The following is a 72,089-nucleotide window of genomic DNA, read 5'->3' as shown; positions in this document are numbered from 1 at the left end:
ACTTGATGCGCAAGCTGCCCCAGCTGTTTCTCAATATTGAGAATTGATGTTTGCTGATTCCTAAGCATGTTTCTGGTCTCGTGTATGGCAGCATCGTGATCACTGTGTCTTTTTTCGGACGCGGCTATGAATCTAGTGAATAGTTCTTCTAAATCGGCTTTCTTTTCTACCGGTTCTTCCTTTTGGTATAGTCCCCTCTCCTTCTGCTTGTATTTCTCCTCCTTTGCCTTCTTATACTCCTCGTATGGTAGCCAATCCTTCTTAGGTTTCCGCCAATTTTAATCATATCGATCACCACTTGAATAAAAGACGTGAGCTTTCTTATTTCCATTCTCATCCAAATCACAATCCTTTGTGAGATGGGGCCCTCTAGAATTTTCGCATCCTACCCTAATAGCATGAATTGCTTGATCCATTTTTGTCATTCTTCGATCTAGACTATCAAGCTTAGCTATCACCGCCGCCATGCTATCATTTGCCGCGTTCACTACCCCACGACTTACTTCGTTTCTCGGATTGTGGTATTCTCTAGAGTGCTTAGAGAATTCTTCAATTAATTCTTTAATTACTGGGGGCGCCTTCTTTGTGAGCGGGCCTTGGGAATCTAGTAATTTCCTTGTGGTGACATTGACTCCATCATAGAAAATGGAGACCTCTTGTTGGCTATTAAGGTCATGGTGTGGGCAATTTCTAAGTAGGCTCTTGTATCTTTCCCAAGCTTCATAAAGAGATTCTCCGGGTTGTTGCTCGAAGTTGGCAATGGCTTTCTTTAGCTTGGCTATCTTGGAGGGCGGGCAGAAATGCTCTATGAATTCTTCTTTCATCTTGGCCCATGTGGTGACCGATCCGGGAGGAAGTGACTTTAACCAATCTTTTGCAGCTCCTTTAAATGTGACAGGAAGCATGCGAAGAAGCTGGGTCTCGCGTGGAACATTCGGGACATTAAAGTAATCGGCCACATCATTCACTTCATCCAAGTGCTTGTAAGCGTCTTCATGATCCTTCCCGTAGAAAGGAATCTCCTTGAGTTGGGCGAGAATATGGCCTTTCAGTTCGAAAGTAGCGGTTGCGGGAATTGCGGGTTGCACAAGTCCCGGCCCGGTGTCATCACGCATCCTTTTCTTCCACTCCCCCATGGGGACTTCATCAATGTTAGCCATTGTGATATCTAACTCTTCTTCGGAATCGGTTTCGTGTTCGTAAGTATGCTCTTCTCCTTCCTCGGTCTCATACTCGATATCTTCTTGAATTGGTTCTTCAATTGTTAACGAGGCACTGGATGCTCCTGATTTGCTCCTCCTTTTCTTGCTGAAAACGGACTTTAAATTCTTGAGTGGTGAGTTCTTTGAAGTTGCGGTTTCTCCAACGGCTTTTCCTTTGCTCCTTCTTAGTGCGGATTCCGGGTCTTCCAAGGGAGGGATCAGAGGTGTATCGGATCCTCGGGTCATGAAACAACTGTAAACAAATAGAACAAAAGAAACGAAACGCGTAAAAGGAACAAAAACGGAATAAAAAAAATAAAGCTGGAACAACGATGTACTCGCCGAGTCGTCACGAATAAACTCGGCGAGTTCAAGGCAAAAACTAAAAAAATTTCTAGTTATTCTAAAAATGGAATTTTAATAAAACTAAATCTACTTACTGATTTGCTTTGTAAATAACTTTGTGTAAGATAAATCCCACACAAAGGATCGATTAAACTAGAATTTAATATTAATTTTAGAACCGTTCCCCGGCAACGGCGCCAAAAACTTGATGTGTGCAAACTCACTTAGTTTTAAACCTACTTTTAATTATCAAATAACACACAAAAGGCAGTGAACCTATCAATTGTGGTATAGCTAAATAAGCAGGGTATCGAACACAGGGAACGACAAATTAAACTAAAAACTAATTTAATCTAAGTTAATTAAGAAGTAGAGGTTTTTCTCTAGTTTTACAAGACTAGAAACTTATTAACTATTACTATTTTTAAGGCTAGAAAATAACGACTTAACTAGATTCAATAATTGGAAAGGAACTTCTGTTTAGTTCAACTTGGTTAACTCTATGGTTGATTTCAAGGTAATGGTGCAATGGATTAATTCTTTCGTTGGTTACCGATTCAAGTGATTAGATTCGTGTTCACTACCCTAATCCTTAGCAAATAAACTAACTTAAACAGTGGACAATTGTCTAATTTAATTATATTCACTAGATTAATTATTCGGGTTAAGTTAGACTTGCAATAGTTAACTAATTTATTCTTTTAATTAACTCCTTGTTTGATGGTCATCTTACAAGCTTGCACATGAATTTACTCAATTTTCTTATTAATTCTAGTTTCATATTCATTAATCCTAGACATATAGCATAGTGATCACATAGCATATGAGGTCAATAATCAATAGATGTTCATGCTAATCAATTATCTTCCTATTAACAGAAAATTAATTATTATTCACACACAAGGTTCTTTAGCAAGCTAAAATAACAAAAATTCACCAACTTGGAATTAATCCTACCAATCAATCAAACCATATGGTCAACTTTGTATCCCCAAACAGAAGTCTAAAGGTTTTAGCTCATAATTAAAGTGAATAACAGCAAACAAACAAAGTCAAGTTGTTTAATCATAATGAAAAAACAAAAGAATAAATGGAATGATGGAATTTTGCCTTAATTACTCTCCGGAATTGAATTCTAGCTCCTTTTGTCGTCTTCTAGGGTTTCTCTGGCTTCTCAATCGTAGCAAAATATTTCTGAATCGTCCCACAACTCTTCTCTATCGATCTGTGAACTTATCTTTAAATATGCGAATCGACTCGTCGAGTCAAGTGGCGACTCGTCGAGTCCCTCTCACATCCCCCGTATTGTGATAACTCTCTGGGATCCCGAGTCATTATCTTCTCGATTCTTCGATTGGACTCGCCGAGTAGTCGATCTGACTCGCCGAGTAGATGCCATTTTTAGTGTTTTTCTTCTTGATTTCATTCTCGATCTTCTAACTGTTTCTCCCGCTTCCTTTCGCTTCCGAGCTTCATCTTTGGACTGAAAAACATAATTTAACACTTTTAAGTACCTTTTGTCCATAATATGCAATAATTTAGCTAATAAATGAGTAAAAATGTATACCTAATATGAACTAATTATGCACATATCAAGGGGGATGGAGTACAACGAATGAACACTCTCAGTTCATTAACACCTACAGGTTGCGGACCTGCTAATGTTACCCACTGGACTGTCTAGAAAGTCTGTGGTCGTCATCCAAACTACGATAGATGACTGGATCTCAAAACACATCGAGGCCTCTCGTCAATTTTATTTTATCACACATCACTATCTACCCATGTTCTAACCAACATATTTGTAGATAAAAATACTTATACAGTTTAAAACTTGTATAAAACATCAACACAACAATCACCTCAAATAAACAATTAATATATTTACACATAGCACGTATTATAAGGTAAATACTTCATATCTATTTGTAAAATGAAAGTGACTATACACTCACTTGATTTGGTGATAATCGGGCAGCAATTCGTTTCCTAAAACGATCGTTTCTAATAAAACCGGGAGTTTTATTGAGAAACCGGGCTTTGCAAAAGTCGGGCTTCGAAACCGAAAAGATAAATTTTCCGGGCTTCACGGGCACTTCGTGGAGTATTCCGGGGTTTACAATCGATATCGGGGCTTCTCGGGACGTTAAGATGAAAGAAATATGGGTTTAGGGGTTAAAATTGACAATTTTCCAAAGTATACCCGGGAGGTCTCGCACCCTTGTATTTATAGGGGAGAGCTTCTGATCGGACGGCTGAGAGGAAGCCACGCCTCGCAGATCCGAGGGCTCGCAGGGAAGGCTCGCACGTGGCTGCGCATGGCTCGCACATGGCTCGCGCCTGGGAGGGGCTCGCTGGCAGCTTGTGATTGGACCGAGGTCTAGGGTCCGAAGTAGAGGGTTCGTGGCATGTTACGAGGGCTCGGTCTAGTGCAAGAGGGTACGTGTCGCCTTCTCAGTGGACCAGTTCAAATAAGGCCATGTGCACGGATGACTCAACAGGTCGGGTGACTCAGCAGGACACGTGGCGTATGCGAAGCGAGGACACGTGGCCGAAGTCCACGTCTGCGAAATTCCTCGGTTTTGGGGATTTTTCTCGTTTTTCGCGCCAAAACTTCTAAAATCCATAGCTTTCGCATACGAGCTCCGTTTTTGACGTTCTTTACATGCACGTGTAGCTACAATTACGCTCTACAATTTCCGTTTAGACTTCGTCGGCTAATTTTGAATTTAATTTTTATATTATTATTTTTAACAGACCGAGACAGGAAATCCGTTAAAAATTCATAACTTTTTCATCCGACGTCCGTTTTCGTCAGACTTTTTACCGTTGTGCTACTAATGATGAGACCTTCAATTCTCGTTTACGTTGTGTCAGCTAAAAATCGCTCGATCTAAAATTTGAGTTTTTAGCTGTCTACTGCTAAGCTGAAACTTCGAAAACTCATAACTTCCTCATACGAAGTCAGATTTGGGCATTCTTTATATCGAACTTTGCGGTTTAACGAATGCTACGACTTTCGTTTAGATCACTAAGGCTAAAATGTAGTTTATCAAAAACTCACTTTTTACGACATTCAGCACCGTGCCAGTTTTGTCGCGAAACTTCGACAGGTCATAACTTCTTCGTTATTACTCGGATTTTGGTATTCTTTATATCCTCGAAATCCTTTTTTCGACCACTACAACTTTATGTAAAGATATCGGGCTTATCTCACACTTTAATTTTGACGCTTATTTTTATTCTTAATTAATTAAACCCTAATAATTAAGCATAAAACACATAATTCATATAATATTCACATAATTCCTTTTCATTTCTTTAAAATGAGTTACAAAGGTTAACCTAGACTATCAACTCAATATAAATGCCTAGTCTAGAAGCACGAGTGTTACAATTCTCTCATCCTTAGGATGATTCCGTCCCTGGAATCATATATCACCAAACAAATGTGGGTAGCGACTCATCATGTCACTCTCCGTTTCCCAAGTGAGATTTGGTCCATTCGTATGTTTCCAACGCACAAGCACTAAATCAACCATCTTGCATCGCAACTTCATAGTCTTACGGTCAACGACTGCCTCAGGTTCTTCGATCAACTTCTTGTTTTCATCCAACCTTAACTCAGAAATCGGAATTATGTCGGGCACATCTCCCGTGAACTTTCTCAAGTAACACACATGAAAGGTGTTATGAATACCCTCCAGTTCTTACGGTAACTCTAGCTTGTAAGCTTGATTCCCGATCCTCTGAAGAACTTTAAATGGTCCAATAAACCTTGGACTCAACTTCCCTCTCTTACCAAATCTTATAAGTCCCTTCCACGGCGAGACTTTAAGTAAAACCGAATCTCCAACTTCAAAGGTTATCGGTTGTCTTTTCTTGTCAGCATAACTCTTTTGTCGATCTTGAGCAGCTAACATCCTTTCCCTTATCACTTTCAACTTTTCGGCAGTCTGATGGACTATTTCAGGTCCCATAAACTGCTTTTCCCCAGCTTCCAGCCAACATGATGGCGTTCGACACTTTTCCCCATACAAAGCGTGATAAGGTGTCATCTTAATGCTTGAGTGGAAGCTATTATTATAGGAAATTCTACTAGAGGTAAGTGTTCATCCCAGTTACCTTGGAATTCTAGGGTACATGCTCTCAGCATATCCTCCAATGTTTGAATCGTTCATTCGCTCTGACCATCGGTTTGCGGATGGTAAGCTGTACTCAAACACAACTTGGTACCCAATTCCTCTTGTAGACTCCTCCAAAATCTCGAGGTAAAACGGCTGTCACGATCGGACACAATCGTTAACGGAACACCGTGAAGCCTCACAATTTCCTTCACATAAGAATTCGCAAGTTTATCCATAGACCATTTCTCTTTGGCTGCTATGAAATGTGCACTCTTAGTGAAGCGATCAACGACCACCCAAATCATGTCGTGACCGTTCCTTGTTTTGGGCAGTTTAGTCACAAAATCCATGGTGATGTCTTCCCATTTACCCATGGGTACGGGTAAAGGTTCTAAACTCCCATACGGTTTCTGATGTTGTGCCTTAACCCTAGCACAAGTTACACACTCGACCACATACTTAGCAACATCGAGCTTCATCGTCAGCCACCAATAATAGGGCTTTAAATCTATATACATTTTTGTACTATCGGGATGAATCGAGTACATGGTCTTGTGAGCTTCTTCCATCAGAAGATCTCTTACTACGCCCGTCTTAGGTACCCAAATCCTATCTTGGAATACCTTTAACCCTTGGTTGTTTGTACCGAACACTAACGTTTTTCCCAAACGTTCTTCCTTTCGGTCATTTTTCTCCAAAGCTTCCTCTTGAGCTTTCTTTATACTTTCCACAATTTTCGAGACAACTTCAATTCTCAACGCTCTTGGCCTTTTCTTTTCAAGGTTTACCTTCCGACTGAGAGCATCAGCAACAACATTTGCTTTACCAGGGTGGTAAACAATCTCACAGTCGTAGTCCTTGAGTAACTCTTGTCAGCGTCGTTGCCTCATGTTCAATTCCTTCTGATTAAAGAGATATTGTAGACTCTTATGATCAGTGAAAAGTTTGCATTTAGTACCATAAAGATAATGCCTCCATATCTTTAAGGCAAATACTACTGCTGTCAACTCCAGATCATGAGTGGGGTAGTTCTTTTCATGTTCCTTCAATTGCCTCGATGCATACGCTATCACTTTATCCCTTTGGGTCAGAACACAACCTAACCCAACTCTAGATGCATCGCTATAAACTGCGAAGTCATCAACTCCTTCAGGCAATGAAAGAATCGGTGCTTCACATAATCTCTTCTTCAACTTCTCAAAGGCTTCCTTATGCTTCTCATTCCAAGCATAAGTAGCTCCTTTGTGGGTCAAAGCTGTTAATGGAGTAGCAATCGAAGAAAAGCCTTGGATAAACCTTTGGTAATATCCAGCTAATGCTAAAAGGCTTTGAATCTCCGTAGGACTTTTTGGTTGTTCCCACTTCATTACAGCTTCAATCTTTGCTGGGACAACCATTATTCCTTCTTGGTTAACCACACGACCTAAAAATTGGACTTCTTGAATCCAAAATTCACATTCGGAGAACTTTGCATACAACTTCTCCTTTTTTAGGACTTCTAGCACTTTACGCAGATGCTTTTCATGCTCCTGCTTGCTTTTCGAATAAATCAAGATATTGTCTATGAATACTATCACGAATTTATCTAAGAATGGTTTACAAACCTTATTCATCAAATCCATGAAAGCTGCTGGGGCATTGGTTAGTCCTAACGACATAACCAAAAATTCATAGTGTCTATATCTCGTTCTAAACGCAGTCTTTTCGATATCATGCTCTCTCACCTTTAGTTGATGGTATCCCGACCTAAGATCGATCTTCGAGAAATAGCTCGAACCTTGCAACTGGTGGAACAGGTCATCGATCCTTAGCAATGGATACTTGTTCTTTATCGTTACTTTGTTCAGCTCTCTGTAATCGATGCACATTCTCATGTTCCCGTCTTTCTTCTTTACAAATAACACAGGGACTCCCCAGGGCGATGAACTAGGTCGAATGAAATCTTTTTCCAATAACTCCTGAAGTTGTGTCATAAGTTCTTTCATCTCTGTTGGTGCTAATCGATATGGTGCTTTTGCTATCGGTGTCGTTCCTGGTAACAAGTCGATACGAAATTCTACTTGTCGATCAGGGGGAAATCTAGGAAGATCTTCGGGAAAGACTTCCGGATAATCACACACCACCGGAATATTTGTAACAGCCCGGAATCTCAGGTATTATTAAATTATGTTTTTGGGGGTGATTTAAGAGGGGACTCGGCGAGTTGGAGCCTAGACTCGCCGAGTAGGATCGCAGACTTGGTCGCGGGTTCGCGACTGGACTCGACGAGTCCAGATATGGACTCGGCGAGTCGACGCTGTTCAGCAGAAACCCTAACCGTTTGGTTTTGGATCGTATATAACGCCTCTTAGGCCGTCATTGTCCGTCTTTTGGTCGATTGAGAAGAACCCTAATCGTTGTGGACGTCTAGAGCAGGAGAGAAAGCTATTTGGACTTGGAGGAACTTGTTAGGCAAGAAGAAGAAGAGTTTGGCCAAAGGAATATCAAGGAGGATCGAGTCCTGAGGTTTGGGGGACACAGAGAGTGCGTTTTCAGGTAATACTCGGACCATTTCTGTTATTTTGTTGTGTATACGAATCTAGGGTTTATGAAACCCATTTAGTGATTAGATGGGTTATTATGTTATTACCCAAACGTTTATACCCCAGTAATAAGATGTTTAGAAGTCCAGAAAGTCCCATGATTGTATACCTCGGGACCATACGTAATTTAGGAAGCAGTTGCTCGTCTGCATGGCATGGACTCGCCGAGTTGTTCTTCAGACTCGGCGAGTAGCTTGAAGATTTACTGGGACTCGCCGAGTTGTTCATCAGACTCGGCGAGTGGAGTCGGGGTGGCCCCGCGATTCTTCCAGGAGTAACTCGTCGGGTCGAGGAGGATACTCGACGAGTAGATAGGGAATCTCAGAGAGTTGGAGGACGTCTAGACTCGCCGAGTCGCCATGGCACTCGCCGAGTCCGGTCGAGTTGACCGTTGACCGTTGACCAGAGTTGACCTAAGTCTGACTTCTTAGGGATAGTCACACTTAGAAGATATAAGTGTTAATGAGATATGTGATGTTATAGGGAGGTTGTAGCTCGTCGGATTGTGCACGAGTCATTTCGGGATTTGCTAGCTTTCAGCTTTTACGAGGTGAGTCTTCTCACTATACTGTACCCGGAAGGGTTTGACTGTGTGACCGGAAGGTCGGATATGATATGTGATATGTATGCTATATGTGGTAAGTTATTTGTTATATGTGTGCTATGTATGTTATGTGGGCCGGAAGGCAATATGGTATGGGCCGGAAGGCGAGTATGTTATGGGCCAGAAGGCGTGGTGTTGATGACCGGAAGGTCAGGGCCTGGAAAGGCGTATGTGCGTAAGTTGTATATTGGGGAACTCACTAAGCATTTATGCTTACAGTTGTTGTGCATGTATTTCAGGTACTAGTGAGGACCGTGGGAAGGCGCCGGCGTGATCGATACACACTGAAGAATGCTTTTATGATCTTGGGATTCTGATTATTTGTATTTGACAGAATACTTAAACTATTTATGCCTTGTTTTGAATGGAAATAAATATATTTTTAAAAATGAAAATTTTGTTTGAAAATTTGCGTTGTTACAATTGGTATCAGAGCCTTGGTTTGAGGGATTCGGGTGCACCTTCGGGCGTAATTGAACTCAAGCCGAGGATTTGAGGAAACTTTTTAAATAAAGGCATAAACTTTTGTAAATGGTTTTGTGGTAAGCAAGAAAGAAGCAGTGTGTACGATCAGTCAGCGCCCGAACGGTAAAGATCCCCAAAATACCTTACAATATTATATGATATGAATTGTTATGCATGCTAGAAGACTAGGTATTCATGATAGGACTAGAGTGGCCTGATTTGTGATGCCTTAGTCTAGGGAAGCTTGCCTATATGAGATGCGTTGCTAGTATGCGGGTAGATAGTGTATATCAGAAGTAGAGTACTCACTATCCGGAGTTTGGGGAGGAGGACTTGGGATGAACGCTGATGCGGTGTGGTCGGTAGTATTGGGCCCGTACTACCGAGGACACCGGGTCAGTGGGAGACCCAAGTAAGAATCCCTGGATATCGGGGACTGAGTAGGGTTGCGTATCGAGTACGATTATACTCGGTGGAGTCTCTGATAGTTTTATGTTGTATTTCAGAGACATCATGGTTAGACCGCGCCACGGAGCGAGTTCGAGCGGTGTGAGTGACGAGGAGATTCGTCAGATGATTCACGAGGAGGTAGCGGCGGCGATCCGGGCTGAGATCCCGGAGATGTTTGGGTCTATTAAGACCACACTGATGGAGACGTTCGATGAGCGGTACGCCGCATTGACTGAGGCTGCAACCGCTGCAGCTACCGCAGCTGTGGCCGCTGCTAGGCCACAGGGGGGTGATTCGTTGCTGTTCCGAGAGTTCAGCAACACGAAGCCACCAGAGTTCGATGGGACGCAGGATCCGATTGCTGCGATGAGGTGGATCGCGGATATAGAGGGGTGCTTCTACACTTGTTCATGCCCGGAGCACCTGAGGGTACGGTTCGCATTGAACCAGCTCCGTCTGGGAGCGAAGGACTGGTGGAAGTTCGTGACGGCGAACTTCACTTTGGCAGAGACTACGGCAGTGACATGGGAGGGATTCACTACCATGTTCAGGGATGAGTACGTTCCCCCGGTGGAGCGGGAACGACTGGTTCAGGAGTTCTTAACCCTCAAGCAGGGTACTGACTCGGTGGCGGCGATCACGCGGAAGTTTCATGAGAGGGCGATGTTTTGCCCCGAGTTGGTGGCCACAGAGCAGGCTCGGATGAGCCGGTACTTGGGTGTTCTGAGGAGGGAGATCCGGGAGTTTGTGTCAAACTCCACTTACCATACTTTTACTGAGCTTCAGGCGAATGCCAGGAAGCGTGAGATCGAGTTGGAGACTCAGGCCAGGGAGGAGGCCGAGTCTCAGCAGGCAGACCGGCGGCCGGCTCAGTCTCAGCCGGCAGCCAAGCGGATCAAGTCCGCAGATTCGAGGACGGGAGGTTCGAAGAGCCGCACTTGCGGAAAGTGCGGCAAGGGTCACGATGGGGCGTGTCGAGCCGGTGCTTGCTACAAGTGCGGCAAGGAGGGGCACATTGCTAGGGAGTGCCCCAAGGGGTTTATGGTTTGCTTTCATTGCAACCAGACCGGCCATCGGAAGGCCGAGTGCCCTCAGCTTCGTCAGGGATCTGCACCTACTGCCAGGACTACTGAGACTTGACCGGTGAAGGTCGAGGCCCCGAGGGCTCGTGGGAGAGCCTTTCAGCTGACTGCGGAGGAGGTCCGCGCTGCGCCCAATGTTGTGGCAGGTATGTTGTAATTCATGCATTTATTTTAAATGTCGAGATGTTATGCTTATGTTATTATATGCGTAGGTACTTTCCTTGTGAACTCTGTGCCTGCCTTAGTGTTATTTGACTCGGGTGCGAGTAGGTCCTTTGTGTCCTTAGCCTTTAGTCAGCATATCAGCGTTAGTCGTGAGATGTTGAGTCGACCTTTGAGAGTTTCTATAGCTGACGAGAAAGTGATTTGTGCTACGGAGGTTCTTCGGGGATGTGTACTAGAGATTTTCGGGGTTGAATTCCCGATTGACCTGATTCCTATTGCGATGGGTGATGTCTGTGTCATCGTGGGCATGGACTGGTTGAGCCGATTTGGCGCTGTCATCGACTGTGAGCGTCAGTTGGTGACTATACGAGACCCTAGCGGGGGAGTTCTTTCGGTGTACGGCGAGGGTACCCGTTCGGGATCAGCTTTTTGTTCGGCCGCTAGGGCGAGGCAGTGTCTACAGCAGGGCTGTAAGGGTTTTGTGGCGTATGTGATGGATACGCGAGAGGTTTCAGACAGACCGAAATCAGTTAAGGAGGTTCCTGTGGTGCGCGAGTTTTCAGATGTTTTTCCCGAGGAATTGTCGGGAGTACCTCCTGTGAGGCAAGTAGAGTTTGGTATTGATCTGATTCCGGGGGCTGCGCCTATTGCGAAGGTGCCTTATCGTCTTGCACCTCCAGAGATGCAAGAGTTGTCCTCGCAGCTCCAGGAGTTGCTGGGGAAGGGATTCATTCGGCCGAGCAGCTCGCCGTGGGGAGCACCTATTCTGTTCGTCAAGAAGAAGGATGGTTCACACCGGATGTGCATTGATTACCGGGAGTTGAACAAGTTGACGGTCAAGAACCGTTACCCGTTACCGAGGATCGATGATTTATTCGATCAGTTGCAGGGAGCGTCTTGGTTTTCCAAGATCGATCTGAGGTCAGGGTACCATCAGGTGAGAGTGCGGGACGAGGATGTCCAGAAGACAGCGTTTAGAACGCGATATGGGCATTATGAGTTTGTGGTGATGCCTTTCGGGCTCACCAATGCCCCGGCTGTGTTCATGGATCTCATGAATAGGGTATGCAGACCGATGTTGGATCGGTCAGTGATTGTATTTATCGACGACATTCTGGTGTATTCTAGATCTAGAGAGCAGCATGAGGAGCATTTGAGGGAGGTCCTCGAGGTATTGAGGTCGGAGAAGCTTTATGCAAAGTTCTCCAAATGTGACTTCTGGCTGCGGGAGGTCCAATTTCTAGGACATGTTGTTAATCAGAAAGGGATATTGGTCGATCCGTCCAAGGTTGAGGCGGTGATGAGTTGGGAGGTGCCGAAGTCACCCTCTGAGATCAGGAGCTTCCTTGGGTTGGCAGGGTATTATCGGAGGTTCATTAGGGATTTCTCCAAGATTGCAGTGCCGCTCACCAGGTTGACCCGGAAGGGTGTTGCATTCTCATGGGGGCCCGAGCAGCAGACCTCCTTTGAGACACTTCGCCAGAGGTTGTGCGAAGCCCCGGTATTAGCTCTCCCGGAAGGGATGGAAGATTTTGTAGTATATTGCGACGCATCGATTTCGGGACTGGGTGCAGTGTTGATGCAGAGGGGCCATGTGATAGCATATGCGTCGAGGCAGCTAAAGCCTCATGAGGCGAGATATCCCACGCATGATTTAGAGTTGGGGGCAGTAGTGTTCGCTCTCAAGATTTGGCGTCACTACTTGTATGGGGTTCGATGTACGATATACACGGATCATAAGAGTTTGAAGTATTTGATGGATCAGCCCAACCTAAATATGCGTCAGAGGAGGTGGTTGGATGTGGTCAAGGATTATGATTGTGAGATACTGTACCACCCAGGCAAGGCTAATGTGGTAGCTGATGCATTGAGCCGTAGGGCGGAGAGCACTCCATTGCGAGATGTATGTCTGAGACTGACGGTGATGACTCCGGTATTGGATGCTATTCGTGGGGCGCAGGCCGAGGTTGTGAGATCCGAGATGCAGAAGAAAGAGCGGGTTGTGGGGTTAATTTCAGAGTTCGTTAAGGATGGACGAGGATTTCTGACGTTTCAAGGTCGGATTTGGGTACCGTTCGTGGGCGGTACACGTACTACTTTGATGGAAGAGGCTCATAGATCGAAATTCTCGATCCATCCCGGTGCTACGAAGATGTATTTGGACTTGAGGAAGGAATATTGGTGGCCTTGTATGAAGAGAGACGTCGCATGGTTCGTTGAGAGGTGTTTGACCTGCCGTAGGGTTAAGGTCGAGCACCAGAGACCGCATGGCAAGTTGCAGCCCTTGGAGATCCCCGAGTGGAAGTGGGAACAGATTACTATGGATTTCATCACCAAATTGCCGAGAACTGCCAGGGGAGTCGATGCAATTTGGGTGATTGTGGATAGATTGACGAAGAGTGCACACTTCCTTGCCATTAGCGAGAGTTCATCAGCGGAGAAGTTGGCGGAGTTATACGTGAGAGAGGTAATATCTCGGCATGGAGTGCCGATCTCGATTGTTTCAGACCGTGATGTACGTTTCACTTCCAGGTTCTGGAAGAAATTCCATGAGGAGCTGGGTACTAAACTACATTTTAGTACCGCATACCATCCCCAGACAGACGGTCAGAGCGAGCGGACGATTCAGACACTGGAGGACATGCTTCGAGCGTGTGTGTTAGACTTCGGGGGTAGCTGGGATGCATACTTACCCCTAGCAGAGTTTTCCTACAACAACAGCCATCATTCGAGCATTGGTATGCCACCTTTTGAGCTGTTGTATGGTAGGAGGTGTCGGACCCCCATTTGCTGGGGAGAGGTGGGACAGAGAGTGATGGGCAGCACGGAGATCGTGCTCCAGACAACAGAGCAGATTCAGCAAGTTAGACAAAGGTTATTGACCGCCCAGAGCCGGCAGAAGAGTTATGCAGACAGGCGCCGATCCGAGCTTGAATTTCAGGTCGGCGACTTCGTTCTCCTGAAGGTCTCTCCTTGGAAAGGAGTGATTCGATTCAGGAAGAGGGGCAAGTTGGGTCCCCGGTATATTGGGCCATTTCGTGTGAGTGCAAGGATAGGCCGGGTAGCCTATCGGTTGGAGTTGCCAGCGGAGTTTGGACAGATCCACGACACCTTTCATGTGTCGCAATTGAGGAAGTGCATAGCCGATGAGTCGGCGGTGGTTCCATTAGAGGATATTCAGGTGGATGCGAGCCTGAATTATGCGGAGAGACCAGTGGCTATCAGGGATCAGAAGATCAAGGTTCTGAGGAACAAGGAGGTACCTCTGGTGTTGGTTCAATGGCAACACCGTAAGGGATCGGAAATGACTTGGGAGCCGGAACGTGAGATGCGGGAGCAGCATCCGGAACTATTTTCAGAATGAGACTTCGAGGGCGAAGTCTAATCCTAGCGGGGGAGAGTTGTAACAGCCCGGAATCTCAGGTATTATTAAATTATGTTTTTGGGGGTGATTTAAGAGGGGACTCGGCGAGTTGGAGCCTAGACTCGCCGAGTAGGATCGCAGACTTGGTCGCGGGTTCGCGACTGGACTCGACGAGTCCAGATATGGACTCGGCGAGTCGACGCTGTTCAGCAGAAACCCTAACCGTTTGGTTTTGGATCGTATATAACGCCTCTTAGGCCGTCATTGTCCGTCTTTTGGTCGATTGAGAAGAACCCTAATCGTTGTGGACGTCTAGAGCAGGAGAGAAAGCTATTTGGACTTGGAGGAACTTGTTAGGCAAGAAGAAGAAGAGTTTGGCCAAAGGAATATCAAGGAGGATCGAGTCCTGAGGTTTGGGGGACACAGAGAGTGCGTTTTCAGGTAATACTCGGACCATTTCTGTTATTTTGTTGTGTATACGAATCTAGGGTTTATGAAACCCATTTAGTGATTAGATGGGTTATTATGTTATTACCCAAACGTTTATACCCCAGTAATAAGATGTTTAGAAGTCCAGAAAGTCCCATGATTGTATACCTTGGGACCATACGTAATTTAGGAAGCAGTTGCTCGTCTGCATGGCATGGACTCGCCGAGTTGTTCTTCAGACTCGGCGAGTAGCTTGAAGATTTACTGGGACTCGCCGAGTTGTTCATCAGACTCGGCGAGTGGAGTCGGGGTGGCCCCGCGATTCTTCCAGGAGTAACTCGTCGGGTCGAGGAGGATACTCGACGAGTAGATAGGGAATCTCAGAGAGTTGGAGGACGTCTAGACTCGCCGAGTCGCCATGGCACTCGCCGAGTCCGGTCGAGTTGACCGTTGACCGTTGACCAGAGTTGACCTAAGTCTGACTTCTTAGGGATAGTCACACTTAGAAGATAAAAGTGTTAATGATATATGTGATGTTATAGGGAGGTTGTAGCTCGTCGGATTGTGCACGAGTCATTTCGGGATTTGCTAGCTTTCAGCTTTTACGAGGTGAGTCTTCTCACTATACTGTACCCGGATGGGTTTGACTGTGTGACCGGAAGGTCGGATATGATATGTGATATGTATGCTATATGTGGTAAGTTATTTGTTATATGTGTGCTATGTATGTTATGTGGGTCGGAAGGCAATATGGTATGGGACGGAAGGCGAGTATGTTATGGGCCGGAAGGCGTGGTGTTGATGACCGGAAGGTCAGGGCCTGGAAAGGCGTATGTGCGTAAGTTGTATATTGGGGAACTCACTAAGCATTTATGCTTACAGTTGTTGTGCATGTATTTCAGGTACTAGCGAGGACCGTGGGAAGGCGCCGGCGTGATCGATACACACTGAAGAATGCTTTTATGATCTTGGGATTCTGATTATTTGTATTTGACAGAATACTTAAACTATTTATGCCTTGTTTTGAATGGAAATAAATATATTTTTAAAAATGAAAATTTTGTTTGAAAATTTGCGTTGTTACAATATTTTGCACCTCCTTCTTTTCCATCTTATCATCGATCACGAATGCTAGATATGATGTACATCCTTTGGCCAAACACTTTCTGGCTTTCAATAGGGAAATGATTCCAGAATTTACTCTGCGTTTGTCTCCATACACCATAAACGACTCTTTCCCTGGCGGGTTTACTTTTACTATCTTCTTTCTACACAATATTTCTGCATCGTTGGCGCTAAGCCAATCCATTCCTAAAACTATGTCGAATCCATTTAACTCGATAGGCAATAATTCCTCGTGGAACTTATTCCCATCCAAGTTAATGAGGATGTTTTTCATACGATGGCTAATAGGTATAAACTTGCCACTAGCAATCTCGACAAATAAGGCATTAACTAGCCTATATACAGGTAAAGCTAGCTTTCTACCAAATTCATGCGATATAAAGGAGTAATTGGCTCCAGAATCAAACAAAATTTGGGCAGACAATTCGTTTACAAGAAAGGTACCTGAAGCGACATCGACTTCTTCTTTTGCAGCTTCAAGTGTCATCTGAAAGGCTCTCGCCTTCGGCTTTGGTGGTAGATTGGGCTTTGCAGCATCCTTCCTCTTTGGACAGTCTTCAAGAACATACCCTACTTCATGGCACTCAAAACATATCCTCTTGTCGGACGGACAAACGTTGGCATAATGCCCAGTCTTTCCACATTTGAAGCAAGTCACCTCCTCACTACATCTCCCAGAGTGCTTTTCTTGCACTTCTCACACCATTTCACTTCACCTCCTCCTCCTCCAAACATCTTGGACTTAGAAAATTTGCTTTTCTTGTTGGAACCTGCAGTTCCTTCAAATTTTCTCTTTTCACCAACTTCTGCCCTCTCCAGACCCTTCTCTCTGATCTGAACCTCAACATTCTTAGCAGCCCAGATGGCGGATTTCAAAGTGGTTGCTTGCTTAACCATCAGACCAAAGTCCGTTGGTAATCTGAGGGGAAACTTGTTGACCTAAGAGAGTTCAGTTGGAACTAGATGAGGAATAAGCTTCATCTTTTCCATAAAACTAGCAGCGTATTCGGTAACGCTCATCTTTCCTTTCTTTAAATTCTGGAACTCATTATTGATTTCCAGAAGATCCTGCTTAGAGCAGTACTGCACTTTCAGTTGTAACACAAAATCTTCCCAAGACATCTTACTAGCTTCACCCTTGGGCATCGAATCAGCTAGTAACTTCCACCAGCTCAACACACCAGAATTTAACAGAGGAATCGCAAGTGCGGTCTTTTGTTTGTTGCTGCACTCGCAACTTTCAAACATCGTCTCCATTTCGGAGATCCAATTCATGACTTCCACCAGTGTCGGACTTCCAGATAGACACGAAGGTTTAGATGCCATGAAATCTTTGTATTTGCATCCGCGTCCATCAACTCCTCCATCCTAGTTGTTTTGTCTAACTATCGGTGGGTTGGCTTGACCAAGAGTCCCACTGTAGTTCCCTCCTACTGATTGCCCTTCATTCAATACGGGTTGTTCAACAGGCATCGTAGTCTCTTCCCTATGTTGTATTAGTAATCGCCTTGTCTCCTCCATTTGGCGATCTAACATCATCTAGATCATTTCTTGTACCCCAACCATCGTCATTGGCTCAAGTGCAGCTCCTACAACAGGTACTTGCTCAACTACTTGAGTTTGAGGCTGTTGATCCCTGTTTCCATTTGCATTTGCAGCTCCACTACGAGTTCTTGCCATTACAATCTATATAACGAATAAGGCGAATTTAGGTCTTTATCCTTGTTAGACATGTCAATTCCCTTATCACTCCGAAACGTTTACATGTTAGTTCTAATCTCGTAATCATACGCTTAGAATCCTACACACATAAGGTTTCCAGATCCGGTCGGCAACAGACCATAGCTCCGAACAAATAATGGCGCACATAGCAAACACATAGCATTTAGCACATAAGGGCATTTTAGGCATCTTCCCTAAAATAAACTAGTGCTCGTGACTAAAATATGGTAGACACTCATCTCACAATCATCACTTAGCATTTTAAGTTCAAGTCTAGAAATTCTACAATTTCTTAGTTCGCTTAAACTAATGCTCTGATACCAACTGTGACATCCCCTGATTTCTCGGCCAGAAAAGACCGATTTAATTTATGCTTTTTAAAATAAAATCAGAGAAATCTTTTCAAAAGATGTTGCGGAATTGGTCCCCAAACAACATATGATAAAAGTTTATCAAAACCCTTCATTAAGAAGGTATATATTTTCCATATATATATACCAAAACCTTAGGATGTCATGTTGCGATACAGATCAAAAGCATAAACAATACATTATAAGCCTTTCAACAGTTATTTACAACTACTGGCCTATAATCGAAAAATCTCTCGTCGTCCTCCGACTATGCTCGGGGTCCACTACCTGTAACATAAAAAGCTGAGTGGGTCAGGCTTGGGAGCCTTGTGAGCATATAGGGTTTTCAACCCACAATAATAATAAACTTATTAAGTTCACCAATCAATAATAACCCATATTACCCGTTCCCGTTATCCTCACTTTACGTCCCTAAACACTTTTCACAAGGGACCTAGCCTAAAGAATATCATCGGGATGGACACTACTGCTAAGGGGTTTCCTCAGCCATACATGTCCTAAAGGCAACCATGAGAGGGATGGGGTACAACGAATGAACACTCTCGGTTCATTAACACCTACAGGTTGCGGACCTGCTAATGTTTCCCACTGGACTGTCTAGAAAGTCCGTGGTCGTCATCTAAACTCCGCTAGATGATTGGATCTCAAAACACATCGAGGCCTCTCATCAATTTTATTTTATCACACCTCACTCTGTACCCATGTTCTACCCAACATATTTGTAGATAAAAATACTTATACAGTTTAAAACTTGTATAAAACATCAACACAACAATCACCTCAAATAAACAATTAATATATTTACACATAGCACGTATTATAAGGTAAATACTTCATATCTATGTGTAAAATGAAAGTGACTATACACTCACTTGATGTGGTGATAATCGGGCAGCAATTCGTTTCCTAAAACGATCGTTTCTAATAAAACCGAGAGTTTTATTGAGAAACCGGGCTTTGCAAAAGTCGGGCTTCGAAACCGAAAAGATAAATTTTCCGGGGTTCACGAGCACTTAGTGGAGTATTCCGGGGTTTACAATCGATACCGGGGCTTCGCGGGACGTTAAGATGAAAGAAATATGGGTTTAGGGGTTAAAATTGACAATTTTCCAAAGTATACCCGGGAGGTCTCGCACCCTTGTATTTATAGGGGAGAGCTTCTGATCGAACGGCTGAGAGAAAGCCACGCCTCGCAGATCCGAGGGCTCGCAGGGATGGGTCGCACATGGTTGCGCATGGCTCGCACATGGCTCGCACCTGCGAGGGGCTCGCTGGCAGCTTGTGATTGGACCGAGGTCTAGGCTCCGAAGTAGAGGTTTCGTGGCATGCTGCGAGGGCTCGGTCTCGTGCAAGAGGGTACGTGTCGCCTTCTCAGTGGACCACTTCGGATAAGGCCATGTGCTTGGATGACTCAGCAGCTCGGGTGACTCAGCAGGGCACGTGGCGTATGCGAAGCGAGGACACGTGGCCGAAGTCCACGTGTGCGAAATTCCTCGGTTTTGGGGATTTTTCTCGTTTTTCGTGCCAAAACTTCTAAAATCCATAACTTTCGCATACGAGCTTCGTTTTTGACGTTCTTTATATGCACGCGTAGCTACAATTACGCTCTACAACTTTCGTTTAGACTTCGTCGGCTAATTTTGACTTTAATTTTTATATTATTATTTTTAACAGACCGGGACAGGAAATCCGTTAAAAATTCATAACTTCTTGATCCGACGTCCGTTTTCGTCAGACTTTTTACCGTTGTGCTACTAATGACGGGACCTTCAATTCTTGTTTAGGTTGTGTCGGCTAAAAATCGCTCGATCTAAAATTTGAGTTTTTAGCTGTCTACTGCTAAGCTGAAACTTCGAAAAATCGTAACTTCCTCATACGAAGTCAGATTTGGGCGTTCTTTTTATCGATCTTCTCGGTTTAACGAATACTACGACTTTCGTTTAGATCAATAAGGCTAAAAAGTAGTTTATCAAAAACTCACTTTTTACGACATTCAACACTGTGCCGGTTTTGTCGCGAAACTTCGACAGGTCATAACTTCTTCGTTATAACTCGGATTTTGGTATTCTTTATATCCCCAAAATCCTTGTTTCGACCACTACAACTTTATGTAAAGATATAAGGCTTATCTCACACTTTAATTTTGACGCTTATTTTTATTCTTAATTAATTAAATCCTAATAATTAAGCATAAAACACATAATTCATATAATATTCACATAATTCCTTTTCATTTCCTCAAAATGAGTTACAAAGGTTAACCTAGACTATCAACTCAATATAAATGCCTAGGCTAGAAACACGAGTGTTACATTTACTATGCTTGCTATGATACAACTGTTGTGATACTACGCATGACGTCATCCACCCCCGAACGTTTCCGCCGGTCCGGTTTGGGGTGTGACATAAACTGATGTATTCAATTAAGTTCTATGTCAAACAAATCAGAAATCGGGAAACAAACTGTTGGATAATAAGTACAACTATGTTCAATGTATTTATCCGCATGATATCTTGAAGAACAGAGGATTATATGATCCCTTATCTAAATGGCGCATCAGGATTCGACATTGGCTTTTAGAGAACTACGATTGCTACTCGGATTTTGAAGCTACATTAGCAAATATAGTTATTAGACTTATCCAAGTGGATACTATTGAATTAGGTGTCTAATCCCATAACTATAATTGGTATGTAGTTGACCCGATAATAGCGTGGTCTATTTGGGTTGTAACACACTCTTGAACAATTTGATAGGATGAATATTTGAGGAAGAGGTTGTTGTGATTTATTAATATCTTATAAGTATAATATATTAATTGAAAAATCACATTATTTAATTAGTATTGATCAAGAATTAATTTGATATTAATTTAGTGATCAAAATAAACTGATTAAAGATACATGGACTGATTAGGTAAATCAGTAATATTTCTAGTTGGACTCATGACTCATGTTGATTAGAGTTGGACTAAACCTATCTGAGAGTCCAAGAAGGTTTAGCCCAAAAGGCATAAGATATATGAAGATACATTAGGGTTTGCATGGTTGTAATCCTAAGCTATAAAAGAAGTCCTTAACACCCTAACCCCCCATGCACACTAGAGTTGTAGCTAGCCAATTTTGATCTCCCAAACCTCTCACTCAAGTCCATTCTCTTGTTCTTGCTTTGTTATAAGATATTTGAGGCATCACACTTGAGGTGCTAGGCTCCTAAAGGTCAAATACAAGCAAGCTACTACACAAGGTAATCATCTAACTATTTTTTATGATTCAAATGTTACCTTGCATGTTAGTTTAGGCTTTATGCTTTGGAAAAACAATGTTGCATGTATAGTTAGAGAAAACTTAGATCCAAAGCATTAGGGTTGTATGTGCACCATAGGAATGTTAGAATACATAAAACCCATCAAGTCATACAAGAAATTTTCAATCTTCTTCATGTTCTGTTGCTACTGATTTGTATTTGCAATGAATACGTTTTCAAAACAAATGAGAGAGATTCCATATCTGAGTTTGATTTTATTGCTCTGTATTTGATTCCAAGCCTAAGTATGTGTATCCTTGTGTTTATCATTCTATGGTTTATCAAATGGAGATATGATTCATACCCTTTTCCGATCATCTTCACGCTGCCATCTCACAACCAACACTAATATTGTAATCGATTACAAGGGGAAAGGGAAGAGGGAGTACCGATATAGGGCTACGAAAAAACAAGTGCATAATGAATTTTTGTTTTCCTGGATAATTTGGTTAGATAACAAAGGAAATTTTATTGGGAATTTCTTTGGTCAAAGAACATATATGGAGGTTGTCGGATTTACACACACACAAAGAAACCACTTGTATATTAAATTTCATTTTTTTCTTTTTAAAAAAATAAAAGAAAAGAAAACCTCATAAAATGTTCATGGGTAGTTAAATGACGAAAATACCCTTCATTCAATGGTTAAAAGCTTACAAAGTTAGCAAAAAGGACCAAACATCAAAAGTTTTAAACGCACAAGGACCATCTGCGATGTTTTTAAACCACGTGGATTAAACCTCAGATCTGAGAAAACCATAGGGACCATTTATGATTTTTTTTTCTTAATATTATTTAATATATAACATAATACTGCAAATATTAATTATTTTATTTAAGGGATAATGTCATAATAAACCTCAAGTTTGGCTGAAAATGGCGGTTTTACCCTTTGACAAGATTTTGGTTCGTTTATGCTGCAAACTGAACATTTATGATGTTTTTTCTTAATATTATATAATATATAACATAACCGTTGAATAATATATAGGTTGAGTCGTATTACACCAAATCACAATGAGGTTAGAAAAAAATTGAGAGAAAAATGAAATTTGAAGATGTGACGGAGATGCTCTTTGTTTCAATGAGAATATACAACACCACGGAGACCATGAAACATGGTAACTTCAAGATTCTAATAAAATATTGATAATTTTATCTTAAATTCTTGCAGTTTCAACTTTATTGATTTTATTTTTTTCGTTCAAATTAAAACCAATGTTGTATCATCTAAATCTCCAAAAACACCAATCGCGGTCTTCATCACCACACCATCCCTGAAAACATAAAAAGATAAACTAATCAAAAACCAAAACATGATGAGTCCACTTCAACATCTACTTACTACTAACTACTTACATGTCTTTCTCCATATACATCATATCAAGAAATTAGATGATATATGGAGCATAAGGAATCAACAACTAAGTTTTAAGAGAGCTTTTAAAACCCTGAAAGATCCCCAAATATGCCTCCAGAATGCCATTTCTCAAAAGATTTGTGTACTCTATCATTTCATCATCAACTTCTGATGTGTGTGAGGAAAATTCAACTGCACTTTGAAGCATAGGCATAGCATACATCAAATACATCTCAAAATTCTCCCCAATCGCCAAAGCAATATCACCAAAACAGGAAAATAGGAGGCTTCATGGATCTATGCAATTGATTGCGTGAAAGATCTTCAAGAAGCTGAGTCGTGATCCCATCATACCATGGCAACACATTTTCCTCCAAAGCCCTACATATGTCACCAACCTACAGTCACATCACATACCTGATACTCTTCAAAATTTTGTAGTCCCAATTCCAGATACTTGTAAAACTCAGGCATGAATCTTGCAAAATCAGGTCCCGTTAAGTAGGCTAAAGCTCCTATTGCCAACATTTCTTCTTCATGAACAGTTGCAAATCGACACGCAAAAACTCGTAAAAAAAGATTCATGATTTGGTCAAAATACTGCACGAACACGTATTTAGTTGGCACTGATGAACCTAACTTCTAAATAATCACATAAAAACACCCAGACAGGAGTCTCTGGAGCTTGTTCTATTTATGTCTTTCATCAGATGAAAGCTTCTGTTCTTCAAGGTATTTGTGTTGGGTTTTGAGCAATCTAACACTTCTTAAGTGTGCATGCAACCCTAATAAACCTTGGATCTATGTTTGTCTAAATACATGCAAAATAATAATTTTTCCAAGGTTCATAACCTATCTAACATGGCATGGGGTACTTTTAAACATAAAAGAATTAGATGAGATTACATACCTTTTGATGATGAGTTCAATTCCTAAGGAGTTTGAGGGCCAAGCACCAATAGTGTGAATGCCTCAAATGGAATCACAAAACACCACAAACTCTTGGAAAAACTTTGAGAGAGAATACACACTTGTATTTTCGGCCACACACAAGCACACACACACTAGTTCACTAGTTTTCCTTAGGGGCCATTTCATGCTCCATAAGCATGCTTATATAGTGTGCATGGTTAGGGTGAAACCCTAATAACCCATGTCTTTACCTTTCCAAGGATCCATGGGTTAAAAGCTCCATGGATCATCCATGGACTTCCATATAAGCCTAACCCATTAACAAATGAGTGTTAGCCCACACCATATAAAACCAATAGCCCATAATCTAATTAGTCTTCCTTTTAATCTCTAAATTAATTCATAATTAATTTAAGACTAAGACTAATTAAATAACATGACTTCATATTAATATATTATAACTTATAGTATATTAATAATCATATGTGTATAACTCTCATAAAATTATCCATAAATAGTTTGGATGAAATGCAACCCAAATGGACCATGTCGGGTCGGGTCAAGTATATACCAAATAAGTTATGGACTTAGACACCTTATCCAACAGACTCCCACTTGGATAAGTCTAATAACTATATTTGCGTATGTTACTTCAGGAACCAACCAGCAATCGTAGCTCTCGAAAACTCTGTTGAACTATGAAGCGCCATTTTAGATAAGTGATCGTATAATCCTCTGTTCTCATGATATCAGCCGGACAAATACATGGAACAACGTCGTACTTATTGTCCAGCAGTTTGTTTCCCGATTTCTGATTTGTTTGACAAAGAACTTAATCGAACACATCAATTTAGTTCTGACCGGCCGGTACATAGGTCACAACAAAATCATCGAGGGGCCCAGATATCGCTTCTATTTCTAGAAGGAACAGATAAACTTCGACTCATATGCTTGTTCTACTACTTGTTGAATTGTACACAAAGGCATGTTTTATAACATCAAGTTACTGATGCGTTTACGTGCAATCAATGCACAACCAACTCATAGGTAACAACTCATATCTCTAGGTTTGAAGATTTATATGATATTACTGTCTCACGATCACTCGAGATAAATTCCATGAAGTGATACAAGTGAGCGTGGGTTTATTCCAATACTCATAACTTATGAGCACTCATGAATGTTGTAGCAACCATTGCTATGACTAAACCTATTTAGCCATCTACAAACTCGATTCATGACAGTCTTGATTCATACCTACTTCCAACATATGAACGACTGTGGAGTGTTTAAATAACTTAGTCATTCGGAAAGAATAACCTAGCTATTTTGGAAGTCAAAACATGCAAAGTGAAACACAATAATAATCGAATCTAATATGGTCTCAGAACCCTTTTGAATATAAATAGAACCACCTTTTATTTATCACCATATTGATTACACATTATTCATTGTATAATGTTTCAAACAATCAACTTAAGACTTGAATAAAAACAACAGTCGTCCCATGCTCCTAGCATGTACACTTTGTTTTTCTAAACAATAGTTATGCCATACTCCAAGTATGCACACTATGTTTGTCTATGATCCTTTCATTGTGATGTAGATCAATTGAACATGATTCCAATGATACTCATTTCACAATCCCAAATCCTTATTGTAAATGTGAGAATCCCCGATTCTTATCATTTACCAAAAAATCTGTTTGATTTTAAACTTTTATGCAATGTTCCTCTTGTAATGATTATGCACAAAGTCACCAAAACCTTGTCACCAGTCATTACAGAGTATTCCAAAGAAGGTCAACTTCTATGGAACGGAAGTCTCATATTCAAAGTACATTGCTTTGAACATCCTTCTTGCACTAAGGTTTTCTAATCTTACATAGATTGAATAACTTCCACCTATGGAGACATTTCCATAGTCCCATTTTGACTATCACTTCCGAACAAGAGTTACTTCTTTTCAGAATATGTCAATATGGTCCTTTCCGACAACTTACATCATACTTCCAACTTTCCCTGAGCAACCAATCTTTGGTGAACCTCAGATTTGTCCTCAACAATTGCTTAATCACTTTAGTCATATCCAGTTCTAGACTTTTCCCTTCTCAATGCCTTAAGCATTTGGAAAATTTAGAAAAGATGAATATTATAGCACATGCAATCGATCCTATATCCGAAGCATATGGGACACGATTCATGATGTTTGACATAAAGACATGATACTAGACTAGTCTTTTGCTACAATATTTTTTTTTATTTGCCATGTTTTCAAATTTTAACTATGAAGAGGGATGCCATAATCATAATCAAATTTTGAAAACGCAATATATATAGAATTTCTTCAAGTTGAACCATTCCAACATAAAACTCATATATATGTCCTTCACTAAAGATGATTAAAATCTCAATCTAAGCTTTAGAATTGAAATGAAGTATAATTTCCTCTCCCTTAATTATAGCAAAATAACTTTTCAACCCCTGCAACTTCATGAATTGAAACTTTGTTTTGTATCATTAACATTGCTAACTTGCAACACTAAACGTAATAATCATGCTCCCACTAACATGATGATTATCAGCATAACACTTATGCTCCCACTAGCTCTGACATATTTCCAGAAATCTGCTGGACTTCTGAAATTTAGATTCATACACCCTTTCTTTGATAGCTCACATGTGTGTCTAAACAATTTTTAGGACTATGAAAAGGGATACCGTAATCATAGTCTTAATTGTTTAGACCGTTGCCATTTCTCACAATTCCATGTTAGTGTGCCGGCGAACCACACGCGCTCCACTAACGACTTTTGAAAATGCAAATAACACAATTGATATCTACGTAAAATCTACTTAGTAAAAGCGTTTCCTCACCATCATTTTCATGAATCGGAGAGAAAACCTTATGACACTTAGATTTTATAGTGTATGAGTTCCTATCCATGTGAATTTGTCAAAACCATAATCACAAGATAAGGTTAGTGACAAATTCAGCCTTACATGGATTAAACTTGTTCAATCTTAGTTTCTTGTCACCTTGGTAGCACAAGGCCCACCAATGCTTCCAAGTTGAACTCTGATAACTCACATGCAAATTCAACTTATTTGAAGTAGGTACAGAAATAAGAATTATGTCAACACGATAGGTTGCAAACCTTAAGTTGTGTGCTAGTGATAAATTACAGGTTTTACTCTTGATTAAATCTTGAAACTATTTCAGGATCTTTAAGGCTCCCACTGTCCCCTTGACATATAAGTTTCCCCAGTCAAGAACCATTCCTTGACAAAACGAATATTCAAGGGACAATGCGGATTCTTATCAAGACTAACACTTCACACAATTGGTCTTAGTTGGTCTTTGTCTCATCCAAGACATCACAACTTACCAATTTCAAATGTACAAGAGTAGAAAACATTTTACTCTTACATTTGACTAGTGTTAATAAATCTTCCTTTATGTCACTCAAAGTTACAATCTTGGAGTATGACTCTAAGAATTGTTTTGGAACGAAGTATGACTCATCTTCTTGATTTTAACCAATCCAACAATTCATGACCTCTCTTCTTAGCCATAACAATGCACTAAGACGTCCTTAGAGCATGAATTTGTGATATGGTTTCATAATCATTAAGATGATCATGAAATACGATACTAAAGTACTCTCCCATCCTTTCAGATTTGAGAAACTTTTATCTTTCTGCCTAATTTGATTCTTCTCATTTGTTTTGTCATACATTGTAACCTTTCCAATGTTACAGAATTATACTTAACCTCATAAGTATAATCATATTTACTAATCTTTAGTAAATCATGACAAATCAATCTTCGTAGTGGACCTTGACCAGCGCACACCCAGTGTACCTAATTCCTTAGTCCTTCAATTGACTCACATATACATGTGATCAAAGAATTAGTCTTAATTTTCAAAGATGAAAATTCTCATTCATCATACAATACAACTTGTATGATTCCAAGTTTCTGTCCAATTGAAACTTGGGTGATGAAAAACTTTCTTCATTTGGTAAATTCAGACACTACCACAAATGAAGGAATCAAATCCACTTTCCAATATTGCTATTACTAGAAACATATAAGCAACAATTTTCCACAGATGCCATTGTAAGGATATTTTTTTAAAATAAATAAAATTAAAACCCCTTTTTTCCTTTTATTTTAAAACTTTGCGGAAAAACTTATCCTTACAATCCACATGAAAACCTTGTTGTTATCTATTCATAAGCAATATATTATAACTCTTAAGCAACAGCTCAAAATTCTGATTACCGAACCATGCGATCGAAACCCACCTTCGCAATCAGAATCAACATATCCTTACTTTAAGCTTCCTATTTGATTCTTAAAACATCAGCATGTGACCCATTCACATTATGTAATAAGAATCTCCAAATAGGAACTTAATAGAGTTAGACAGTGGACTTTACCCGAAGTAGAGTCAAACCTCTTGACTTGATCAACCTTATGACCTTTCAGGCGAACAGGGCAGCTTCGCAACCAATGCCCCTTCCTTTGGCAACAAAACACATGGACCCTTTGGTAATGGCACATGAGACTATCCAATGCTACCATTGTCAATGTCCATTTAAGACTTGGGAAGTTGTTCTTTTAATCAAATTTGCTTTACTAGTGTTCCAAATCATTGCTGATTCCACAACACCAAGCAAATAGATAACATCATTAAGGGTCATGTCATAGTCCGTCTCATAGTAGTCCCAAAGAGACTCACTATGTTACTAAGAAAGTGATTGAACATCCAACTTTCACGGGACTTTGACACCCAACTCTCCCGGCTTGTCAATATGTGACTTTATCTCCAAGATATGAGCACACATAGACTATGCTTGCCAATAGGGATTGAGTGACTTTAAACTTTTCAAGAACTTGTGGGTGAGGGAGAATAATTGGAGGAGGTGGAGGAAGTGAAGCATGATGTTGAGGGACACCATCTTCAAGAGATTTGGGAAGATCATAGTTGTCTGAACCAGACATCTATAATGGGAGAAAATCAAGTTAGTTGATTCAAAGTCCTTAATATAACACCCAATATGAAATATTAAGGCTAGGACCCAACACAATATTTTATAATTTGGAAGAGGGATGCCGTAATCCAAGCTATAAAATATTTGAAGGTAGGCGAATGACGATTCACCAATTTCCACCATGAAAAACGAAATAATTTATTAGGTTTTAATTAGATTTGAAATTCCTAGATCTTTTGAGATTCATTGAACTTTTCAATGGCATGTTTCAATCTCGAGTGTGCCCTCTCAAATTTTGTGACTGGGATGCCGAGGATCACAAAACAAGGTGTGAATAACCATACCAATTCACTTGGTACCCTTAATATTATCACCTAATCAATGTGCCGGTTAACCACACACGCTCCATTGATCTATGACAAACATTAAGTCACCCTTCGTGATCCTTACTAGTCCAAGTTAGTGTGCCGGTTAACCACACACGCTCCACCAACGACTTGGTAAGGTACAAAGTGTGAATTCCATGGGCTAGCACCAAATTCACATTTTTCCTAATGTAACTAAGATTGGGAATTAAATAAAAAATATTTAGTTACTTTATAATATTCATTATACTTTTAATGAGAATTTTAAAGTCATTGTCCTACCCGTTTGGCTAACGACCCTCCACCGATCAAGCAAGCGGTGGGTGAGAGTGGACACCCATTAAGTCGCCATTTTATAGGCAACAACCTTATACCCACCTTATAGACCAGCTTCGTGAATGAGGCCTACTAACGGTAAAACGACTTGTTCTTATACATATATATAATAATTAACCATTAATGTTATAAATAGTATAAGGGTAGAATTTGAACTTTTAAAATTCTATGTGTTGGAATTAAAGTTTATTAAAGTGTGTGAAACTTTTCCAAATTCCAAAACTTGAGGGCAAGTTTTGAAACTATTCAAAACTAATTAATTCCATGATTTATGTGTTTAAAGTAGTTTTAATCCAAAAACTCTTCAAGTTCCATAACTTGAGGACAAGTTATGGAAGACTTTAAACTAATAAAAGAATTACTTTTCTTTATTTTATAACTTATGGAATTAATTAAGGTTACACTTTATTTATATATTTATTAATGAAGTGACTCTTGAACCTCCATAACTTAAGGACAAGACTCTTCATCTTTTGTAACCATCCAAGACTTTTCATTTCATAACTTATGAATTAAAGGTTCATAAAAATGAAGACTCTTCATTTTCATGTAACTTATGTGTTTTAAGTGTGTGTTAAATAAAAGTGACATTTGGATATCCATAACTTGAGGACAAATTATGGACTCCATTAAAACACATAAATGATCAAGAATTAATTCTAAACAATTCAGCAAATAATTCCTATCATCTTCTAAATTCATAAGAACATGAACATGATCATCAAAATTTCAAGAATTATATGAACACATAAAATCATGGAATTTTGATTATAACTTTGAAATTGGTCCATCATCATCATTACCACATCAAAAATAGGTTTTATGAGTCCAAAACAGTTTAAGGTAATGATTCTAGACCAATTCCAGCACCAAAACTCGAAGATATGCTGTCTGGGGGTCCAACTCGCCGAGTGCATGAACCAACTTGCCGAGTTGGATGGGTTTTGCCTTGGACTCGTCGAGTCCCTTCATGGACTCGGCGAGTCAGTTGTGCAGACAGCATAAAATCTTCGATTTTCAGCAATTTGCATCAAGTATTCAAACAAGCAAGCCTAGGGTCTGATACCACTGTTGGGTTTTGAGCAATATAACACTTCCTAAGTGTGCATGCAACCCTAATAAACCTTGGATCTATGTTTGTCTAAATACATGCAAAATAATAATTTTTCCAAGGTTCATAACCTATCTAACATGGCATGGGGTACTTTTAAACATAAAAGAATTAGATGAGATTACATACCTTTTGATGATGAGTTCAATTCCTAAGGAGTTTGAGGGCCAAGCACCAATAGTGTGAATGCCTCAAATGGAATCACAAAACACCACAAACTCTTGGAAAAACTTTAAGAGAGAATACACACTTGTATTTTCGGCCACACACAAGCACACACACACTAGTTCACTAGTTTTCCTTAGGGGCCATTTCATGCTCCATAAGCATGCTTATATAGTGTGCATGGTTAGGGTGAAACCCTAATAACCCATGTCTTTTCCTTTCCAAGGATCCATGGGTTAAAAGCTCCATGGATCATCCATGGACTTCCATATAAGCCTAGCTCATTAACAAATGAGTGTTAGCCCACACCATATAAAACCAATAGCCCATAATCTAATTAGTCTTCCTTTTAATCTCTAAATTAATTCATAATTAATTTAAGACTAAGACTAATTAAATAACATGACTTCATATTAATATATTATAACTTATAGTATATTAATAATCATATGTGTATAACTCTCATAAAATTATCCATAAATAGTTTGGATGAAATGCAACCCAAATGGACCATGCCGGGTCGGGTCAAGTATATACCAAATAAGTTATGGACTTAGACACCTTATCCAACAATTTGTGTAGTTCCAACTTGATGATAGGGACAAGTTGTAAAACCATGGGAGGTATTTCATCGGTCGAACATCTTACAATTTCATTTAGTGTCTCATAAGCAGTTGTTCTTAGTCTGCTCTCTAAATCATCTTCTATGTGGGTCACTGTTAGCAGAGATTACACGATTTCTTGAAAGTAAGGAGTCAAAAGAGATGATTGACCAAAATCCTCGTACCCTTGTGTCAGAAAGTAAAGGGCCCCACATGCTTTTTGTAAAGCCTAGGTTCCGGTATGAATTTATTTTTACAGTTACTTATATTTTCATGGATGACTCGACGAGTTGTAAGCCTCAACTCAGCGTGTCGAGTTTTTCTTGGCAGCGAAGTTTAATGAGTCAACTCGGCGAGTCGAGGTATCTCAACTCGACGAGTTGGCTGCTGGGAAGGAAACCCTAATGTTTAGGGTGTTGCACCCTATTTAAAGGCCTTAAGTCCCTTGGATGGCCTCCTTACCAGCTTCCTCAGTCCAGAAACCCTAAAATCGAGCATTACCTTCCATTGTTGAGTGTGTGAGCTTTAGGAGATCCTTGAGTGTTCATTTTTGGTGCTTGTTTAAGGAGCTTAAGAATTGGGAGTTGCTTGGCTTGAAGAAGGAGTCTTGGATCCAGAATCTCTAGCTCATTTTCCAAGTTTTTAAGGTATCAAGTTCTCATCTTGCTTAATATTAGCTTAGATCTCTTATTGGGTAAAATTATATGCTTTTAGCCATGTTGGGTGGTTTTCGGGGAAGTAGAATGTCCCAAGTGTTTATTCTTTCAAATCTATGATCTTCATGATCTCTTTTGGCATAAAGGTGCCAACTTTATGGTCTTAAGGGATTCATGCATTCATTAAGTCCTTTTGGCTTCTTTTGAGCATTTTAGCCTCTCCTAGTCATGCATGAGTGTACAGTTGGAAACTTTACGTGGCCATTCAGCTTTAAGGGACAAATCTGTAGTTTGGGGACTATGCCTTTGGTGATTAAGTCCTCACCCTTTTAATCCTAGGGTTTAGGTTTTGAACTCGTTTTGGTGGTTCCTAGGGGTAAAATTGGAAACTTTACCCTTCTAGATGCTATTCTGGTTGAGATCTGAGCTGTGAAGCTCTTAGTTTCGATTGTGTCGGCTTAATGAATTAAGGTGTTGGGTTTTTGGCGAACTCGACGAGTTTATTGATAAACTCGGTGAGTTGGATCGGTTTCTTCCCGACTTTGCAGTTGAATAGAGGAACACGACGAGTTGAAGGACAACTCGGCGTGTTGGGTCAACTCGGGTCGTTGACTTTGACTTTGACTTTAGCCTTTGACCAAGTTTGACCTATAGGGGGTTTTGGACATTTTTAGTTGTAATAAAGGAAGTCGTTTCTGTTTAGGGGTCGAGTAGAGTCGATATTCAGAGCCGAGAGCTGTTCAACTATCATTTTGTATTTGAGGTGAGTTTTCCTCACCGGGTTCAGCGAGTCTAAGGCACCAAGGCTGACCCTCGTTTGGTTATGTTATTATACTTTTTGTCTGTGTGATACTTGCATGAGCTTGAATATGTATGTATATTGGATGGGGGCCCATTATATGAGTGTGGGTAGGACCCTATCTCATTCCTATCCGAGTGCGGGCGGGGCCCGTATCTCGTTGGGCGGGGCCCGTATCTCACTATTATGTGAGTGTGGGTGGGGGTCGTATCTCATTATTTTGTGATATGTATGGTATGTGGAAGTTTGGGGGAACTCACTAAGCTTTGTTCTTACGGTTTTCAATTTGTGTTTCAGGTACTTCCGGTTATAAAGGGAAGAGCTCGGGATGACTGTATCGCACACACCTTTGGGATTCCGCATATGATGTTTTACTCTGATTTTATGGCAATTGATACACTAGTTTTATTTGAATGTTTGATGATATTAGAAAAATACTATTTTATCTATTAAATAAATGAAACTTTTTGGGACCATATTTTTGGATGTTACACTTTTTCAGCTACATTTGGAGCATCCTTCATGCTTTGTAAAAGAATTGTTATAATCTGTTGACAGTTGGAAGGTGTGACAATTTGTATCTCCATAGTTGGCCCATAAAGAAACTCGAATATTATTCCAAGTGTCCATGTTGTATCTTTTACATGGTTTTTTGGATCTTTTGATAAAGCAGTGAACATGGAATTAAGAGCGACATTAACAAGTAGGATTAACTTATTCGGTGAACGACCTTCCAAGATTGAACCAAAAACATAAGTAGCCCCTTCTCTTTGTCTCTAATCAAGTTTTGTTATATTCTCTTCAATAAACAACATCATAGGTGGGACAATACCATCTCCAATTGTCCTTACAACAAGCCTAATACATGTCCCACCTGCCATTACAAGATTCCAAGCACTTTTATCATGATCCTGATCTTTTTCTTGTTTCAACAAAGTCTCTAAAAGCATAGGTACAAGAGCAGGGAGAACTTGTTTGATGAAATAAAAACAAGGGATATCAGAATCACCAGTGAATTCGCCTCCATAGTCTTCCAGAATGTCAATCTCTTCATCACAAATCGAGCTCCAAAACTCGATAGCTTGTAAAGCAACCGACTCCTTATCTTCTTTCACTGCTTTTGTATTATGTTAAAGATGTCGTGTATGTGATAAGATAGTTTCTCATAGTAACTTGATGAGATTGACATCAAACACTCATAAGCAGTCTGCCTGATTTTAACTTTCGGTCACATTGTTGCCTCACAAACAACTCTCATAATATAATCTCTTTCCATGTCATTAGAGAAATTTGCTTGAGTAAAACTAAGAGCATTATACAACGCACGCGTGGCAGCAACCTTAACATTATTACTACCTTCTGAAGCCTTCATACCTTGAACTACAGTTGTGAGGATTTTATTCACATGGTCTTCTTCAACAACATCTGGAGAAACTTCTTCATACATTTATCTAAGAGTTTCTGGAGTAGCTTGTTTGACATGAACAGGAACCTGGTGGATATTTGATAAAAGGGACCCGATAAGTCCAGTTCATTGTTTCTGTGGGAGCTCTATACCAACAACTTTAGCTATCACTTGTGATGCAGTGGATCGTGCCTCATGGACAGGAGAAGAGAGTGTCTGTAACAAGCATGCCTTTATCTGTGTCTTGACATTTACATCTAGTGATAACAATCTTTGGATAAGTTAAAACTTTATGTGTTGCTTGTTTTCATCCAAGGCATTCTTGAGGATTAAACCAACTAATTTATAACTGTCAACAGGCTTTTTCTTATTAGCAAGTTCTCCATATAGAGATGCGAGAAACCCGTCTAGGTTTTGATCCTGAAAGTGCTTTAAACTTTCTTCATCATGTTTTCGAATAGATCCATCAACTAATTGTGCATGCAACAGAAATTAGGTGACTTCTATTTCCATATTTTCTTGGCAAACGCTCTTCAGAGGACCGTAGTAATGTAGTATCACAAAACCAACAAGTTATAACATAAACAAAGAGAGAAAACAAGAAGATCCTAAAAGTAAAGCAGAAGCTAGAAAGTATTGAAATTTGTACTTCAGTGCTTGATACAGATTCTAGACAAAGATCTTTTACTTCAAAAAACATTACACGGCTTATCCCCAAAACAAGCACCAACATTTTAAATCAATAAGTTCCTAATAACAACCAGAAAAAACAAGGATGGCAATAAAGTAACCATACAAGCTGTGTTCCTTGTTGTATATCAATTTTATAAATGAGTTCATTGTCACCACTGGTGCAAGTGTGACATCCAAAAAAATAAACCGATTAACTATAACCACTACCTAAGAAGTAATACTTATTCCAAAGGTGAGTCAACACGAAAATCCCTGAAAGCGGAAAAAAAGCTCTTGTTTCCTTATCGAAGCGAATCTACTGCAACCGACGATGGTCCAATAGAAACATCGATTATAGAGGAAATGAATCTAAACATATTTAAACAAATACATGACAATAGAAACAATGACTAACTACGATTTCATGACAGTTGCAACAGTTGAACAAAGATCACAAACTATTTGACTGAAAAGCAAAGATCGTATATATACGTAAAAAGTTGAAATTGAAAATTCAGTATGTACGAAAACCTACCAAATAGATTTAAAAAGGTAAACCGTGAATTACTTGAGCAATAAGTGATAAACACTCTCCCAGCTAAGCAAACAAACGACCAAAAACAATGTTTTTGAAAACCCTAGAGAAAGGGAGAGAGGATTGGAACTATAAATGCATTATATATATATATATATATATATATATATATATATATATATATATATATATATATATATATATATATATAATGTAATATATAATAAAATTATATGGCCCCATATATCCACCCCATATTCAAAGTTTTAACCTGACAATACTATTTAATTGTAATATTTAATATACTCCTCCCATAAAAATATATATATTTTTATTCTACTTCTAAACTACTCTTAATTTAACCTAATGTTTCCAATGAAACTTGAACCATCAATTTTTAGGAGAGAAAACAACACCCGACCGATACCACTGAGCTATAAACTCTTTGGTCACAAAGATATATATATATATATATATATATATATATATATATATATATATATATATATATATATATATATATATGCCTTGTAATTTAATCCTTTATTTAAAGAATTACAAAACGGAAAACGGAATGAGGAAGATATTTTAAGTTTATTCATAATGAATATATATTTTTATATTAGGAATTAAGATCTTATGAATTTTAGCTTTTTATTATGTTAACAAAATAAATATAGTATTTATTAAACAGATGTTTTAACAAAAACTGAAATATATCATTTGTAACTTTTTTATAAGAACAAAATTTGGACAAACTGAAAGACTATTTAGAAGATGTTTGTGTATTGTTTATTAGTTATTATAGTTTAATGTGGGTAATAAACACCGTTAAGTGTTTGTATTGCAAAAACAAAAAAAGGAAATATATATGTTTATTTCATTACTGTACCGGCAATAGATATTTTTTGATAAGTTGTTTTAAAGGTAGAAATTAGATAACATTTTTATCCTTATTAAAAAAAAAAAACCAAAGAAAAATCAATATGATATCTTTTTCAGTCATTTTACACGTATAAATGGTGTTTGAAAACACCAAAAAAAACATTTTATCAATTTGCTAATTTGTAGGTTTTAGTTCCATACTTCCATATAAACTAATTCAAATATTTTAATTTTAAAAAAAAAAATCAATTTTTACACCAAAAAACTAATTAGCATTTTTGAAAAGGGAACGGCTAAATAAACACCCCCATTTACTAAAAACACAACCTATACTAAAAAAACACCCTAATAAAAAAAAGTCAACAATGTCTTTTTATATTGAAGTTTATATACCTAACTTTTTGTTTTTCTTTAATTTACGTGCCTTCTTTTTATTTTTATTTTATTTACTTTTTATTTTTCTTTTCTTTTTCATTTTATGCTTGAATATTAATATTTTTTTTGGAGTAATTAAAACATATATATATATATATATATATATATAAATTAAATATAAATGATTAATTATTTATTTTTAATTAATATAGATTAATAACATATATATATATATATATATATATATATATATATATATATATATTTGTATATTATTTAATAATTAAATATAAATTAATACATAAAAACAAAAATATGATGCAAAAAACAATAGCATTAGCAATCCTTCATGAATACATAAATGCATAATTCGAGAGAAAATTAATACCCTCTAACAATCCTCTATAGTTATAAAAGGTGTTTCAGGATTGTAAGGTTTCAGTTGTCTATAAAGTTCTAGACGTGAACATATATATATATATATATATATATATATATATATATATATATATATATATATATATATATGTTTTAATTACTCCAAAAAAAATATTAATATTCAAGCATAAAATGAAAAAGAAAAGAAAAATAAAAAGTAAATAAAATAAAAATAAAAAGAAGGCACGTAAATTAAAGAAAAACAAAAAGTTAGGTATATAAAATTCAATATAAAAAGACATTGTTGACTTTTTTTTATTAGGGTGTTGTTTTAGTATAGGTTGTGTTTTTAGTTAATGAGGGTGTTTATTTAGCCATTCCCTAACTATTAACTAAACTACCTATTCATAAACACAGTGAATTAAATACCTAAACGTGACAATTACTAAAAATCAACAAAATAACATTTCCTATTAATTAAATACCTAAACATGGAAATTACTAGAAATCAACAAAATAACACTTCCTATTACCCATATGTCGAGTTAACATAACTAGGGTTGGATACAGGGCCAATTTGAATCAGACAGATAGATCATCATCTTTTATACCTCCACCATTTCTCTTCACAAGCAACTCTAAAATTTCTTCCCTCCCACAAACAACAGCATAATGCAATGCTGCTTGACCTTCATTGTCCTTCATATAAACACAAACAACATCAATATTCTGCCATAAATAACATCACACGCAGCTTTTAATTCCATCTAATATGAATCGTACCTTTGAATTTACATCAGCATTCATGCTCAATAGTAATTGTACAACATCAATATGCCCACGATCAACAGCCCAATGCAAAGGCGTTCGACCCTCACTATCTACAAATTTTAAAAGAAAATGATGACATTATATTATATACTTGGAGTGATAATAAATTGATAATATGACATGAATAAAATATAAAAATTAAAAATTTGACAACCTTTTGTATTTACAGAAACACCACTCTCAACACATTTGAGCAAGTTCTTCATATCACCTTCTCTTGCAAAGTCATGTATAGCATCCAGTTTTCTGATAATGTTAACATCTATTACTTCATGTATATGTATTATACATACATAATAAAAATTATAAGAAAATGTTCAATGAATCTTCTTACAACTCATTTCCAGATTCTTCGTGTATAAGAGTGCTGAAAACAGGCCCCATTGGTTCGTTAGAATCGCCGTCTCTTCTCTTCTGTGGTTATGCCAACAACAAACAGAGAATGAAGGTGACACATACAAATACAACAACTTTCTTAAAACAAAAGAAAGAGAGAGAGAGAGAGTTAATTTCATCTTACAGATTTTAACCCATCATTCCAAGTAGGGTAAAGCTCAGTAATAATTTCAATATACTTGTGCATTGCTTCTTCTGTAGGCATAGCACCCAGTTTATGCCATGCATTCCTGGCACATTCATTAAGGCGTATTTAAATTGAAAAAAAATACCAAATCAGAAGCATCTGGATTTCAGGAACTGAAATTGGAATTGAACTAGGTATATTTTGATATTAATTTCAAAGAATTGAGATGTTATACCATTTAACTCGAGCAGACATCTTGATGGCAGAAGGCTGAGGAACATTACAAGGACCCTCGGTTGCAATCTTATACAATCCATAAAGCTGCAACTTCAAATCATTCGAAACCTTCCGCGACGACCGATTCGCCGTGATTGCCGCGACAAATGCGGAGGCGGCACCAAACGCCTCGTCTAATTCCGTACTCTCTACACCTTCCCAGTCGTCATCGCTATCACTACCAGTCGCAGCAATTTTCTTTGGTTGATCAACCAACGACTCTTTTTGGGGGCTACTGATATGTTTCTTTGGGAACTCCGCGTCTGATCTTTTATCTTCTTCTGCCGATTTCCAATGGAGTTCGGATGGAATTACGTCCGGTTGTTCTTCGCTAGGGTTAGCGTGAGTTATACGGGGGTTTTCATCTCCGAAAGAGAAGATTCTTGAGAAGAGCTTGGCAAGAAGAAAAGAGAAAACGAGACCGAAAACCACGGATTGTGTATACTGTTGCCAGTCAGCCATCGCCATGAATGCCTGTGGTGTATGTACGAATAAGAACCGTGGAAAAGAATGGCGGAACGGAGTTGGGATTTTGTTTGCTCTGTAAACTCAATGCATCAAAAACTGGTGGCGATGAGTGTATCAATAGATAGATACCTAAAACCCTAAATTTTTGTACGAAGTAAAAAGCGAGAATGTGTAAAGGAGAAGTGAGGATGGATGAAATCGGCGCCGGTGAAGCAGATAGCCGGAAACAGGCGTAGGGTTGAGAAACTTGAACCAGATGACCACGTAACAGCGTTGGCGTATTTTGGCCGCGCACGTGATTTAATTGAATGGGATTACTTTAAATTTTAGAATATGAACCAAGTCCAACATTTCGTATTTATTTTTTTAAATTTGTTAAGCTTCATCTTTAAAACGGATTTATCGGATATAATCAACGAACTGGAACAAATGGGACTTTGTGATGGCATAATACATATATCAACCTTTAATTTGTTTCGTAAAAGCCTCTCCTACATTTTCATTGGTTTGTGGAATATTAGTAGATCTTGACTATCTATGGTTGGTAATGTTAGCATAGTTTCTTTTGACATCAAACCTTGTTAATGCTATCGAACACTTTTCAAATATTAAGGTGATTTGTATTTAATATTTTTTCTTCATATAATAACTCTATATAATTAAATTATTGTGTATGAAGAAAAATAATTGTGTACGGAGACTTTCCTTTTCAAATACGATTTCCTTCGAACGAAAATCAAATAGAGAAACAAAATAACTTTATTTTTTTACTTTGTAATTGACGGAGCATGAGATATTAATATTTAATGGTATTTTAGAGTATGCCTCGATATAATTTATGAGCTTTCTTGGATCTGCTTATAAACCATTATGTGTTGGTTAATATGGTGGCAGAAACATACATGTAGCATATTATACTAATCAGATTATGTTATCATTCGATTTTCCACACGCAACTATGATGTCGAATTACTTCATGATGATGTTGTAAAAGAATTTATAGAGTTGCTCATTATATTTTACTATTAGCACACTGTAATGGTGTTAGTGGAAATCATATAGTCATATATTTTATTTATTGTTATAATGACTTCAAGTAGAGATAAAAATTGGGTTCGTTCATAATTCCAAGTTGTGACCGTACACATATTTATTGGATTATAATTTAGGGATATATATGTGCTTGATAATAGTGATGCTTGTTTTAATTATGAATAAGGGTGTTACCTCCCAATTTCTATATAAAATTTTCATTTTTAAAATAGAATAAACATTTATTTTCATAAAATACATTCAAGTCAAAACCATTTATTTAAAGACCATAATTCCATATTAGATGTATAAGGGAAAACAATGTGGAATCTTAAATCTTAAAATTATTAATGCATGTGTTTACAGTCTCGCATTTGCATCCTCACTAGCCGGTACCTGAAAAACATTTAATACACAACTGTAATCACAAATCTTAGTGAGTTCTCCAAAATACATCATACAAAAATACACATACAATGCATGCACACAATGCCTACAACACAAAGCTAGGCCGCCATCAGAGCATACAACACAAGGCTGGACTACTCTCTAGAGCCTACAACAGTAAGCTAGACCAATTTCCTTGGGCCTACAACACAAAGCTAGACCGCTCTCCTTGGTCTTACATCACAAAGTTAGACCGCCCACTGGGCCTTCAGCACAAATTTGAATCGCCCTCTAGAGCCTACATTATCAAGCTGGACCACTCCCTTTGGGCTTACAGTAATGACCTGGACCGCCCAGGCCTCGTGACCTTCAACACACAGCTGGAAGGCCTCAACCCAACCATAAAATGTCGACATATACACCTAATAATAACAAAAACAAGCATATGTAATCATAACAAATCTCAATGCCTAACATATCGCTATAACATATCAACATCCTAACATACAAAGGATACATACTACAATACAAGTATAGTGAGAAAACTCACTTGAGCTAACCAGCAGAAGCTCAAAAATAAACCTCAACAACAAAACATCTAACACAAACTACCCAATGTCAAATTGAGACTAATCCCTAGTCAATTACTCAATTCTACCCAGGTTTGACCAAAAGTCAAATTGGTCAAAAATTCAACGGTTGAAGTCAACCTTAATTGGCTGCCACGTTGTGGCCAAGCATAACCACACCGTGGCATTGTCACAACAAAACAGTCGCGAGAAATCCATCAACCACTTCGTGGGATCTATTTTGGACCTCTTAATGGATTAAGCCCTTAATCCATTAACCCTCATACTGATCCTTTCTAAAAGGCTTCATAACACTCATAAACATTATAAAAACCCTTGCTTTATGTACATGCATGTCCAAAGCATATCATATACTCCAGTTAGGTCAAAATGATAAGGAAGAGATCAAAATCTCATGCATGAAACCAAAGCATCATAATACTTCAGATCTAGAACATATGACCACATTGAGACCTAAAGGATCCATAAAGTTGCTAACTTTATAGGATCCATCCACTCTAAAAAAAAGCAACCTTGAAGAAACATGCTCAAAAACCTAGATCTAGAAGAGTTGGACAAAAAGATAGGAACTTATGGACTTACAGAGATCCAAGTTGATGGTTTTCTTAGATTACAACAAATTGCTCAATCAGGAAAACACTTAACAATTAAGATTGTGCACATGCAACCTAATGAGATTAACAATACTAGCATAAACCCTACTAATTTCGAAAACAATAAACTAGGGTTACATACCTGTAACTTGTTATTGCAAACAAGTTTGCTTGATTCCTTCCTTTGTTGACTTGAGAAGCTCGCAACAAGAACATAAGAGGAAAGAGCAGAGTAGGATCAGATTTTTGGCTATCCTTTTGGTATATGGCATGGACAAAATCTAGGCACCCAAGGGTTCCTATTTATACTTGATAGGATAACCCTTGAAACCCTAATCCTGAATAAAATAATAATATTTTAATTTCGGGTGGTTATCCAGTTTCCTTTTCTTCAAAAGGAATATTTTAGATGTCTTTTAACATCTCCTAAAATCATCCACCCTATATGGAAGAGGCTGAAATTCCTTCTTGCTCAACTATTGAACAATTAGTCCTCACACCTTTAAGTAATCCAATTAATCCCAAAACCAATTTCAATTAAGTTTTGATTAAGTGTTAATTAAACAATATTATTTATAGTTAATATATTAATCATATAATTTATTAACTAATCATTTATTGCTATTTTTTAATCATATAATAAATTAATAAATCAACCTCTCTTTCCAAATGTTATTCTTTTCAGTTACTAGTTCTACGAGCAACCCAAAAAGGATGTTGTTGTGGGAAGTCATCACATATCAATTATAGGCTAACCGCAAGTTCATTTAACGCACCACGACGTGGTAAAGAGCTCATTGCGGCATGGTGTCGCAACAAATCAAAACCTCAATTAAGGGTTCATTCTTGTCATAAGCAATCCCAAACCCCCTATAGATGGGCTCCAATGATTTGGAGAAGGAAGAACGATCAAAGGGAGATTATGGTTGCTTATGGCTTGGGTTTAACATGGAAAACTCACAAGGTAATCATTTTCTCCATAATTAAGCTAATTAGGGCTTAAAGGCGTTTTGATGAATTGGGTTATTTGTGTAAGATTGTATTGTAAGATTATGTTAAGAGAGCTTGTTAGTAATGTTTAATCAAGTTTTTAGAGGCTATGAACAACCTCTATAACTGATTTCCAAGATGCAATCTACATATGTGAATTTAGGGTTTGAAACCCTTAACTAGTGATTATGTTGAATTGATGCATTAGATGTTAGATTATAATGAATTGTATATTATTAGGTACTTAATTCATTGATAGGATTAAATTCAAAAGTAAAGAATGAAATGTTAGAATTAAGATCATTTAAGTGATCATTTTAACATTAAGAAGTAGATAAGTTCTTAATAGGCTAAGACCAGTATTAAGAACTTGTATATGTGTATGAATACGCCCAAAATCAAAAAATCTAGATCAAGATGAATCAGTTGAAGAATGGAGCCAAGATGAGTTATAATTTTCACACTCTCATTAGATTATGTATGTTTATATTTTTATAAACACATACATACATACATACATACATACATACATACATACATACATACATACATATACATACATACATACATACATACATATATATATATATATATATGTGTGTGTGTGTGTGTGCATGTATGTTGGATCTTGGGGCACTAAGTGAATGTCCTCAAGAAATGAGATGAAGATAGATGGTGGTTATACATGTAAGGAAGGGTATTAGAGCATGTACGTATAATTAGAGTATGTACGAGGTATGTGTTAAAACCATGTAGTAGATTATGTATGAGTAGATGATGAGAAAGGTATTTGTTAATACCTAAGAGATGGTAGATAGAGATAGAGTATGATTATATGTAATATAATCATAAGAGTATGTATGTATGTATGTCTAGGCATGAATGATATTGTGCAGAATACCTATATGTTAATAGACATAGATAAAGATTAAGTACTTAATGAGTTAAGTACTAGAGGTATTAGAAGATATCTTGATGAGATAAAGAAACAAAATGTCCATGGGATAATTATTATATGATGAGTCACATAATAAAGATGGAGATGAGCATAAAGATGATTTCTTCGGGAATAGGATAGATGTTCCTTCGGGAACAAAGAGTATGATTCCTATGGTAATAAGAGTATGATTCCTTCGGGAATGAGATTATGTCCCTGAAAGGGAAAGAGATGATCACCCAATTAGGGATGTGGATAGATGATTCATGCGAGAATAAAGATTGTGTATGGTTAAAGGGGATATAGGAAAGGTTCCTTAAGATGAAAAAGATAAGAGAGTTATTTGTAAGAACTTAGAGAAATCTATAACAGATTTCAAGAGAAGAAAGGGAATTCCAATGGATTCATGAGGGATTAAGATGGAACGTATGAGATGAAGCAAGAAGAGTATGAGAAGGCATGCTAAGAGTCTAAGATATGAGAAGAACATAGTTAGAGATAAAGAAGAGCATGCTAATAGTATAGAGAATAGTAGAGAAAAATGAGATGAGATAAAGTATGGAGAATAATATAAAGATAAAGATAAGAGTAGATAGAATATAGAGGTAGAGGCAAAGATAGAGTATATATACAGAGCTTGAGAAGAGGTTGAGAAATAGTAAGAGATGAAAAGGAAAGAGTAAAAAAGAAGAGTAAAAGATAGAGTATGAGGAGAAATAATAGAATGCTAAGGCATGAGAAGAATAGAAGAACAGAGAAAGATGAAATGATAAAGACTGAGATTAGGGCATGGCTTGAGAAAAGATTAGAAAAAATATAGTATGGATGAGAAGAATAGCAGTGCATGATATTAAGAGAAAGAGTTTAGATTGCAGAGTAAGGGAAAGAAGAGAAAATAAAGAAATAGTAGATGAAACATGAAAACAAATTAGAATACAACTCACCAAACATGTGGTCTGATGTAGTAGATATTTTCATGTTTGCAGGTTCAGGTAGTAGCTACGGTATGTGAGAAAATAGGAGTATAACGACCTAGACTAGCAGAATAATTTTATTAAATTAAAATTTTCCTTGTGGTTCAATTAATAGATAGATTTTATTATACACCCGTGATTAAACCTGGGATTTAAAGTGTTTTAATAAGAGTATAACTTTGTAATTATAGATAAAACTCTAATAATTTCCTTAGATATAATGTTAGAAAATCCAAGTCATTACATCTACTAGGACATTAAATCCAATATATATTATCTTATAAGTATACCAACATACATCGTGATCCTTAACAAGGTAACTACTAAATAAATCATTTGGAAGAACACACTCTCATAATTATATTTCCTATAAATATCGACCACGAGTATGCAAGGATGTATTCCTTCTTTCTCTACTAAAAGTAGAACCATGATAATAATAAGACTTGTTCTCTATACTTCATAGAGTCAATATCCATCTAAGATCGAAGTTTAGAGCATGAACTTGGTATCATCACCGTCCACATTTGATATGGCGTCCTTGTAAGTCATAAACACTTATCTGGGCACAACATACCCATAGAAAAAAAATGTTTTGTCATTTTGTAACACTCAAAAATCATAATAATTTAAAATTTTCAAAAAAAAAACATTCATCATCATTTTTTACAAAATAGTAATTGTTCCCAAAAGTATTATTTCAAAATAGAGTTTTCCCCAAGATCCAATGTCAAAACAGGAAGATGTGTACGATCACGCCATCACCTTCCCACGATCCTCAGAAATACCTGAAACCATAAGCTAAAACTGTAAGCCAAATCTTAGTAGGGGTTCTCACGTATACCCTCTTACTAAAGTAGAAGGGGGTATATGTGAGAACCCCTACTAAAGTAGAAGGGGGTATATGTGAGAACCCCTACTAAAGTAGAAGGGGGTATACGTGAGTACCCCTACTAAGGTAGATAGGGGTATATGTGAGGACCCCTACTAACGTAGAAAGGGGTATATATGAGAACCCCTATTATACGATTGGGCATATGCATACGCATAGGTCTAAGTATATGTAGATGCATAGGGCATAGGCATAGGCACAAGCATGGGTTTAGGCATAAGCATAGGCACAGACACATGCATGGGTTTAGGCAAATTGCTTTGGCCACCAATGTACTTTAGGGACCATATACGCAATAAAATTATATAATGAGGACCGTCCGAGTTAAAAAAAATTAGGGGTCCTCACATATACCCCTTTCTACCTTAGTAAGGGTTCTCACATATAACCCTTACTAAAGTAGAAGGGGGTATATGTGAGAATCCCTACTAAAGTACAAGGGGGTATACGTGAGTTCCCTACTAAGGTAGAAGGGGGTATATGTGAGGACCCCTACTTAGACCTATGTGTATGCCTATGCCCATGCCTATGCCCAACCGTATAGTAAGGGTTCTCACATATACCCCCTTCTACGTTATGCCCATGCCTATGCCCTATGCATCAGCCTATGCCTATGCCCTTGCCTATGCCCAATGCATCTACTTATACTTAGACCTATGTGTATGCCTATGCCCATGCCTATGCCCAATCGTATAGGGGTTCAGGGTTCTAGGGCACAGTGTTGGATTAGTGTCTAAGCCCGTAACTATATTTGGTAAGTACTTAACCCGGTTGTGCATGGTCCTTTTGGGTTGCCTTCACCAAAGCAACATGATAGGATGATTTATGAATAAAGAGGTTATTATGATTTATTAATATGTTATATGAATAATATATTAAAAGAGAAATCATATAGTTTAATTAATATTAGACAAGAATTGATTAAGAATTAATTATGTGGCTAAAAAAGATTAATTAAATAAAGGGGACTGGAACTGTTAATTGTGTGATAGTTGATTTGGGCTGAGAATCTTTTTGCATTTAAGGGGTGGACGAAAATTAGAGTGGGAGCCCATCTAATTTCGCCCAAGGCCTTTATTCTGGAAGGTTTTTTGGACTGCTTAAGGCCTTAGCTATCCAATTAGGGTTTTGACTGAAACCCTAGCAGCACAAGTATAAATAGACCCCTTAGGCTTCACAAATCGGCTACCCATACTTCTAAGAGTACCAGAGCCGATTTCAAGAGCTTCCAACCTCTCTTCAAGATCATCCTCTTGCTTGTGGTGTTTGTAAGCCATTATAGGAGTGACACTTGTGACTCTAAGCTCCAAGGACAAGAAGATTCAAGCTTTAAAGAAAGGTAATCATCTAGATCTGTTTTGTTATGTCAATTTCGAATTATACACACTATATCTAGGGTTTGCAAGTCTTGGATGAATTGCATGTACAATAGAGAAACCTATATCCAAGCATTAGGGTTTGAATGAGCACATAGGATGTTCTTTTGGCTCAAACCCATCAGTGGTATCAGAGATTTGTTTGATTTCTTTTGTATTGATGCTTTGCTTGTTCATCCTCTCTGAAAATCATTTTTCTGCCTTCTGCCCGACCTGACTCGGCGAGTCACTAGCTGAACTAGGTGAGCCAGTCCGACTCGGCGAGTCCACTTAGTGACTCGGCGAGTCGGAGCGTCAAACAGAGGGATATTCGGGATTTCTTGCTGTTTTGCTTAAGGATAATTGCCAAAATCATTTTTGAGTAACAAAATCCGAATTTTATTGTTGTTATATTTTTATCATTTCCAAAACAAAAGATAATTACCATTTATTTCAATAATAAATTCCTTATGTGATAATAATTGATTATTTAAATTATTTGATGAATTATCTTGTGAATAAAATTGATTAGGTAAAATTTAGATAATCATTAAATTAAATGTTAATTTTAAATTATTTTCTGTTTGATCCTATGTGTTTTGAATATCTTCAAAAATTGCCCTCAAGTTTTGAAATTAAAATTTTTTGATTAAAAGTTTAATTTGAACTATTTAAATTTCAAACCCTAGATTTTTACAAGTTTAAAATTCAACCTTATACTTTATAATATTATAAGATTAATATATATATATATATATATATATATATATATATATATATATATATATATATATATATAAAACTTAAATGCTAATCTTACCGTTAGTAGCCCTCATTCACGAAGCCGATCTATAAGGGAGGTATAAGGTTATGGCCTATAAAATGGCCGTTTAATGGGTGTCCCCTCTCACCCACCGCTTCCATGATTGGTGGAGGGTCGTTAGCCGAACGGGTAGGGTAGGGTAATCCTTTCGTCATTAAAAGTATAATGAATTTACAAAAGTAACTAAATGTTTTTACAAAATTCTCAATCTTAGTTAGTTTAGGCAAAAGTGAATTGATGTAATTCCATGAAATTACACTTTGTACCCTTGCTAAGACGTTAGTGGAGCGTGTGTGGTTAACTGGCACACTAATTGGGTTCTAAGCAAAGGTGGCAAAAGGTGACTCATTGTTTGTCATAGTTCGATGGAGTGTGTGTGGTTAATCGGCACACCGAATAGGTGACTGTAACAATGAGGGCACCATGTACATTTGCATGGTTATTCACACACCGCTTTGCGATCCTCGGCATCCCAGTCACAAACTTGAGGGGCATATCGAGATTTAAACATGCCATTAAAAAGTTAAATGAATCTTAAAACATATAAGAGTTTTCAATACATTTAAAATTTAATCTCTTTTTCGTTTTTCATGGTGGAGAATTAGTGAATCGTCATTCACTTACCTTCAAATTATTTACTTGTTAGATTACGGTATCCCTCTTTTAATTTGTAAATAATGTTGTTGGATCCTAGCCCTAATTTCTCATTTGGGTGCTTAATTGGGGATTCATTTCTAATCAAACTTTGCTCTTTTTCCTTTTCAGATGTCGAACGTCAACAACAATGCTTCCGGATCAAATTCCTTCGGCTCGTTCTCACTCATGAACTTGTGTGGGAGAGTGATCTTTGACGGGTCCAATTTCAATGATTGGATCCGCACCATCTGAATGGTCACTCGTTACGAGGACAAAGAGTATGTCCTCGATGAGAAGCTAAAGGAAATTAACGTCAACACTGCCTCTGTTGAAGAGATTGCGGCCTTTGAAGCCCATGAGCGTGATGCTACGAAGGTCCATTGCATCATGTTGGCAACTATAACTGCAAAACTCCAGAATTCCTATGAGGACATGTATCCCTATGAAATGCATCAAGACTTGCTGGACCGGTACCACCAGAGCGCTAGGCAAGAAAGGTACGAGATCATCACTTCGATGATCACTACCATAATAGGTAATGGAGAGTAGCAAAGAACCTTGTGTTCTTACACATATGATAAGGATTGGGAATTGTGAAATGAGCATCATTGGAAAAGTTTTTCAATTGATCTATTTCACAAAGCATGGACCATAGGAAACAAAGTGTGCATGCTTGGAGCATGGGACAATTGTTGTTATTCAAGTAATGAGTTGATTATCCGAAACATTAAATGATAAATAATGAGTAATCAATATGGTGGATAAATAGAAGTGTTTTATTTACTCTCAAAAGTTTGGGGCCATATAGGATTAAGTATTATTGTTATGTTTCAGTTTGCATGTTTTGACTTCCAAAATAACTAGGTTATTCTAACATCCACAGTCGGTCATACGTTGGGAGTAGGTATGAAGAAAGACTGTCATGAATTTATCTGTAGATTGTCTGAAGTGTTTAGACATGACACAAGTTTGCTGCAGAGTTCATGAGTGCTTTGACAAGATTAGAGTATTGGATTAAACTCACGCTCACTTGGATCACTTCATGGATTTATCACGAGTGATTAGTGAGACAATAATATTGTATATTGTTGAAACCGAGACGTGTGAGTTGTTATTTGTTGGTCGGTTTCACATTGATAATAAGTAAACACACCAGTAACTTGGTGTTGTAAAACTTATTGTTGTGTGTGGTTCAATTAGTGAACGCAAGCAAGCATATGAGTCAAAGTTTATCTATTCCTTTAACCCAATGTGGGATAAAAGCGATATATGTGGGCCTCTCGATGATTTAGTCAAAGTTTGTTATTAACATTCAATGATTAAATAAAAAAGTATTATTTATCCGTAATGTTACTGTCTTATATTAATTGTTTACATATTGTTTCATTTTGCATGTTTTGACTTCCTGAATAATAAGATTATTCGAACAGTCCACAGTCGTTCATATGTTGGAAGTAGGTATGGATGAAGACTGTCATGAATTGGTGTGTAGATTGTCTAAAGTGTATTAGACATGACAAAAGTTTGCTACAACGTTCATGAGTGCTTATGAACTTGATTTGAGCATTGGAATAAACCCATGCTTGCTGGAATCACTTCATGGAATTTATCACGAGTGATCGCAAGACGATAATATCATATGGTCTTAAAACCTAGATATATGGTTTATTGTTTGCTAATTGGTCGTGCATTGATAATGTGTAAACGCATCAGTAACTTGATGTTATAAAATGCATTGTTGTGTATGATTTGATTAGTGGATAATAAATGCATATAAGTCGTTTATCTGTTCCTTTTATCTTAAGAGGGTAAAAGCGATATCAGGCCCCTCGATGATTTGGTTTGACTTGTGTGTCGGGCCCGGTCAGGACTGAATTGATGTGTTCAATTAAGTTCTATGTCAAACGAATCTGAGATCGAGAAACAAACTGCTAGACGATAAGTATGACTATGTTCCATGTAATTGTCCGCACGATATCTAGAACATAGGATTATACGATCCCTTATTTAAAGGACAGATTACTGATAAGATCAGAGTTTAACAGTGTCTTTGAGAGCTATGATTGCTAATCGGATTGTATTTACATTTGTTGTTACTAGACTTATCCAAGTGGGAGACTGTTGGATTGGTGTCTAAGCCCGTAACTATATTTGGTAAGTACTTGACCCGGTTGTGCATGGTCCTTTTGGGTTGCCTTCACCAAAGCAACATGATAGGATGATTTATGAATAAAGAGGTTATTATGATTTATTAATATGTTATATGAATAATATATTAAAAGAGAAATCATATAGTTTAATTAATATTAGACAATAATTGATTAATAATTAATTATGTGGCTAAAAAAAGATTAATTAAATAAAGAGGACTGGAACTGTCAATTGTGTGATAGTTGATTTAGGCTGAGAATCTTTTTGGATTTAAGGGGTGGACGATAATTAGAGTGGGAGCCCATCTAATTTCGTCCAAGGCCTTTGTTCTGGATGGTTTTTTGGACTGCTTAAGGCCTTAGCTATCCAATTAGGGTTTTGACTGAAACCCTAGCAGGACAAGTATAAATAAACCCCTTAGGCTTCAGAAATTGGCTACCCATACTTCTAAGAGTACCAGAGCCGATTTCAAGAGCTTCCAACCTCTCTCCAAGATCATCCTCTTGCTTGTGGTGTTTGTAAGCCATTAGAGGAGTGACACTTGTGACTCTAAGCTCCAAGGACAAGAAGATTCAAGCCTTGAAGAAGAGGTAGTCATCTAGATCTGTTTTGTTATGTCAATTTCGAATTATAGACACTAGATCTAGGGTTTGCAAGTCTTGGATGAATTTCATGTACAATAGAGAAACCTAGATCCAAGCATTAGGGTTTGCATGAGCACATAGGGTGTTCTTTTGGCTTAAACCAATCACATAGGCCCTATGCCTATACCTATGCCCATGCCTATGCCCTATGCATCTACCATGGTAGGGGTTCTCACATATACCCCCTTCTAACGGTAATAGGGGTTCCTATGTATAACCCCTTCTACCTTAGTAGGGGTTCTCATGTATACCTCCTTTGGGGTTCTCACGAATACTCCTTTCTACCGTAAAGTCTTATTGGGCCAAGGGTAAAATGGTCAGAGCAGTAGCTATGGATTTCTTAAAGTAAGCTCCTGCATTCGAGGCGAGTTACCTTCCTATGTCAAAAGCACATTCGGTGGCCAAAAGCACATTAGGTTGTTAAAAGCACATTAGATCGTCAAAAGCACATTAGGGCACTTTTTAGGGGTTGGTGTGTATAGGCATAGGCATAAGCATATGCATAGGCTAGATAAAGGGCATATGCATATGTGCATAGGGCGTAGGCATGGGCAAACGCATGAGCATAGGCTTAGGCATATGCAAAGGGTATAGGCGTGGATATATGCATGTGCTTAGGCATATATGCTTATGCCCATACATATGCCAATGTCCATGCCTATGTCTATACACATGCCTATCTCATGCCAATGACTTATGCCTATGTCAAAAGCACATTAGGTCGTCAAAAGCACATTATGTCACTTTTTATGGGTTGGTGTGTATAGGCATAGGCATAAGCATATGCATAGGCATAGATAAAGGGCATCGACATGGCATATGCTAGGGGTTCTCACATATACCCCCTACTAAGGTAAAAGGGGTTATACTAATTTTTTTTTAACTCGGACGGTCTTCATTATATAATTTTATAATTTTATTGCGTATATGGTCCCTAGGGGTTCTAAGGCATAGGCCCTATTTAGGGGTCCTCACATATACCCCCTTCTACCTTAGTAAGAGTTCTCACATATACCCCCTTACTAAAGTAGAAGGGGGTATATGTGAGAACCCCTACTAAAGTAGAAGGAGTATACGTGAGTACCCCTACTAAGGTAAAAGGGGGAATATGTGAAGACCCCTACTAACGTAGAAGGGGGTATATGTGAGATCCCCTACTATACGATTAGGCATATGCATGGGCATAGGCATACACATAGGTCTAAGTATAAGTAGATGCAAAAGGCTTAGGCATGGGCATAGGCATAGACATAGGTAGATGCATAGGGCATAAACCGACGGTTTGGATTTAGATTTTTCGAAAACCGAAAATTTCGTTTTGGGTTTGGTAAAACCGAAAGAAACCGAACCGAACCGGATTATTTGAAATATGTGTATTATGATATATATATATATATATATATATATATATATATATATATATATATATATATATATATATATATGATTCTCATAACACACATATTTCAAATAATCCAGTTCTATTCGGTTTCTCCTATATAACCAACGACACTAATCTACTCATAAATTACCACATATATATCCAACACGTGTAACATTAGAGTTTTGGTAAGTTTCTCTTTTAGCCCCTGATGTAAATTTCTTTCATAATTGGTCCCTTTTTTAGTATGTGGGGCGTACACAATGGGTACGCTTAGCGTACTGGCCATAAAAATGGTCGCGGGACTTAACAACGTACGCGGGGCGTACGTGAGGCTGAGACAAACCCTAATTTTCTGGGTTTTCAACCTATTTACAACTCATTATAGCCTCATTTGGACATGTTTAACCAGACTCCACCTCACCTTGTCCCAGAAAATGAAACCCTTGAGTGTTTTGGTGAGTTTTGAGCCTGACAAAGAGATTTTGGTGTCTTGAAGAAGAAGAGTGTAACGCCCGTGTTTCAGGAAAGGTATTAATATTATGATGTAATAGTTAGGGTCAACAATTGTAACCAATTTTTACGTAATGAAGATGAATTATTTGAGTACTATGTGATTTTTGTGATTTATGTGCAATATACGAGCTTATAACAATATAATAAAATAATAATGAAAATATGCATAAAAATAGAATGAGTATTTGACCCAATATCTTTAAATAAAGTTGAAGTAGTCATAACAAGGATTTCGGGGATATAAGGAACGTTGGAATCCGACTTATAACGAAGAAGTTATGAGCCGTCGAAGTGTCACGACTAAACCGACACGACGCCGGGAATCGTAATAAGTGAATTTTTGATAAACTAATTTTTAGCCTTAGTAACCTTAAAGAAAGTCTTAGAATATATTAATCCGAGAACGGACATAAAAAAAAATGTCCAAATCTGACTTCGTTTGAGAAAATTATGATTTTTCTAAGATTTAGCATATCAGTGCACAACTCGGAAATCGAATTTTAGATCGATTGATTTTTAGCCGAGACAAACTATGAGAATTGAAGATCTCATTAATAGGAGCTCAAAAATATAAAGACAATCGAAGACGGACGTTAGATGACAAAGTTATGAATTTTTACCGGAATTTGACTATCTAAGTCTGTTGAAATATAACTTTAAAAGTAAAGTCAAAATGAGCCGACGGAGTCTAAATGAAAGTTGTAGATCACATTTCCACCTATTCGTGGATATAAAGAACATTAAAAACAGAGATCGTATGCAAAAGTTACGAAATTCAGAAGTTCATTAAATTATGGAAGGATGTGAGGGTGACACATGGCCGATTCAGGGTCATTCCTTTCTCTCCACGGCTTCGCTTCGGATGATGACCTCTACCCCTCGTACGCGCAGTGTAGGGCCTCGTACGCCTATCATACCAAGTATGCATAATGTACTTTGAAGCTACGCCCAACGTAGTCCGAAGCCTCAGCCTATATATAGGCGCGAGGATCACCCCAAAAATTCACACCTTTCCCATTCTTTCTCTCTCAATTACCTTTCTTAACCCTTACCATTCCCTAGAACTTCCCAAGTGTTAGAGGAGAGTCCCGAAGCATCAGAAGGCTTCGAGAAGAAGAGCTTTCGGCACTGAAGTTCTGTCCCCGCAGAGTCCGACTTCTAGCTAAACCCCATTGTAAGTAAGTTATGTTTACCCTACTTTAAGTATAGCTTACGTTTAAGTTCATTATCGTTATTATGAACCTATAAAAAATATATGTGCTAAGTATTATAAATTATACGAAGTGTTATTATAATACATTTTAACTACTCGCGGTACGGGGAATTTGGTTTCAAGGGTCGTATAGGGTTGTTGGATTTCAGAACAACATAAATGTCAAAACGGAATCGCCCTACGGTGTTTCATGTTTGGCCCCTGTCTGTACATAGTAGTTGAAAAGTATTGTTTGAAACTTAGAAGACAATATAGCTCATAGACCTTAATTTAATAATTAGTCGCAATAAATATTAGACTAAAATCTAGTGATAATGATACTAGGTTTTGTTGAAGGGAAATAAAATTGTTAGAAGCGAAGTGCTGCCCGAGTTTGGAGTCATCACATTAACAAGTGACTGCATAGTTACTTTCATCTTACACATATATATGAATTATTTAATATAAATTACGTGTTATGTGTACATATTATCTGTGTTCTTGATATCTATGTTGGATGAACGAAATATACACGTTTTACTTGATTTAAATTGTATATGTATTTTTATACCTATCAATATGTTGGAAAAGATGGGTAAATGGTATATTCGATGAAAGATGAAACAAAATAATGAGAGGCCTTGGTGGTGAAAGTTGAATCAGTCATCTAGCAGAGTATAGATGACGACCATAGACTATTCTAGACAGTCTAGTGGAATGCTGGCAGACTCGCAACCTGTAGGTGTTTTTGAACTACGTGTTCACCAGGTGTACTTCATCCCCATCATGGTTTCCTTATTGAAATGTATTGTTGAGTAATCCCCTAAGCAGTGTTATCATCCTGATGAAAACCCTTAAGCTAGGTCCCTTAATTTAGATGCTTTAGGGACAGAAAGTGAGGATAATGGGAATGGGTAATCGGGTTGATTGATTTGATGAAATTAATAAACTTAATTATTATGGGTTGAAAACTTTATGTGCTCACCAGGATCCCAAGCCTGACCCACACAGTTTCTTGTATTACAAGTAGTGGCAAAAGAGCACAGGAGTATTGATCTGATGAGAGATCTATGGATTATAGGCCATTAGAATAATAGATGTTGTAAGGCATGCACTATTTATGTTTATGCTATTGTACTGTATTGACAATGAAATCCCAAGGTTTTTAATATAATTAAAACATTTCTTCGGAAATGCTTTGATAATATCTTTATCATATTTTTGGGAACAAATTACGCAATATTATTCTTCAAAAGAATACTCTGATTTTAAAATAAAGATAAACAAATCATTCTTTTCTGGCCATGAAATTAGGGATGTCACAAAGAGGAGCACTTGAGGGGATTGCTTGAGCTTGTGGATCCCGCATCACCTCCACATTTGGAAGCTTTTTAAAGTAAAAAAAACTTACATCTTTATGCTCTTATATGTTAGATCTAGTTCAGGGAACATTTGTGCATGTTTTTGAGTCCTTTGTGTTAAAAGAGAGCTTTTGATCTACTCCAGAGGCAATGGATGCTAGATCTTACCTCCATTCAGTCCCCAAGTTCATAAAAATGTCAACTTTATGGAGTATTTGGACCCATGCATGTGTTAAAACCTTTATTAAGCTCTTGAGCCCCCATCAAGTTATGTATGCATGTAAAGTTGCCAACTTTACATGCTAGGTAGCCTTTTAGTATCAAATTTGAGAGTTTGGCTTGAAGTGTCAATGGATTAAGTGCTTAATGTAGTAAGGTGGCAAACTGGGGAGTACGTTGGGCGTACCCAGCTGGTACGTTGCGCGTACTAGCCCTAGAAGGAGTACGCTAAGCGTACAAGTTGATTACGCCCCCCATATTCAGCAGATGAGCTTTTTGGGCTTGCATTCTTGGTTTGGGTCATATGTTGGGTTTTCTTTATTTGGGCCTTGGTGGGCCATTAGACTTCTGATTTGGGCTTTTGGCTAGTACTTTTGGTTTCCTTTGGATTAGGCCATGATGGGCTTTGGGCCCAAATTTGAAAATTATGCCATATGTGGGCTTTAGGTGATCATTTAGGATTTGGGCCTTTTGAGCAAGAAATTGGGCCTTGGCTTTGGGCTAAAATAGGAAAAAGGGTAAAATGGTCTTTTACATTTGGCTTGGGCTAAATATCTTAGATTATTGGTTATGGGCCGAGATCCAATATTAATTAGATGTTGTTTTATGATGATAGCGTGGGGATTTGCCCGACTAGCAGGCAAGGATTTATTTGAGTGATTCAACAGTTAGAGGCGAGTTTCCTCACCATGTTTAGTGGCTCGAAGACATTAATGCCGACCCATGGTTTGTTATGTAAGGATGCTAGATGTCTGGGTGACTCTTGCATGTGTATGTGCTTGTATGCTTATTGGGCGGGGCCCGATAATTATTCTATATGTTATTACCTTTGTTATACTTGTATGTTTGCATGTTTGGTGGGCCCGTTATGTGAGTCGACCTATTATACTCAGTGAGCGGAGCTTGTTATGCGAGTTAGGGCAAGGTCCGTTATACTCGGTGGGCGGGGCCCGTTATGCGAGTTAGAGCGAGGCCCGTTATATAGGGTGGGCGGGGCCCATTATATGTTTGATATGTGTGGTATGTGGTATTTGGGAAAAACTCACTAAGTTTCGTGTTTACGGTTTATGTTTCAGGTAGTTTTAGTGCAAAGGGGAAAAGTTTGGGATGATTGCAGTGCACACACTATTTTATTTGGATCTATATTTTTGGGACGTTACAACGCGACTTGAACTTATGACCTCTCAATTAAAAGAGTCATTAATTACCGCTAGACAAAAAGGCTTTTGGGTACACAAAAAATTTTGGTTTTTCCTAATTTGGTTTTTTTCTTTTGCTATTTTTGTAATTTTTAAAAAAAAAAATTTTAAAAATGGCATGCACACACGGATACACTCTTGTAACTTGTAAGCATAACAAATCCTTAAAAGTTTCACATGCTCTATAATCTACATTACAAACGTTGGAAATATAAAGCTTCTTTCCTGAAGTTCCACTACTTTAATATTTGCATCTTCCATAACCTGACATCAAATAAATCAAATAACATATTGAAAAAAAGTAGAATATCTACTATTAAATAAATAAAACAAATAATATATTCATAGCTATGACAAATCAATTATCAGATTTCTAATAACAGTATCACTTTTAATATTAAAATTTTCATTTTCTATTAAACAAGTGACATGGCAACTTTTACACAAAATCGATGTCATATAATATAAGCGTAGGTTAGTGATATAAAAAATGATAATTGGTAATTTAAGGGGGAGTAAAGACAAAGATTGATACCTGGATTGCTGGAAGTTATGGCTCCGGTGTTTCTAAAATCACAATCATAGTCATGGCGGCCGGTAGCTTGGTAATAGACGTTCATGGCGTAGGCGGCATGGGCTCGAACCGAATCAGGGTAAAAGCATCTCCCACCTTTGCTTATGGGCTGACAATCAAACCCTAACCCACATACATAATCAATATTCATCTGTAAAACCTCTTCACTCGCTCCACTTGTCGGAATACACCATGTTTTCCCGCCACCGCCATTGTTTCCCGCCACCGGAACTCCTCTCTCTGGATTCCAATTTGACGGCGACTTTGATCCGGCCTATCATAACCAATCCCACAAAAACCTGTTAATATCCTTGAATAATAAAACTCAAAATGCAGAGTTGGTTACCTTGTGTCTAAAGATGCCGGAGTTATAAACAGGTGTCATATCCGGGTGGAAAAGCCCGAAGTTTCTTTCCGAAGTCGGGCCGGGTTTTAGGTCTTCGTTGAAGAGTGCAAAAATGTAAGTCTCGAAAGTTCTATTGGGCATGAGTGGTGTCCCGAGACCTGACATAACATGTTTGATGAGGTTGCCGTTGAATTCACGAGCACTCTCTGTATCAACACTGATTTGGCCGGGATCGCCTCTCGACGGCCACCCAGTCTCGGCGATAACGATCTCCACCTCCCCAAAACCTAGCTGCTTCATCGCTGAATACGTAGCGTCTAATTGGGCATCTAACATGTTTGTGTATTTTCTCTGAGTCATTTCGTCGAACACCCCTGAGTTGGGTCTAAACATGGCATAATCCAGCGTGTTGCCGGAGTATCCGAAGAATGGGTAGGGATTAATCATGAATGGTGAGTCTGTCGCTCGTAAAAAACCAAGTAATTGTCTGACCACCTGAACGATATTCCCCTGTTTAAATCTCCCAGATGAAGGTGGGCTTGAAGACGAGAGGATGCTTAATGAATGTGGTGTGGAGACCTTGATCCGACGGTGAAGATCCTCTCCGACTAGAGCTGCGTGGAGAGTCTGCATCGCCGGAACAAGGCTAGAGACGACAGAGTCATCCGTGGTGGAAAGGACTTCGTTCCCGACGACGATACGGACTATGTTGGTGGCTGGAACGTGAGGTGCGATATTTGTTTTGAGCCATTGTTGGGAGAACTTGAGATTTGTAAGATTTGGGATTAAGTTGTTGGGGACAGCCACAGTAATGGCGATTCCGGTATGCGCAAAGGCTTGAAGGATTTCCTGGTTGGTGTCGTAGAGCTTCACACGGCTGATAATGGTGGAATCAAGGAGGAAGCGCGCCACTTGTGCCGGTGGGGGTAGGTTGTCGGCCACCGTGCCATAGTTTACACCGATGTTCCCTTTGATTCCTGAGATAAAAGACCACGGTTTCCCATCATATATCATATTTGCAAGCTTTGCAAATTCATCATTAATATTTGTAGAACATCAAAATATAACACACTACTCTTTGTAAACGATGAATTTGCAATAAACAATCGTGATATCAAATTTTTAGCAGTTCAAAAAATACAATGAAAACGGAAATATCTAATTTCTATATGGTATAGCTAACAAACTTAATATGTTAGTTTAATATAGGAAACTTTCACAAAAATCATTAAGTTTTTTAGATTCTAGAACATCAAAATATAACACGCTACTTTTTCTAAATGATGAATTTGCAATAAACAATCGTGATATCGAATTTTAGCAGTTCAAAAAATACAATGAAAACGAAAATATCTAATTTCTATATGGTATATAGCTAACAAACTTGATATGTTAGTTTAATATAGGAAACTTTTACAAAAATCATTAAGTTTTTTAGATTCTAGAACATCAAAATATAACACACTACTCGTTCTAAATGATGAATTTGCAATAAACAATCGTGATGGTGGTGTTATGGACACTCTATTCTATACCTAGTCTAATATATTAGGTATAACAAAATAATAATAAAGTTAAAAAAAAAACTAATAAGTTGTAATAATAAAATAATAAAATAAATATTTTTAATATAATGTTTTCCGAAAAAGTGGTTTTCTCTTTTCTAACCTTATTATTTCATCATTACACTTTCTAATCATTATATTAAAAATATTTATTTTATTATTTTATTATTACAAATTATTAGTTTTTTTTTAACTTTATTATTATCTTGTTATATTCAATTCAATTTTTACTTACTTTATTATTTGTTAAATTTTCTTTTAAATGGTTGAACAAGATAAATGATTATAAATACCAAAATTTGGAAAAAAAAACATTAAAAAGTAAATATGTCTTTAAAAATGTTTTTTTAAAACTCAACTAAACAAAGAGTAATTTTTTAGCGACAAAAGATGCAAACGATTCAGTGGAAACATCACCACAATATTAAAATAAGAAAAAACATATCGTTTGTCATTTAAATTGTTTTAAGAAAAAATGGTTGTATTTTTAGAAGCCCAAAATTGTAATGTTAATAAACACATATATTATAAAAATCTTATAAAAACAAATTTATGAGACATATTTTCAAAATAATAATAATAATAATAATAATAATAATAATAATACAATAAACTAAAATCTTAATATATTGTTTCAAAAAGAAAATATTAATATTTTATATTAAAATGATTTTTAAACAAATTATTCATATTGCATTAATCATATAAACTTTTTCTATTCTTTTACATAAACAATAATTATATTTCTATTATATAATATAAATCTTTATTCTTATTAAAAAAATGTATGCCTCCATATCGTTTTAATATAATAAAAAATATATATTTTTATTGCAAATATAATATTTTATAACAAAATATATATGGAAACAAAATAAAATTGTAACATATGAGTTTAATAATATTAGGTGTTTTAAATATTTGATTTTTTATTAATAATTAATTTATTCTACTAATCTTTTAAGGCTATTTCATGTATAAAATAAAAAATTTATAGCGAGTTATATAAAATTTATATTATTTTTTTATATTTAGAAAATATGTTTATAGAAAAATTAATGATGAAGTTTTATAGAATATTCTAAATAGACAAGGATAAATTATTCAAATTTGATTATAAAAAATAATTATATAGATTAACAACCGAAGAAGATATTAGATTAGTTGTTAAAATTAGTCAAAAAATAAAAAAAATAAAAATAATATAGACAACAAATTTAAATTATATTAGATGCTTTTCCGTGTAATGATAGAAAATAAAATGGTTTTTGTTAAATTAACCCTTTAATGTATCACAAAAAGATTTAAAGTTCTTAAAATAAAATTACATGATACTAGAGTCATTAAGATTTGAGTTTTGGAAGCACTTCATTTGTTCCAAGTTAATCCAACAATAAGCATGAAACATTATTCAATGCAAGTATTAGATAATAGAATAAAATCTAAGTAAATGAATATATATATATATATATATATATATATATATATATATATATATATATATATATATATATATATATATATATATAAAATCATATTTTCTTTCGTATATTACATACCTTTAACGAGGAAAAATATGAGAAAAAGTGGAAACAGAGTATGTAGAAAAGAAGTTACGGGTTTCTCCATTTGAGGCAAAGATTGAATGATTCAAAATAAAAGTCATGTCTATATATAAAAGAAGAGTGCATCAAGGAGATGCTTTACTTTTGTTTATGGGTTTTATCTGAAAGTGAACAGTGGTTTATTATAGTATTTTTTTAGGCAAAGATGGATTTGAATCTTTTAACTTGGCAAATCAAGTTTCTTATAAGCATTTTGTTAGGAGTATGGTATTGGTACCTTACCCACAACATTAGATCTTGCACACGTGTTGGAGCTTGTATATGTGATATTTTTTATTTTATTTTCAGAACGATTTAAAAAAACAAAAACTAATAGGAAACTGGCCATATATAAAAAGTATCTAATTATCTAAGTATCTAAAAATACATAAAACAAATAGAGTAGACGAGATATAACAATGCAATATTCTTTTACGAAGTAATTACATGTTAATTTCTTTTTTAAAGATTTTTCTAACGTACACTTGATGAATGAGTAAGTTACATTTATTTTTTTGGTTGTCAATCAAATGATTTTTAAGGAAAGTATACCGAGTTTTACGTATGTAGCAATAAGTTGCAAACAAAGGAAGATACAAACCAAATATTATTAAACTGGTTTATAACCCGTGAAAATCATAATTATAAAATTAATTAAACTTTTATAGTAAAAACTCAAAATTATTAATCAGTTATTTTAAATAAATTATTAATTTAAGAGATATTTTTATTAGTTATGTGAAACTATAATCATTTATTCAAATAAAGATGTAAAATTAATTTTTAATATATATCAGATATTTTTTATTTGTGAATTAATAAAAACAATAATATAAAATTTAAAATTTAAAATAGAGAATAAATACATTGTCAAACAGCATCACATTAATGAGCAGGTCTAATAAATTTAAAATGAATAACTAATAGATTGACAAGTGGCAACACATTGATTAAAATGTTTAATATGATGACACGTGGCAAAAAAACTACCTTTTTATTAATATAGGGATATGTAAGAATTTCCAATCAAACGAATATGTTGCTAACATATCGATAAAAAAACTTATATTTATAAATATTAATAAAATGAATTAATGAAAACAATAATATAAAATTTAAAATTTAAAATAGAGAATAAATACATTGTCAAATAGCATCACATTAATGAGGATGTCTAATAAATTTAAAATCGTCCAAGATATGGAAGTCAACTTCGAGATGACTGTCAGACAGAAAGCAGTCTTTGAGTGTCTGTGGGCGCCTCATGCTCAAGATTTTCTGCTAACTATGCCTATTGATGGTCTTGGCCAGCATATGTCTCCTGTGGAGTACCGAACTATCCTTCGTTACCGCCTCATGATTCCCATATTCCCAATTGACGAGATATGCCCAGTTTGTCGCAAGACATGTTTGGATACCTTTGGGGAACACGCGGTTCATTGTAGAGAGCTCCCTGGTTTCAAGTATAGACATGATGTGGTTCGGGATGTTCTCTTTGATGCTTGTCGGCGTGCTGGTATATCTGTGAAGAAAGAAGCGTCAGTGAACTTTTTGACGGACCCGCAGGATGGCAGGTCCACACTTAGACCGGCTGACATTTTGGTCTTTGGATGGATAGGAGGGAAGCATGCGTGCGTGGATCTTACTGATGTATCTCCTCTCGTTGGTTTGGGGAGTGGAGGTTTCGCAGCTGGGCATGCCGCTTTGAAAGCCGTTGCGTGCAAAGTAGTAAAGCACGACAATGCATGTAGGGAAAATCAACATGTGTTTGTTCCTTTTGCATTCGATACATTTGGTTTTCTCGCACCAGAGGCGGTGGAGCTCCTTAACAGAGTCCAACGGGTCATGCATTCTAATGTCATATCTCCTAGATCCACAAATATTGTTTTCAAAAGAATAGGTTTTGTCATCCAAAAAGGGCTAGCGGCGCAGCTTGTTGCCCGTTTGCCTTCAATCGATATGTATTGAATTCAAGTATCAATTCAAGTTGTAAATTAGTGAATTCATGAAGTTAGGTTTTCAAGCCACCCTTAAAACTTCATGAATACATTAAAGTAATCCAGATCGGTATATGATTTAGAACATGTTTAAAAAAAATGAAGAACTAATAGATTGATAAGTGACAACACATTGATTAAAATATTTAATATGATGACACGTGACAAAAGAACTACTCTTTTATTAGTATAGGGATATGTAAGAATTTCCAATCAAACGAATATGTTGCTAACATATCGGTAAAAAAACTTATATTTATAAATATTAATAAAATGAATAAAATGTGAGTATTCGCTATATTTCAAGTAGTAAACAAATAGTTTTTAAGCGACAAAAACATATATTGAATAAAGTTTCAAAAGTAAAACCGTATAATATAAATATGATGCGCATCCGGGGAATCGAACCCCGGTCAGTACCGTGGGAGGGTACTATGATACCACTACACTAGATGCGCCTTTTGCTTCAAATTTTGTTATAAAACTAATAGACAATTATAACAACATTTTTATTACTTTCAAAAAAACTTTATTATAACGTATCGAAAGCAAACAAAACATTATTAAAATTTAGTGATTTAATTCGGAGCAAATTAATACAAAGTAATCATACGGAGTTCAATATCAAAACTGTTTCACACAGAAAATAAAATTCTAAAACATAAAAAAAAAGTCCCCACTCTTTTAATTCCACATCCCAATTCAAGTCTATAATCCTCATTCATATTTATATTTATAGATTTGAAATTTGATTGAATATATAATGAATATATAATTTGAGGGTTTATGATTATGTTATTAGTTACTAATTATTATTTTATACAAATAAATATGAAATTTTTTGCAAAATGTATTTTGGTGATATTTTATAGATAAATTACAAATAACATTACATGAGTTTCCCCATCATACCACATATCATGCAATATACATACTGTCTAGCATATCCGGGTATTGGACTACCCATTCGGTCTCTTTCAATCAGTAACTGTCTAGCATATTAGGGTGCTGACTTACCCCTTCGGTCTTATCGACCGATACCTCGTCTAGCATATCAGGGTGTTGGCCTACCCCTTCAGTTCTTTCGACATGTACCTTGCCTAGCATATCAGGGAGCTGGCCTACCCCTTCGGTCATTTCGATCGTTACCGGGGACTATTTCACCCCTTACTTCTACCACATAGCATCTTAGTGCATAAACATATAAGTCATGTACTGCTTAGCTTATCCGGGTGCTGGCATACCCCTTCGGCTCTATCGACCGGTACTGGGGTCTAACCTACCCTTCCTACCATTATCATATAACATCATAACATACTAGCACATACAGCATAATAGATAGTGACATACCAAATAATTATCACAAAGGCAATCATCTCTACTATAACTCTTACTAGTGGGCCGGCATTGGTGTTTTCGACCCAGTAACTCACCTTGAGTGTCATGTAGTAGTTGTATTGTCCTCAGCTCTGGGATCAACTCCTCTCAAACTCCTACACATAATAATCTCATTTAATTACCCTTTCATACTCATAACCCCTTTAAGGGTTAACTCTGATCAATGGTCAAAGTCAAAGTGAACATCCTGGTTGACTCAACTCGCCGAGTTGGTCCATCAACTCGTCGAGTTCCATGATCCATAAAACCTGAAATCTCGATCCTACTCGTCGAGTTCTTTCATGAACTCGTCGAGTTCCATGATCATAAAACTCTGGAATCTCGATCCTACTCGTCGAGTTCTTTCATGAACTTGTCGAGTTCCCCTTCATAAATAGTCGAGACATTTCGCTCGCAACTCGCCGAGTTCCTCCTTGAACTCGTCGAGTTCTTCAATCTTCAAACCCAAGAACGTATCCAACGAGCTGAGTCATCTCCAACACTCGACGAGTTTGGCTAGTACCAGAAAAGGTTGGGGGAACCACGACCCAACTCGCCAAGTCGTATGAACAACTCGTCGAGTCCCCAATAGTCTAAATTCATTCAGTCGTTTCCAGTCGGGTTCAATGCTTCCAAACCGTAGATCTAGTCCCCTAAGGTCGATATATCACATAAAGTTACTAACTTTACGTCCACGCATGGGTTATTTAGCTCCAAAGGCCCTAAAAGGTGGTTCACAAGTTGCATGGGACTCCCATGGCCATAAAGTTGGCACCTTTATGCCATGGAGTCCCTCAATGGCTCTAGATCTGAAGTTTCTTTCCATAAGGGATATCCAAAGCCCAAAGGCCACCATTATTGAACCAAAACATGGAGAAAAAGCCATAAAACTAGATCTAAACACTCAATAAGCAAGGTAAGAGCTTTATACCTCAGGTGAACCAGAAATGAAGCTCTACTTCTGGATCCAAAGCTTCTTCCTTCAACCAAGAACTTCTAACTTCCACTCCTTCAAGGAAATGCCAAAGAATCGCTCTCTTTTCACTTACACACACTCAAAAGGCTCAAGATCACGAATTAGGGTTTTGCTGGACTGAGGGAGGCGAAGAGGGAGGCCAAAATAATGTGTTAAGGTGCTTAAATAAGGTGCAAACCCTGAAAATAAGGGTTTCACTCTTGCAGCCCTACTCTTCGAGTTGAGGCTTCTCAACTTGTCGAGTATACTTCAAATCCCGCGTCCAAAATCCGTTTCCACTCGACGAGTTTGGGGCCTCCAACTCGTCGAGTCCCTTTGCAAAAATGAATAATTTGGTTTAAAATACTTACCAGGATCTAGGCGTTACAAATCTCCCCCACTTATTTTAGATTTGGTCCTCGAAGTCTGCTGCATCTAGGAATAGCTCTGGGTAGTGCTCCCTCATCTCGTCCTCCGGCTCCCAAGTCCATTCCTATGAACCGTACATTATCTATGTACAATACAAGGATGACTACAGTGCTCCCACTAGCACTGATGTCACACCCCAAAACCACGAATGGCGGAAACGTTCAGGGGTGGAGGACGTCATGTACAGTATCACAACAGTGTAATATAATAAACAAGCAACAACATCATCCATTGCATTATAAGTAGAGTTTTAATACATGTGTGTTCTTTCATAATGTACAACAATAAAATGAATAATCAAAATAAGGTGAGTCTTGTCTGTGCTCCATCTTCTCAAAAACCTGACCATCGCACCTGTCTAACTGATGACCTGAGAATACAAGTTATTTTGAAAGAGAGTATCAAGTTTAAAGCTGGTGAATTCATAAGTAATTAAGTGTCGTTGTCTTGCTTATGAAAATCTATTATGAATGCCATGTAAACCTTTAAATGAAAATGTTGATGTAAGTATGAAAAACCCTAGAAAATCCCTTATTTTCTATTACTTTGAGATGTAGTCTTCTACCAAGACCCTAATGTTTAGTTATGACAATGTAGTCTTCTACCAAGACCCGAATGTTTTGTTATGATAATGTAGTCTTCTACCAAGACTTAAATGTTCTGTCAGTAAAATGATAGATTTTCCATTCTATTGACTAGTACTAAATGTGCTTAGTCTAACTCATCGTTTATGTGAATATATCACAAAATAAAGTAAAATAGGAAAACGTTATGATAGTCTTCTACCAAGACTTAAATGTTCTGTAAGTAAAATGATAGATTTTCCATTCTGTTGACTAGTACTAAATGTGCTTAGTCTAACTCATCGTTTATGTGAATATATCACAAAATAAAGTAAGATAGGAAAAATATAATCATGTAAGTGTTATTATCTTGGGTTACCAGGACAAACACGACATCGCAGTAAGCGATATGTATAACCTAATGAACCTCCGAAGATGGTCCAATTGTCCTCTGTAGCAGCAGCAGGTTGGAGGAAGGGTTAGTCCCGTAAAGGTACTCCTAGATAAGTAATAACCGTAGGCATCCGTAGATGTTCATCGAACACTAGTGCTAATCAGTTGGGATTCAGAATGGTTAGTCTCGTCTAAATATCCTGAGGTACTGGGGATAGGGTCCTGTCTAAATATCCCGAGGTACTAGGGGATAGGGTCCCGTCTAAATATCCCGAGGTACTGGGGGATAGGGTCCTGTCTAAATATCCCGAGGTACTGGGGGATAGGGAGGATAAGTTACACAGAAGGTACTAATAATCATCCTCGCAATTCGAGATACAAGTATTCACGTAAGTAATACACAGGTAAATGTATCTACGTAAAGGTACTCATGTAAGGTAATCATGTATCATGTAAGCATATGTAAACGTACTCATGTATCAGGTAATGTACTAGTAAAGACTCATGAATGAACTGACTCTTGTGTGATTCCTTGTAATAGGAATAATGTTTGATATCTTCAAATTATCCCTATGATAATTTACTGAAAGGTAATTAGTTGCTCAAGTAGGTTTATACACTCTTACTACTCAAGGGTGTGGGAACTAAATGAAAGATGTAAACTATAATCTCTAACATATATACGAACATATGCGTATAAGTATAGTTTGGTTCAAGAAGGTAAAATTAATGGTTTTGTAAGATATCTAAGAGTTTTGAAAAATAACTAAGAGTGACTTGATGTCATTTTAATAAACATTTCAAAACTAATACTTTTGTTATCAAGGTATTTTAAGATAGAAAACCATTTCATGTGTCACCTTTTGAAATATGTGAGATCTACTGAGTGAAAACACAGTTATAAAATACATAAGATTGATTTAATAACATACTGTTTTCTACTTGTATTCCCCCCCCCCCCCATTAAAGCATTTAAAATCATTTAAAACATTGATTAAGGGGTATGAACTCACCTGTTGTTGGTAGTTTAGATGAACTAGACGGTGTAGGATTGTTAGGCGTCAAGTGAGGGCTTGTACACACACTATGATCCTAATGAACATATAATCACACATATATGCACTCAATTAGTCTCAAATCACTAATTGATAATGTTAAGACATCCTAGACATAATAAACACTTTATATAAGTGTTTTAAGCCCTAAGGATTGCATCTAAGCTATTGTGGGACAAGGCACTTGTGTTTAGGGTTCCAAAGGACCCCGTATATGAGTTTACTCCCCATATACCATCACACATGGAGTTTACGGTTGTAAACTCTTGAGTTTACGGCCGTAAACTCCCAACCATGGGGGTATTGTGTGTTTTGAAGTCCTAAATGATTCCTAGAATTATTCCAACTTGGTGGTTCAATTCTTGAAAGGGTTTAAGGCCTAGAAACACTCCCTAGAGGAGTTTACGGCCCCAAGGCCATTTCCTTTGGAGTTTACGGCCGTAAACTCCCTTGGAATGGTGTTTTTGTTGTTTTCAGTCTCTTGCATATGAAGGATAGGTTCTAGACTTTTACCTAAAGCATATGAAGGCATTAGGCACACTTTGGTGCCCCTTTAATGAGTTTACGGCCCATGAACTATGTCATGGCCGTAAACTCACTTTGCAAGGTGATTCTTATGTGTTTAAGGCCCTTGATTTATTGGGAACAAGTCTAGGTAAAAGTCCAAGGCTTTAGGTGCCATAAAAGCACCATTTGGTGCTTGAAAAAGGGAGTTTACGGCCTAAGAAACTCTTGGGCCGTGAACTCTCAAACTTGGGTGGTTCTTGCTTGATTTCATGTCCCTAACACACATATAAATGACTCTAAGGCAGTAGCATAACACAAGGGTCGGTCTCGGCTTTGTTTCGGGAGTTTACCGCCCAAGAACACCTTGGGGAGTAAACTCCTAAATATAGTGATTTAGCCTTCTAAATCATGTTATAAACACATATTAAGCTTTCTAACACTACCAGAAAGAGGTACTCATGTTTTGGTATAAAAACCCGAAGATCCGTGAGAGAGAAAATGGCTTTTCTCTAGTTGGAAATGCGAATAATGAATGAATTTGGTTCAGAATTGTATTTATAGTCCTGAGATATTTTTGGCAGAAAATATTTTTATTCCTGAAATGATCTCTAATATAATAGAGTGTTGGGATAACAGTGTTGCACAAAACCCTAGTGCATCCACTCTCCTGATATCTCCTGAAGTGTAAATCGTGAAAAACTCAAACTTATACCCAAAGTTTGGAATTTTGCTGAAACCGTTCTAACTTCTATTGGCTTGATATGGTTTGTTCAGAAGGGAAATTTCGGGTTGTCACAACTGACATATATATGGCTTATCTATGTTTCTCGAAATTCAAACTCGCTGAACATTCTCATTGAAACAAAGAATCCAATTACCCCTACTAGCTTTGACATATGGCTTATCTATGTTTCGAAATTCAAACTCCTTTAACATTCTCATTAAAACAAAGAATCCAATTACTCCCACTAGCTTTGACATATGTACGACTCATATTTATTTCTTGAAATTCATACACTTTGAACTTTCTCATTGAAATAATGATCCATCTTGTGAGATGCTTATTTCGGTCCATAAATGAACTTGTTTACACATCCTTCAAAACCTATCTTGGTTTAATTATGTGTTTGTTCCTATCCATGATTGTCTCTACTTGAAGATCCACTTGCACCTAAGGGTTAAGGTCCAGTGCTAGATCTACAACATACATGGATTGAATCTCGCTTTCCAAGTCTTTCTTCCATGTTGTACCATAGCTTCCGATAGCTGGTACACTCTAATTGCTCCATACCCGTGACTCATTTACCTCAGTAATATAAAATATTATATAACTAGGTTCATGACGGCTTCTATCAGATCTATAAGGAAAATTGGAAATATGTCAGTTTCCTTAATAGCTCTTTCGATTCCAAATTGAATGCTATGTACAACTTTAGGCTCTTCGTTGGTTGACTCTCGAATCTTATCAAGATCAATGTAGCTCCCACTAGCCCTTTTGGAAATCAGCTCCCTCACCTGGAAGACTTCCCTTTGAGCAACATATACTTTGTTCTCATAAGGATTCTTAAAGAATTATCCAAAATTCTTGATGGGTTCTCCAACGAGTTAACACATCACTATTAAAAGTTCTAGATTGTTGAGCGCTTCACGACGAGCGTAAGCCTCATATTCATAGACTTATATATATGGAAGTGAGGATAGAATCCCACTTCACATATCATAGAGAGTTTCAGGAACCTACTTAGTTGGCACAAGACCAAAGGACTTCTTGTAACACTATTCATGGTACAATCCACGAATTGTTAGCAAACACATTGCGACTCATCTAGTATAAAATCAATGAATGATTTGTTTCTATATCCAACTAACACCTCCTAGTGGCAGTGTTTTGGGAGAAGACAGATCATGAAACTCTTTCACAATTACTTAGATGATCGATAAAGTTTGGACTGAGATTCTCACTATGAGTGTCTCATCCTATTGCCCAATTGATTCTCAACTTCACTATATGAGAGCTTTCAACACCTTAAAGGTTTCAGACTCAAATTCATAGAGCTTTGAACACCTGAAAGGTTCTAGACTCACATTCATACGAAGTTGATCTCACCATGTATCGTGGTTAATCTGAATGGTCTATTAGTGTAAACTAATTCCAACAGATACTCACATCACCCAATGAAACATTCATCATCTATCTTGATAAACAAGATTTGCATTTATCATGAGACTCGAGGTCAAATGATATCCAAAATCCGATCCAACTGGATACTTGGTAATGCATTTCTCGTTTATGTATCCAAGACTATGATTCCACAAATATATTTCACCCAAACCTTCAGATGTATTTAAATAAGTACATATTGTGATTAATCTGGACGATCCATTCCACAAATACATTTCACTATACTAGTTTCATGACTTTCTTTTAACAAGTTAGAATGCTCCACATTTAAATAAGTCAGAACGATCTCATGAATCGTAGTATAAACAATTTCAATTATAATACCATAGACTAAACATTTTGACAAGAGTTGTCTTTTGATCCTATGAACGTAGCAAGGGCTTGGCATCAAATTACATTTTCCATGTTGTAGTCTTCTTACTTCATTTTTGTAACTGCACATTCTTGCAAATGTCAGTACTAATCCTTAGCACAACATTCAAGGCTTAGAAGTAATGTTTTGATGGCATTATAAATCCATATATCTGATTGAATACCAAACATTGAAGAACAAGTTATCTTTTGATCCAATGGAAAGTAGCACGGGCCCATGATCAAATCTAACTTCTTCATGTTTTGGTTCTTTCACCTAAAATATACATTTGGGCAAGTTTGCTTTCTTAGTCCTTTTCTTGTTATGGAAACAAGCAGCTATCAGAACATGTCTTATAATAAGTCTTTCTTTGTCCTAGGTATTTGGGCCTAGATTAGGTATGCCAACACCAATCGCCTGTTAAACCATAGGCAATTGGCGTTCTTCTTGACACTTCTATTCATGATAGTAAATTTATGGGAGTGTTTTGAAGTATGAGTTTCTATTATTGGCCATGCTAGTTCCAAAAGGAAACCTCAACATGCTACACAACTCCTTAATGGACATTCCAAGTTGTTCATATCAAAATCAGAATGAACTCATCATATGTACATGTTAGCTAGTCGACTAACCATAGTCAACTCCTAACTCAAGAAAATTACATTTTGCTTTAATATGTCATTTTACAACGTACATTTGACAATTACTCTTTCTAACACTTTAGAATGCAATGTTTGAAGTAACCAAGGAATAGCTTTAACAAAGGCATGATCTTTCCTTTCGTTTATGAGAACTACTCCCAAACTACAAATTTGAAAAGATTGATCATCCTCATAGCTAATCCTTTCAAAGGTTTTATAGCAGTAGATTTTAGTGGATAAGGTTATAAACATCATTCAATAAAAAATTCCATTATAGTTTGTTTTACTTATCCTTAGAAAATAATCACCCTAAAAAATTATTTTAAAAGGCTAGGATCCATATTTGGCTCCATGTTGTGTAAAGGGATGTCGTAAACACACCATAAAGTTATTTAGGTAGGCAAAGCCCTTTGCCAATTTCAATCACTACGAAATTCCTAGATCTTTGAGATTCATTGACTGTCAATGGCATGTTAATCTCAGATTATGTTCATCTCAATTTCAATGACGGGGTCGCAGCAGATCATTGAACAGATGGTGAATCGACCATACAAAACTGCATGGTCCTCGGCTCAAGTTACGCTTGAGATTCGCGAGTTCCACATCATTATCTACTTATACTCTCCAATTGACGTGTCGGTTAACCACGCGAGCTCCATCAACAAGTTATAAAGAGAATGTGC

The 72,089-nt window shown here is 37.4% G+C and overlaps 2 protein-coding genes, 2 non-coding genes and 1 pseudogene across 4 annotated transcripts; 1 reads left to right on the top strand and 4 right to left on the bottom strand.

Annotated features, from left to right (window-relative positions):
• The first annotated feature begins 669 nt into the window (after nucleotides 1-669).
• LOC145071722 (small nucleolar RNA R71) lies at nucleotides 670-776 on the top strand. The gene has a single exon (XR_013690730.1). It is a non-coding gene; the product is annotated as a small nucleolar RNA R71 (small nucleolar RNA).
• Nucleotides 777-22,421: 21,645 nt separating this feature from the next.
• Nucleotides 22,422-34,564, bottom strand: LOC145066610 (importin subunit beta-1-like; annotated as a pseudogene).
• A 2,753-nt stretch (nucleotides 34,565-37,317) lies between these two features.
• On the bottom strand, nucleotides 37,318-39,350 carry LOC145070974 (acyl-CoA-binding domain-containing protein 1-like). Its single transcript, XM_079017924.1, has 6 exons — nucleotides 38,486-39,350; nucleotides 38,248-38,353; nucleotides 38,062-38,141; nucleotides 37,882-37,973; nucleotides 37,680-37,777; nucleotides 37,318-37,595 (listed from the first exon to the last, which is right to left on the bottom strand). Exons 1-6 carry the CDS (start codon nucleotides 38,992-38,994, stop codon nucleotides 37,479-37,481), a joined length of 1,002 nt encoding a protein of 333 aa, XP_078874050.1. The 5' UTR covers nucleotides 38,995-39,350; the 3' UTR covers nucleotides 37,318-37,478.
• A 17,647-nt stretch (nucleotides 39,351-56,997) lies between these two features.
• Nucleotides 56,998-60,980, bottom strand: LOC145070599 (O-Glycosyl hydrolases family 17 protein). Its single transcript, XM_079017545.1, has 4 exons — nucleotides 60,911-60,980; nucleotides 57,787-58,763; nucleotides 57,402-57,714; nucleotides 56,998-57,130 (listed from the first exon to the last, which is right to left on the bottom strand). The coding sequence occupies exons 1-4, from the start codon at nucleotides 60,978-60,980 to the stop codon at nucleotides 57,108-57,110; spliced, it is 1,383 nt and encodes a 460-aa protein (XP_078873671.1). The 3' UTR covers nucleotides 56,998-57,107.
• A 2,359-nt stretch (nucleotides 60,981-63,339) lies between these two features.
• Nucleotides 63,340-63,410, bottom strand: TRNAG-CCC (transfer RNA glycine (anticodon CCC)). The gene has a single exon. It is a non-coding gene; the product is annotated as a tRNA-Gly (tRNA).
• Between the last annotated feature and the right edge of the window lie 8,679 nt (nucleotides 63,411-72,089).

Source organism: Lactuca serriola, chromosome 8, assembly GCF_051521515.1.
Source record: "Lactuca serriola cultivar US96UC23 chromosome 8, Lser_US96UC23_V15, whole genome shotgun sequence".
NCBI lineage: Eukaryota > Viridiplantae > Streptophyta > Magnoliopsida > Asterales > Asteraceae > Lactuca > Lactuca serriola.
Note: the sequence above shows the minus strand (reverse complement) of the source record. Positions and strands in the feature narration are given on the sequence as shown.

Coding starts and splice junctions, on each gene's coding strand:
- LOC145070974 (XM_079017924.1), bottom strand. CDS start 38,994: ATGGCGATGGCTGACTGGCAACAGTATACACAATCCGTGGTTTTCGGT. Junction 38,354..38,485: donor ATGTCTGCTCGAGTTAAATG/GTATAACATCTC, acceptor TGAATGTGCCAG/GAATGCATGGCATAAACTGG. Junction 37,596..37,679: donor ATGCTGATGTAAATTCAAAG/GTACGATTCATA, acceptor GTTTATATGAAG/GACAATGAAGGTCAAGCAGC.
- LOC145070599 (XM_079017545.1), bottom strand. CDS start 60,980: ATGGAGAAACCCGTAACTTCTTTTCTACATACTCTGTTTCCACTTTTT. Junction 58,764..60,910: donor CATATTTTTCCTCGTTAAAG/GTATGTAATATA, acceptor CTTTTATCTCAG/GAATCAAAGGGAACATCGGT. Junction 57,715..57,786: donor CCGGCATCTTTAGACACAAG/GTAACCAACTCT, acceptor TGGTTATGATAG/GCCGGATCAAAGTCGCCGTC.